We start from the raw sequence: 72,089 nt of genomic DNA on the forward strand, positions 1-72,089 counted from the left end.
CATTTCTTTCAAGGACAGTTATTGGACCACTAATGTAACCTAGCCTTAGTCTAATCACCTGCAGGCTTTTGCCTTTAAATGAGGGGTCTCTCTCCACTTCTGAGATTCACAGTGGAACTACACTTCAGAAGAACTCACTAGACTTCCCTTGGAAAAGTCACACTTTCTAAAGCCCTCAGCCTGAGGTGGAGAAGGATCTGTCCAAGGCAGAAATGAGACCTGCCTCCTACCCATTCCCAGGGCACATTGGGGGTGAATGTCTGCTAAGGACAAGGACCTGCCACTCTGCTCTGAACCTTTTTTAGGGGTAGGCACTTCTCGAGGCCCCACCCCAGGCTGGTTCCCTCCTCAATTCCAACCATGGGGGCGAACCCAGAGACGGCCACGTTATCGCAGGGGGAACAACAGACCAACACAGAGTCAGTAACTTTACCTATATTCAATCTATCTCAGATACCGCTCTCTGTGACAGAACTGAAAGTCCTATCCAAAGGGCTTACATTTATTCCTACACATCCGACAGATTGGTTTAGTGTCCACACTGAGATTAAAAGATTTTTCAGGTCAATGAGGCTTAAGGTCTTCTTTTCAGATAAACATGATATATCAGATGATAGTGAAACGGGTTTGCATCCCCCCTCTACATCTACTCCGGAAGACAAGACCATGCTTGATGAGCTTCTCACATTTGAGAAATGTGTCCTAAGAGACCTTACAAATTTACAGAAACAACATAGGTCCACACGCTATAATTTGTCACAAACAGAGAGACACGCCCTTAAATCCCACAGTAAAAATCCTCATATTATCATAAAACCCGTGGATAAGGGCGGTGGTATAGTAATACTGAATCAGACTATGGTCTCAGACCTCCTTAGTGTACCAGACAGCTATCGTCTCCTCCGAAAAGACCCTACAAAGGATATCCAGAAGTCTATCCTGGAAATCATGGATTATGCATTGCAGCGCGATTGGATCACCACAAAAGAAGCGCAATTCCTTAATAAACCAGATTGCTCTATTCCAAAATTCTATGCAATCCCAAAAATTCATAAAGACTCAGTAAAACCACCAGGTAGACCTATATTGGCAGGCTGTGGGACCGTTTTGGAACCAGTCTGCCAATTCATTGATAAATACTTACAGCCCATCAGCCAGCAAACGGAGACATATCTTAGGGATACCACTTCAGTTATCTCTTTGTTTGAAGGCAAGGCCTTTGATCCATCCTCCAGTTTTCTCGTCACGCTTGATATCACAGCACTCTATACTAACATCCCACACGATGAGGCAATTGAATGTGTGAGAAACAATCTTGCTCACTCCACATTGAGATATAAAGCTCCTATTGAATTTATCAACGAACTGGTTTCATTGGCACTTACTAAGGACCACTTTAAATATCAAAACCAGTTCTATGAACAAACCCAAGGCACGGCCATGAGGGCTGCATTTGCCCCCAGTCTGGCAATTATTTGTATGTCTGATTTTGAGACCAAATTCATTCTTTCTGATCTGAACCCGTACCGTTGACATATAGAGAATTGGAGACGGTATATTGATGATATCATTTTTATTTGGCATAGCACCTCCGAAGAACTTGATCTCTTTTTACTGTGGCTGAATTCATGCCATCACACTATCAAATTTACCCATGCCAAAAGTAACACTCAAATTCCTTTTCTTGATTTGCTCATCCAGCATCGTGCCAATCAGCTAGTCTGTTCTCTTTTTACCAAGCCTACAGACCACAACACTCTATTGCACTTTGACAGTTTTCATCCACTCACCCTGAAAGAAAATTTACCACATTCTCAATTCTTGTGAATAAGAAGAAATTGTACATCCATAACAGACTATGATTTACATGCAGCTAATCTGACAACAAAATTTCGGCAACGTGGTTATCCTAAAAAATTGATTTCTAACTCATACAAACAGGCAAGATTTACCCCACGCGACACCTTACTATTACCCAAGGATACTACACCTAACGATAAACTAGTATGCGCTCTTACCTATAGCCCCCATACTTTTCTTATCAAATAAGTTATTAAAAAACATTGGTCGGTGGCTCAGCTAACTCTACCAGCAGAACTATTACCAATATTTGCAATGAAGAGACAAAAGAATCTGAAGGACCAATTGGTCCATGCGTCCTCTGCATAAAATACTTTGAGATCCACTACAACAAGTTGGGATCTTCGCCCACTGACGGGACATTTTCCATGTGGCTCCTGTTCCATTTGTAAATTTGCAGTCAGGACCAAAACATTCCTGGTGCATGGCAAATCTTGGGAGATACGCCATTATTCAAACTGTAAGACTCCGTGGGCCATCTATTGTATTGAATGTCCTTGTGGACTCAAATATATTGGAAAAACCACACGACCGGTCCACACTAGAATAACAGAACATCGCTCTAGGATTCGCTGCAAGGCAATCAACTCACCTTTAGTGAGCCATTATATGGAATATGGCAACACCACGGAAGATTTACGATGGTGGGTGGTGGATGTTGTCAAAAATGCCTCTAATCCAGCTCAGGCATTATCCAACAAGGAGGCACGTTGGAATTTTGAATTTGATTCGATTGCCAATGGCCTTAATGAGGCATCGCCAACCTGGCAATATACTTGAGATATTAGATTCTTTCCCTTAGGGTAAGAGACCAGAGCTCTTTTTGTACCACTCTTGACATACATTATAAAACATTTTGAATCATATTGTTCACCGATGCATCAATAGTAAGTGGCATCCATTAAAAGTGGCTTATTCTATCTATCATTTCTTATTGGCACATGTGATTTCAATTTTTCTTCAAAATAGTTCCCTGGAGGTTTTTACTTTTTTCTGGTTTCATATCAGTATCCCTTGTCTTGAATTGCTATTGCATATATACAAATATGAATATAAAAACACCACAGAGCTGCCCGATGTGACAGCCAGCGGCTATTACATACCTCTTTAATATCTATCTTACAATTTTTAAAGTATGTATTCTCCGTTAATAATTTAGTGGGTGACATATTTTGACTGGATCTAATAGTTCCGGCATGCGCCCCATAAGGCCATCCAATATGAAATAGAACCTCGTTAGGAGGTGGAGCATTGGAGCTTTCCAGTCCTCTTTCTATATCTATGCATGTCCCAAGTTCAAACCACGCCCCCTTAAGAGTAAATAGAGTACCTACTCGGCGCCTCTGGACTGACGCTTAGCTGTCAGCCCGGCGTGTATCTTGTTACACCTAGAGGGACCTTTAGAAGTAAGTTTTTTTCTGTTGACTTCTCCACATACAATTAATGTGTAGCTGTTACATTTTCTTAAAAATCCGCGTCCGTTTTTTCAGACACGACGCGGGTGTTCACATTACTTGTGGTCACGGCGCAATGGAACCTGTTTGAAAATCTGGTCTCTGGCTCCCGCGGCGCTGGATAAATACAACGCGCTTCTTGCAGACAAACACAGGTTAGTCGTAATGCATCCCACACGAGTTTAGCTCGTTTTTGCAATTTATAGCAGACTTTTTTGAAACCTTGTCTGCACTGTTTGTTTTCTTACAGATATGCCTGCACATTTGAGAGCGGACAGCCCTCATTTTGTTACCTATAATGTTGCATTATAACGACTGCAACACGACTTTCATGCAGGCACTTCATATGCCGCGTTAGGTATGGCTTTACAAGTAATTTATCTTTTTATCTGATTTTTTATTTTAACTCATTTTATTTTGTTTCACACACATGGAGGTGCTGGGATTCATTCTCTTCCTATTGGGATGTTATGTAGCGCTTTCTTATAACACCTGATCGATATATATCGTTTTCTCTATCGGGCTCTGTCTGGTTCTTTGTGCATGTCACTGAAGACAAGACTCTTTTTCAAAGTTTCTTCATAATAATTCCCTTTTAAATGACACCTATGTTCCATCTCTACCCGAGGGGTTTCTTGTAATATTAGGGTTACCTAATATTTTAACTTTTATTTGATGGGGTTACCATATGCCAGTAGTAGGGGACCATGGGCATGATGCCTCTCGTTAAACACTGGAAATCTACCTTTCACCAATCTCCCAATCTAGACAGACCTTTAATATTTCTATATGTCCCTTATGATTGCTACTCCTGGTGGACATGGCATTTTTTTGCTTTCATAGGGGCTGAACTTGACGATCTCAGTACCTGAAGAAGGTGGTCTTCATCTGTTATTATACCACCGAAACGCCATCCAGTCTGACGCTATGACTACAGGCGCCTAGGCACCTGGTTCAAGTCTGCGTGGTTTTACATGCTTATCAGCGGAAGGCGTATGTACTCTTATTCCTCTTTCCTCTTTTAATCTATGTATGATTCTGTCCCTTTCTATTCTACTACTGAAAGAATTAGGTTCTACCTTGTAGGTTGAATTATATATGTTGCTTTGCACTATTTTGTTTTCATTTATAATCATCTATTTGTCACATTGACCCTTTCTATGGGTAATAAAACAAAAAATAATTGCTTTCATATTTCTTATGTCTATTCCTTAGTTGAAGTATCATTAAATTGGTGAGATATTGAAAATACATATGAATAAGTATTTGTTTTATTCAGTTTAGGCTACCAGTTGAATAAGTACTGTTAGCTGTTCAAATAATGTTGTCATTTTATTCTGTTCAGGAACACTTTTGTGTTTTAGTTTAGTCTTAGTGCTCCATTGAGTTCCTGTACATTTGGGAGTACCTCTCTTGTTCACACTCTGCCCTGGAATGTCCTAAAGCTAGAAAGGCAGACCCTGAATAGAAGCATCCTGTCCTCAAGCCCCTCTGAGTGGGCCTCACAGTGTCTGGAAGGCCAGACCAGGTGTGGCTCCCCATTCTACCACACTGAACCGGTTGCACTGGTGTCACTGCACCTTGAATGAGAGGGAAAACACTGGTGCTGGCTTTTGTGCTCCTCCACCAATCCAAACTACTGCTTGCACTTCAAACCAGCTCGATGCTGAATCGCGTCCTAGCTGAGACTGTCACTTGCTAGGCCCAAATCCACTGCCCCATGCTGGGACCCAATCCAAACCGCCGAAAGTCGCACACCGACCCTCACATCATCGCCCATAAGATCGCCATTTCGGTGAATGTTGGCCATTGACTGGAATGTTGGAGTGTCACGCGCTGACCCTCCCAGTGGCTAAAGCCTGACACGGTCTGGCCCAATTGCAAAGAGATCCTCGTTACCGCCCTGACCTAAGAAGCCCCTTCGAATGCAAAGAGTGACCCCATTTGCCGCTGCTTGACACTTGCTTGCTGCTTAGGCCCAGATGATCCGGCATCACCACACTGAGCTTGATCCATCAACCTTTGCATCAACATTCGACACTGTGTTTTACAACGTCAACCCACCAAAGAACCAAAACAAGGTATTGTTGACCACTAACTGCCCCTTATGTCCACTTGGGCCTCAGAGACTGGTTAATTTACTACTGTCTCTTCTTTCACCCAAAGACATATCCTTTTTTGTGGTTGGTAATTCTCTATCACCCCTGTATTCATACTCAGAGTGCTACCTAAATCAGTCAGCTTATTCTCTGTCTTTCCACAGAGGCGATTTTGTACAGTGTTTTCTGTTTAGTTATATTGCAGATGGTGTGTTTTATTAAAGTATATCTATTTTTATAGAAACTTGATTGGACATTCCCTTTATTTTGGACTTTTATGTGTTGCTGTTTGGATCACTACTGAATCACATTCACACTCCACTGAAGAGCAGAGCCTTCCTTTGGTCCATGTTACCACAAAAGGTGAAGGGGGAATATCTCTTCACTGTGCCTGCTTTGTCTTTATGATTGTGGTGGCTCTTAGTTTGAGTGAGCATTTTTACCCCTACTCGCCCCTGTAATGCTGCAGAGCAGAATCCAATTTGTCACAAGTTTTCTGTCATGTCTGCACCCACATCACCTGCCCACCAAGCTCCTTGCATTGCCCTTTCTTCCTCACGTACCTGACGGCGGCAGCAGCGGCTCGCCAGAAAATGGGGTTTCCCAGCTGGCAAACCTGGGTCCTTGCGGCCTTTTCTTCATTGGCACCTGCCGTGGTGTTTTCCCCATGGCTATCGGCATTACACGGGCGCGCGGAGCTCCCCGAGTCATGTGGTCCGGAAGCAGCCTCTGTTTACATCGCGGGTCACATGACGTTCAGCTTGCGGTCTCGTGACCGCGTCATTCAAATAGAGCAGGAGAATGCGGAAGAAACGCTTCACAGCTGATTATTCGGAACTCTGTTTGGCGTCTTGAACTCTCTTGGATTTCCTGATACTCACGACCACAGAACGTTTCACGGACTGCCTTTGTTTTTCCCCTGGATTCCTCCGTACCAACCTGTCTTCTGGAATTCGACCTTTTGCACTGCTACCTGGACTGAAATTGGACTCCCTTGGCTTTGTCATTTTTCTGGCTCTCGACCTTGGTTTGTTTACTGGACTGCTTAAGGATCATCCACACTGTTCTGCGCAGCGACTCAGGTGCTTCCCAGAGTGCTACCAGATCTTTATCAGCCTGCTGCTGCCGCCGGCTAATTAGAAGCTCCTGCTTCACTTTACTACTCAGTCTACCCCTCCATCTCCATTAGGTAAGCCCCTGGTTCTAACCTTCATCACCCTGTGTACCTCTCATTTGTCACTGTGTGTAACATAATCATTCCTTGCTTTACAGTGGTCGAGGGGTTCTTCTGGCGTTCCTGGTTCTAGGCTGACGACACTCTACACCTGTGGCCTCAAAGATTGCACGGGGAGTGGTTTCACTTCTTCTCGTGTGGTACTTGGGGACGGAGGTTCCATATATCTGCACGACCTTCAAGACAGAACATTTTCATCCAGGTTTTAACCTCTTCGATCTCTGGCACCAAGGTTTCCTTGCACAGTAGGTGAGAGATTGGATGGCAGGGCTTTATGATGAAGACAGTATTTCCCTGGTTCAAGAGGACTATCTTCACTTCTCCTCTGTAATCTTTTTCGGTGACTCCAGCTCCCACATCAATAGAATGTTTTGAGTCAATCCAGTTTTGGCGCAACACATCCATATCTACAGGTGTTTGTACCTTTAAGGGTTCCATGTGTTAATAGCCCCAAAAAAATATTGTGATACAAATATCGCCGCAATATTTTTGCGGCGATATTGACCCATGGACCCTGCAGGGGACCCCTGCAACCCCTGCATTATTTTAAAATGTGCGGGGGACACCCCCGTAACCCCGGCTCCCAAAAGATATTGCCTATGGTGAGACAAACGGCCATATGTACAGCGATATTTTTGGTGGGGATATTTTGTAGGGATACCCCTTTAAGCCAGCCTTGACTAGGACCTTGCCCCGAGGTGCAATTATTTCTTTTTAGACAGCATGAAGATCACATCCAGCTGCCATGGACATTGCTCTGGAGGGAATATGTGCTATTTCGGTTAGCCTCACTGTACTCAACATCCACCTTGGCTGTGGGTGAACTCTGTCACAGGGTCCTTATGATCCCAAAATGACACCACTTGGCCTCAAGAACACACCAACTCTCAAAAATAGGCAACGGGTTTTATTTTATCTTTATTTAAGGGGTCCTCAAAGGGCCATACACCTTCATTCCCAGACTTTCACCCCCTTCACTCATCTTACCATGGACTCCGTTGTCTATCAGTCTAACTCTCACACTCCCATGCACAATCACAACCCAGTACCATGTTCTGTCACTATCCAATACCTTACCTTGCATACCCCTTGGATACTTCTCCACACCTTTCTCCACCATCCTTTCTCTGCCTACTCTCTTGATCTGCCTCCTTCTCCTTCCTCAACCTCACCTGAACAACCCACACCTTCCTGCTTCCTGTTCGTTCTTATATCCTCCCCTTCTCTATCCATTGGCTACCTCCCCCACTTGTTCTCGTGGGCAAATGCTGGATTTATTCTCTCAGGACTTGTCAAAGTTGAGTAAAGGCATTTATAGTGGCTTTAGCCACAGCCCGTTATGTGGCTCGGGTCCTCTGCATTTCAGAAATGGCAGCCGGCTACAGACAGCAACAGTCTTATTGTTCCTGTTCGTAAGAATTGATCCCTGTTTAGGGCTGAGGGGGTGTTGTTAATATTACCGAAGTAGGCACGACGTTTAAGGTCTCAATACATTTATTTTGCATTTAGTTTAGTTTATTGTTTGCTTGTTCGGCGCTTATACAGCAAATACATTCTGTTTTAAAGCGCCCACAGGGAACCAGGGAGGGAACATGGGTTTGCAGTACAATTAAAATATGTATAAAAATACAGTGGGGAAAGGTACGGACAAAACTACTATGCCTTGTGGGGTAGCTGCTGGGGTCTCCTTGCTCAATGGTGAGCCACAGATGAAGTGCAAGGTATGGTAAGTGCTATCATCAGGATCCGCCGACCAGGTAAGTAAGGAGCCCATCCCTCAACACCGCAACATCCACTCCTGGAGACAGAGACTGCAGCCGCTTCAGCAGCATTCTGCCGTGATAAGCAGAATAACATCTAAATTGCCGCCAATGTATCCATTTGCACAGAACATCTACACTAGATGGTGCATGTGCCTGAAATCTGCCTTTGCGCTACTCCAGATGCAGTATTTTCATTGCTGGTGCTTTGTAATAGCACGATCCGACGATTCCAAAATGGCCGATGCCACGCCTTCATCCTGTTCCTAAGCAACGTGTAAACACCGTCCCAGCACGCTCGGATTGACTTCACTGTCCTTTTTACACCCCAATCAGGTGCGGCGGTAGGTGGAAGTCGACGCACACCAGAAAGCCCCAATAAAAGGCCAGATACCTGTCTGTGCCTGTGTTATTCATCAGGATTGGCCGACCAGGGAGGTAAGGAGCCCATCACTCAACACCGCGACATCCACTCCTGGAGACAGAGACTGCAGCCGCTTCAGCAGCATTCTGCCTTGGTAAGCAGAATAACATCTAAATTGCCGCCAATGTATCCATTTGCACACAACCTCTACATTAGATGGTGCATGGGCCTGAAATCTGCCTTCGCGCTACTCCAGAAGCAGTATTTTCGTTGCTGTTGCTTTGTAATAGCACAATCCGACCATTCCAAAATGGCCGACACCACGTGTTCATCCTGTTCCTAAGCAACATGTAAACATCGTCCCAACACGCTCTGATTGGCTCACCTTCCTTTTTACACCCCAATCAGGTACGGTGGCAGGCGGAAGCCGGCCCACACCAGAAGGACACGCTAAAAGGCCAGAAAACTGTCTGTGCATGTCCAGGCCGAAACAGGTCCAAAGGGCCACCCACGCTGCATGCAACATCTGAAATCTGCTCCAATATCATATTCAATGGTAAGCAAAAGCACTCTTTTCAAATTCCATCTACGCACGACCCACACCACCCTAGACATTGCTCCTTTGTCAATTGAGTATTTGCCTGTGACAATCGTGTTCTTACATGCCCTCTATCATACTGCTGCTTACTTACTTGTGCTCCCAGCGAGTTTAATCATTTGCCATTTAATTGTACTCACCTACATCCTTCTAGCCTGCTAATATGTCTATGATTTGTACCTTACGCCATTTGTAATCATTAATTTTGTTATTCATGCCTGATACGACGTGGCCGGTACTCTGCCATACATGTTTGTATGTTAGCAGCATTGCTAGTATGCTAGTATTGCACCCTAGTATTTAACAGCCGTAACAAACATTCCTTTGCAAAGTTACACCTAGTGGGTCATGATTGCACTGTGTGAGTCGCACTTTGACTCGTATACATGTAACAATCGCCCATTCACATTTTGTTTTTCAAATGTATTGAGTGACCGTTCCCCTGTCTCTTGTACTGCAACGCCTCGAAATTTTTCTTGCAAAGTTTATGCCAATTGCATTCTGATTTATTTCATGACATTCATGCCTGCTATATTTTGCCACCTGCATTCTGCTCTTCATAATTGTACTGCATGATCTGCTCCTCTGCCACTTATAATTGTAATTATCCTAGTACTGATCCCCAACCTAGTGCTCATCAGTCTATGCCAATCTGAAGTGTCTAGTTTCTATAGTTCAACCATACTCTTCTAGTCACCATGCTGACTATACCCTAGCAAGTCCTTACCAATAGCAGCCTCCTCTCACTATTGACCTAGCATAATACACATAGTGCTTAGGCATGTGTATGCTATTCCCTGCTACAGCCTTCACCATAATCTGCTTAACAATTAAGTACATATCTACCTTAGCCACTACTAGAACTAGCCTCATACTGCTACCCACCATGGATTCTAACCCCACTCCTAGACGCCACGCATTTGCTTATCCATGGTGCTAAGCTTACCATAATCGACCCATATACCCACCTCACTTTTTTTAACCACCTTGCCGACAAACAGTACCTAAAGACATCACAATGTCAGTCAGGTTTCTTATCTTCCGGCATACACACTGCACTTAAAGTTATCACACCACTGAGCTTCACCTCCCTGGACCTCACACACCAACAAAGTTTCCCACAGCCTTATTCTCTGACGACTCCAGTACCATCGCTTACTGCGCCACCTCTTAAAGACTTGCCTACTCGTATCACACCTTCCCTAAGGTCAAGCCAAATGAGTCTAACACCACTATCCAACACCCCATGCCCATTAAATTACAGGAATCTTCGACTAGGTTCTAGATTCCCATTGTTGTACACCTCTCCTATCAACAAACGCACTACCATGGCAGACAACTCCTCTAAGGATTCAGTATCCATTACTCCTACACTCAAACATTGCCCCCACAATCCAAACGCATACTGGACAACGCCCCTTCCATAATCAAAGGTGCCCTTATCAATGCAAGATCATTGCTGACCCATGACCTTGATATTGCTGATTACATAACATCTCATGACATTGACGTGGCTCCATGCTGCATTAGGACCCTCTCTTGCCCTTGCTATCTCTGACAAATACTCTATCATCCGGCATGGCCGAGATTCCAATCTTTCCAAAGGTGGAGGTATCGCCTTTGTATATAAAACAACACTTGGTTTAAGAATCATCGCCAATCAAACTATGCCCTCCGCAGAACTACTATCCATTAAATTACCGACCTCACAACCCAGCACCATCACCAAACACCTCATTTACCACCCCCCGGCCCTACCACCACATTCGAAGATGATATATCGCTCGACCTATCCACTAACACCAAACCTAAATCTCAAGTCAACCTTCTGGGTGATCTTAACCTGGGCTTTCAGGACCCCAAAGACCCAAAAGCTTCTGCCATTGCCGACACTATCACTGAATTAGGATTCTTGGAGCGAATAACTGAACCAACACACATCAAAGGTAGAACCCTTGACTGGTTAGCTGACCTCAACTGCGACATAAACATAATATCCAACACACCTTGTGCATGGTCAAACCATCACCTGATATCCTTCACCATAAAAGAAGGTATCCAACCCAACAAACAGATCCTGGCCCCACCCATGAATACCAGAAAACCTATGAATACTAGAAACAAACACAATATAAGACTGGAGAAACTGCTGCCCTTGCTCCTGCCAATTATCAGCCCCTCCACTACACTCACGGATCCCACTGCCTTAGTTGACCGCTATAACCGTACTCTACTCAAAGCCATTAATATGATAGCACCACTAAAACTGTGCAAATCTAAACCACCGGCTCACCACAATTCATGGTACACCCTTCACCTCAGATCCCTATGGAAATTGAAAAGAAACTCAGAAGCGCTATGGAAAAGTATCCCCTCTAGAGCCAACAAGGATAATTTCTTATTAGCCTCCCTTAATTATAAAAAAGACATTGTCCAAGCCAAAAAAGACAATTATAATGACCGCATCACCAAAGGTAAATCGAGCACCAAGGAACTCTTCAACATCTTGAAAGAGCTAGAATCTCCTGCCCCACCTCCTGATACTTGCACCAAAGATATTTCGTGTTGTACTAATATTCAGAATGCATTACAAGATAAAATTATGATGCCTCAAAGCAAAATACAATCTAAAAAACTCCACATATCCAACACTTCCTCTATTGCCAATCCCCCTTCTCCAGACAGGAATACACACAACCAATTCAATGCCTCCCCTTTCTCGATCAAAGAGGTTGAGAACGTCATCATAAAATTAAAACCCTCGAACTGCCAGGGAGATATCAGCCCTGCTCCCATTATTAAAGAGGCTGCAAAGGAACTCGCCTCCTTCATAACATCCCTTATTGATGCTTCATTTAAACCCAGTACTGAACCTAACAACCTAAAAGATGCCACTACTAATAAAAGCCAACTTTAGACCCCAATAATCGGTCTAATTATAGCCCCATCACCACAGTACCCTTTCTGTTGAAAACTCTGGACTGAGCAGTTTATCTGCAGATTCAACATCACCCGGAATCCAACAATCTTCTTGTCCTCAGACAATCAGGGTTTAGACCCAGACATGAGACAGAAACAGCGTTGATCGACCTTAAGACCCAAGTTCAAACCCTCAAAGACAAAGGCAAATTGGCCCTGCTCCTCCTTCTTGACCTGTCGGCTGCGTTTGACCTTGTGAGCCACAAAGTCCTTTGCAACCATCTAACATCTGCTGCGCATTTCTCGGATGAAGCCAATGCTTGGATCAAGTGATTCCTCAATAATAGATCTATGAGGGTCTTTGCACCATCAGCTTCCGCAGAACCAACACCCATCACATGTGGTGTTCCCCAAGGTTCCTGCGTGTCACCAACATTATACAATGTGTTATGAAGCCACTGTTTGATGACCTTGACTATTTGTGTGTCACCTATACTAATTGCGCTGATGACACCCAAATACTTATCCCTATCGCCGGTGACTATGCCACAGTCAAACACTTAACAACATTTACCTCATTATACAAGCCTGGAGGGCCAACCATGGACTCTGTCTTAATGATGATAAGACAGAGCTGCTCCTTCTTGGGTCACCTGCTAAACTGAACAAATTAGATGATCAATTCACCACTTTCAACATTGATGGTAACATAATCAAAATGTCAAAAGATGTAAAATGTTAGGCATCTACATACATTCTGCTCTCTCACTAACAAGACAAACCAATGCCATTGCATCCTCGTCCGCCTATATCTGTAAACGTATTACTGCCTGCAGACCATTCATAACGCCGGCAAACTGCATCCATATAGCTAGAGCCTTATTCCTATCAAAACTTGACTATTGTAATGCACTCTATCTAGGAACCACTCAACGGAACCTAAATAAGATGCAAGTCATACACAATAACGCCATCCAGTCAGCTCTGAATATCCTAAAATCACACCATATCTCTGAAACCAGGAGTAACCTGAACTGGCTTGCCGTCAAGTAAAGAATGGCACTCAATACCTTGTCTCTTACTCAAAAGTGTCTCGCCAACTGAGCTCCCCAATACCTGTCCAAGAGCTTCAAATGTAATTTACCTGCCCGCCCAACCAAAACTGCTCAGACTCACTGCATTAAGATCCCCTGGTTCAATTTACAAATAGTAGGAGGGATTAGCTTCCCTGTTTTAGCAGCAAAAAGTTGGAACGTGCTCCCCAAAACACTAAGATCAGAACCCTCATACCACACATTCAGAAAAAATATCAAGCTTTGGCTACATGAGCAAGAACGCAGCTAATCCCCATAACACTGCCTACCTTGTACAGTTTTCCTTTGATATTGTAACTATGATATGTATTAACCTGCTCTCTCCGTATTTATAAGGGGGAACCCCAAAATGGCTCACTCTAGGTGGGCACTCTACCTTATTCTGGGGATGATAGACTATTAGTATAACAAGAGGTAGTTAGCAGGTTTTGCAACAGTTAGACCAAAACATTCAATTAGTCTATTCTTCATCAAAGTACAAAATATTCATTTATTCAAAAACCAATTAATTGACATAAAAGACAATTCAGCTTGTCAGTATAGTGATAAAAGCATTCTAAAACACAATCCTAATAGTGACAATGTGTCTTCTTGGGTGAATACTAGTGTTGAGTTAATAAACACAGCAAATTATATACAACATTCAGCATGTTTGCTAGTTTCCTGTTGCCATACTCTAGGAAGGAGTATAGTTTTCTAATTCTAGTTAATCAATATACTAGAGCTTTGGACTCAACAGTTTTCTGTTCTCGTTTGTTGATATTGGAACATTCATCAGGAGGATGGTCAAGATAGTCACATTGATTGTGATAACATTAAAACATACATGTCGCCAGTTTTACACATTTGACAAAAGGCAAAGGTTTGATGTTTTTTTTTGTATGGTGGTACTGTTGGAAAACATTCAAGAAAGAGAAAAGAGAAGCTTTAGATGCTAAATTCCTTTTAAAAATTATTGTCATTATAATAGTGCTCAATCAAGCTATTGAATTACCTGTTTGAGCGTAAGGTTTGTCTCCGGTGGATGCTGAAACAGAAAGTATAAACAAACGTCGCCATTTGGATCTGGCATCGGGTCGATAGCATGTCTTACCTTCTAAATGCGTATATTCCTTTTCCAAGTTTAATTCAGTATCTACAAGCTCTGAAACTGGGCGTTGGTCGGTTTCCTATAGCGGGATGTGTTAGTATCACTTTCCGGTGACTAGAGAAAGAGATGGGTGCTTAAAGTTAGGCTCTTTGTGTTGTTAATGCTATGCTATAGTAATCTCTAGGCGTTCTATGTCACGTGTAACTCTACGGGGTTAATAGTGTCTTAAGAGTCTACCTGGTTTGGTGTATTCACATGTCAGCTAGCAGTGTCTCTTGGATAGAGTTCTCAGGCAGCAACCACGGCGCTCTGTCTGTATTAAACAGTGAAAAACGATGTGGTGTGCCATCTTGGGAGTGACTTTTAAAAGTGGTAGTCCTTCCTTTATTTTTAGTATATGTGCCTCGACCCGCGGTACAGCTTGTTAGACTATTATTTAGTTTTTTATATATAGGTGCCATTCTTATAATCAAAGTTATTCATCGTGGCTCATATATATCGTTGGTAAGGCAGACTAAGTATACCTAGTCCTATTCATTAAGGGGTAGAAGTTGGTTACTACGGGAGCTGAGCTATTTGATACCTCCTTTGTGTTCAGTATTTTAACCTGGGCTCAACGTATCAAGTGAGTTCGGATATTTAGAGACTGAAGGAGATGTGGATATTGGTTACTCCAGGAGCTGAGCTAGTTAGTCCTGCATTTGTGTTCTGTGTTTTAACCTAGGCTCAAGATATCAGATGAGTTCTGGTATTTAGAGGCTAAAGGTGATGTAACGACTATGTCTAACGTGGTGCTGTCCCGCTAAGGCTATATATTACTGACTCACAAAGGGTTCCCGCAAAAAATTAAAGTGAGCCCTGCTCTCTACCTAACTATTGTGTATTTGTGAAATTTTACTGTATATATGCAACATGCCAATATCCTATCAAACTCAAAAGTATATGTATATATGTAATTTTGTAAAATGTAATTATGCAACTTGTAAGCTAAGCGCCCAGATGCCTCAGGGCTTGGTGCACTCTACCAATAAATAAACTAAACTAAACTAAGCTATTCAGCTAGGATCCATGTTGGGTGGAAAAGGGTGAGTCTGCAGTGTGGAGAGTGTGCTGAGGCAAGTGCTGAAGGTAGACCGAAGCTGGGGAGATTGGGTGTGAGTGGTCAGGGGCCCCAAGCATGCATAAGGGTCCAAGATACCAAACACAGCAACTGTGGGATTAGCAAAGGAGGGAAGAGGGAAGGAGGTAACGTTAAGTCTTCAGGTGCTTTCAGAACTTGAGAAGGTCTTGCTCATGACGCAGAGGGAGGGGCAGGGTGTTCCAAAGGAGGGATTCAGCTGAGGAAAGCCAACAGCCTCCTGCTCTCTGTATAGCTAAATGCTTTACACACAGGGAGTTGGTGCCAGAGGAACGTGGAGGTCTAGAAGAGAGTATTTTGTAAGAGAGAGTTGCAGATGGTTTGGTCCCCGGCCCCAGACAAACTTGTTGATGATGCAGAGGGATTTGAATTTGATCTGTGCAGCAACCAGGAGCCAATGGAGACTTTTTAGGGCAGGAGAGATGCGGACCCTGGGCTTAAGGCAAGGGATAAGTCTTGCTGATCTATTCTGGGATAGCTGAAGGGGTCACAGACTGGAAGAAGGCAGAAGGAGCAGGAGACTGTTGCAATAGTCAAGCCTAGAGAGAACCAGGGCTCGGGAAACATTGAGCTTCTGGGGGAAGGCGAGAAAAGGGAGAATTCCTTTGAGAACAAACAGTTGAATGTGGGACTTCTTAGCAATGTCCTTTAGTGTGAGGGAGGAAGGAGAGAGAGGAGTCAAAGATGACTCCAAGGTTTCTGGCTTCAGAAGAAGGAGCAAGGGGAGAGGCTAAGGTGGGAGGCCAGAGAGAAAGGAAGAATGAGCGAGCAGGAGTACCAATCGGATGGATTTCAGTTTTGCTGGCATTGAGACAGATATCACTGGAAGTGCACCATGCCTGGATGGCTGATCGGCAGTCAGGGATGAAGAAAGGTACAGGACGTCTAAACAAGAGTTGAATGTCATCTTGTCAAGCCCTGTGGTACCCTCCCGTGCTTCCTCCTCAACTGTGTCTACAACAGAGCTGTCCTGGGCTTCGGATTCCTTCTTCCGGCGTGGTGTCTTTTGTTCCTTGGGCTTCTTCTCCTTCTTTTGATGACGGTAGGGGTGAGCTTCCTCAGAGGTCACGTTGACCTGAAGACTCACCCAAGCCCAGAGGAACTCCGAGGAGCAAGCCCCTAGATGCAGGGAAAAAGCCTCCTTGGCACAATAAAACCAGGATGACGATTAGTTCCGGGACCTCTGGAGAAGTCCTTAACTTGGAAGAATGATCCAGCTGTGGAATTCTCACTCTAAGTGTAGAATAGAGTCTATGAGGGTCATTACAAGGTAGGAGGTAACCATGCCAATATTAGCGGCATGGCTACCCCCTTACCGGGTACCGGGTCCAGGTTCCTTGAATGAGGAATTACCGGGCTATTCCGACCTTGGAGGGCCCGGTAATTCCTCATTCAAGTAACCCATCCCCATTCCCATTCGAGCCCCCATAGGGCTCAATGTCATGACCACTGGCCCCAAGGTGTCAGACCTAGCCCAACATTCTTGGAAGCAGGGTCATGATCCCCATTCCAGGCACCAGCCGGCCCCCGTAGGGGCCTTTTGGACCATGTCCTGGCGCCAGTGGCTCCAGGCTTATGCTCATAAAGGGACCCAGTCCCGGCACTGGAAGCGCCGGGCTCATATAAAAGGGATTGGTGCTTGGGTGGACTTATCTGCTGCAGACCATGCTGCCTTCCTACCTGCAGGATGAACTCTTCATCCAATCCTGCTGGGACTACTTTAACTGCTGGGTGGGGCCAGCACCACTCCCAAGAACCACATACTGGAACTCTTTTCTTACCTCTGGAGGCTGTGGAAGAAGATGCCTAAGCACTACTGAAGGCTATTTAAACCACACCCGATTGGTTTCACGTGCTTCGCGTTATCCTGCAATAGCAGCAGGACGCTCACCGTGTCGGCTCCAGCTGATCTTCTTCTGCACCTGAAAACAGGACAATCTTCAACTTACCTTCCTGAAATCCAGCTCCAGCCTTCCGTGACATCTGAAAAGGAAAACGAGAACATTAGAGTAGCACGAGAAAATACCAGAGCTGCTCTTACCACCCGTCGGCGCCTTCCAAGGCCTCGTGCCGCGATTCTTCGTTCTCCAGCCATCTGCAACAACAAAGAATACAGGTTAGCGATAACTCCATGATATCTGCTTACCTGTGCCACGGTCTCCGCGAGCTCCGTTCTGCGCCATTTGTCCGCACCTGTAAAATACAAGAAGGACATTATTAGAGCTCAGGACTCCATTTCTACTCACGTGCCTCAAGTGGTCCTCCGGCACGATCCTTCGGCATCAGTCTTCATCGCCGGTTGCACCGCGACCTGAAAGAAAAGGGGAAAAAGACATTTAAAAGTGCATTTAACTTCAGATGAACCTTTTGCTTGCCTGCAAAAAACTCCGGACTTTTCCACTTACCGGATCAACATACCGGACCTGCAAAGAGGCAAGATTCTGAAAGGACAATAAAAGACTCAAATAAGGCACTTACCGTTCGTGCAGCTAACGACGGTCTTGCCTTCTGGACTCTACCTCCGCAATAAAAGGCTGAACTATCGTCCAGTGAAGTAACTGGCTACAGCGCCCCTGCACAGACGCAGGATGGAGAGCGCCGCATTTACTTACCTAAGGTGAGCACGTGCGGCCTAGGGGAGTCGTAGGAGTGTCAGGAAGGGGAAAGGGCCGAAACCCCGTCAGGCAGACGTTAACCCCTGTTTCCTCTCTGCCCACAGACATCTCACTCTCCGGATTAAGATCACAGTAAGGAGGGGGTCCTTCCAGGGTGGTGCCAAAGACCTGCGAGTGACTCTGGAAGGTTCGGAGAACGCCCAGACCAGACCCGCGCCTCCGAGGGATTCAGGTGAGCGTTACAGAACGCGAAGCCTACCACAAATATCCCACCCAGGCGCAATGGAAACCTCGGATACAGACCAATTGGCCCAATTGCTTGGGGAGCTGAGGGCCGAGGTACATGCATCTCGTCAAGAAACAAATGCCTTACGAAGGGAATTGATCGTTTCCAAAGAGCGAGCGGACGACCTGGCCAGGCAATTGCTACAAATTCAAGCTGGGCAAGCACCTTTGCCTACCTCGGGAGGGAATTATCCACATATAACCTCAAGCAATCCGGTGCAGATTAATCTGCCAGGGAACGTGCCCCTGGCTCCACCAGAACGTTTCTCAGGTGACCCTAGACGCTACGCAGTATTCATCAACCAATGCCACTTGCACTTTTTGTGTAGACCCGCTGCATTCCCAACTGACCAAGCTAAAGTAGCGTTCGTACTTTCTTATCTTAGTGGCAATGCGGCTGATTGGTCCATTCCTTTAGTGACACAGGATGATCCGATCCTCCAAAACTTCCAAGACTTTCAGGCCAGTATGGAAAAGTTGTTCGCACGGCATTCACAAGGGCAGGCCTTGGACAATGAACTCCTATCGCTAAGACAAGGTAACCAAGATCTCCTGGCGTACATAGCATCTTTTAACAGACTGGTGGTTGAAACCAGGTGGCCTGAAGACAAGAGGATCACTCTTTTCCACAGGGGGCTACGTGGAGAACTTAAAGATGTCTTAGCACAGGTGGTAAATCCTCCGCAAGAGTGCTCCGATTATATCGACTTAGTAGTTCAATTAGAGTATCAACTACAGAATAGAAAGGCCGATCGCTCCAGATTTGAAACCAGGGCGTTCTCAAAGACTCAAAACCCTGCTAAAGGAAATGATTCTGCCATGCAGATAGGCATCGTGAAAGGACCTTTAACTCAAAAGGAACGAGAAAGGCGAAGACAGTTACAGCTATACTTCTACTGTGGGAAGTCTGGACACTTCCTTCGAGATTGTTCAGTGAAACCGGTCAAGAAAGCCTTGGGAGCTTCCGAAAAGGATGCAAAACAACAAGAATCGGGAAACGACCTCGCCCGGCAAGCGTAGAGGTCCGCTTGCCGAGCGTAAAAACCAGTTCCTTGACCTCGCATTTCGTACTGACTATGGTCCTCATAAGCCCCGACCAACCAGATCGTATGCATGCTATTAAGGCATTCATTGATAGCGGATCAATCGGTAACTACGTGGATCAAGATATGGCAGCTAGGATGAATCTTCCTTTGTGTCCTAAATTGGTAAAAGATGTAATCACTACAGTGGATGGTACAGAAATAGTTTCCGGACCAGTCTCTCACACCACCGTGGAAGTGACGCTGCTCTGCCAGGACGGACATCGGGAAGGAATCGTGTTTGATGTAATCAAGGCCCCGCAGTTTCAAGTAATTCTAGGAGTTCCTTGGTTGGAAAAACACAATCCTCAGATCGACTGGCGAGCCAAGGTAATCCGGTTTCCAGAGTGCGGCCAAACTTGTTATTCTCGGCCCGACATCAGGCTGGCAGCCATCGCTTCCGTGAACCTCCAATTGCCTCCTGAATATCAAGAGTTTAGTGATGTCTTCCAGAAAGATCAGGCCAACACCTTGCCTCCGCACAGGTCATACGACTGCCAGATAGACCTGATACCCGGATCCACTCCACCGTGCAGTAGAATATATGCTCTTACTGAGCCAGAAAATCTTCACCTCAGACAATACTTGGACCAGTACCTGGCTAACGGATTTATTCGTCCCTCAAAATCTCCAGCTTCTTCAGCTTTGTTCTTCGTCCCGAAAAAGGAAGGTGACCTGAGAACGTGTATAGATTATCGCGCCCTGAACCAGATTACAGTCAAAAACAGGTACCCGCTGCCTCTGATTCCCGAACTATTGGACCAAGTAAAGGGCGCCTGCATTTACACAAAACTAGATCTCAGAGGAGCCTACCACTTGGTATGAATCAGGGAGGGGGACGAATGGAAGACGGCCTTTTGCACAAAATACGGATTATTCGAGTATCAAGTAATACCTTTTGGACTATGTAATGCACCGGCCGCCTTCCAGTTCTTTATGAATGACGTTCTCCGAGAGCTTATTGATGTTTGTGTAGTCGTCTACATTGATGACATCTTGGTATACTCCTCCTCAGAAGCTGAACACCGACAACATGTCACCGCAGTTTTGCAGAGGCTTCGCCACCATCGTTTATTTGCTAAGTTGGAAAAGTGTACCTTTCATGTAAAGGAAGTCGAATTTTTGGGGTTCATTTTATCACCCAACGGTGTTCACATGGACACAAGAAAAGTGGATACTATCACCAAATGGCCGTCTCCGACTTCGGTAAAAGGAGTACAGAGCATGTTGGGCTTCGCTAATTTTTACCGAAGGTTTATCCCTGAATTCTCTCGAATAGTCCAACCTATCACGGCTCTCCTAAAAAAGAACAAAAAATTCGAGTGGACTCCAGAGGCCGAACAAGCCTTCCAAGATTTGAAAGCCAAATTTATTTCTGCTCCAGTCCTGAAACATCCTCGTCCAGACCTTCCTTATATCGTCGAGACCGACGCATCTAGCCTTGCAATGGGGGCAGTTTTGTCACAAAGAGATCCTGAAACACACCAATTACACCCTGTGGCGTTTTGGTCCCGCAAATTTTCGGCCCCGGAAATCAATTACACAATCACGGACAAGGAACTCCTTGCAATCAAGTCCGCCTTTAAGGCCTGGCGGCATTATCTCCTAGGAGCCCGGCACACTGTCACTGTAATTACTGATCATCGTAATCTCCAATATTTGAAGTCAGCCAAGGCCCAATCTTCAAGACAACTCCGTTGGGCTTTATTTTTCGCGGAATATGATTTTGTGATAACGTTTCGGCCGGGCGTCAAAAACGGAAAAGCGGATGCCCTTTCACGAATAGGTGTTAACGAACTCGCAGCTAATCCAGAACCAGTACCCATAATCCCCGAACAAAAGATTTCGGGAGTCATCAACACAATGGCCCTCATTACGACCCTGGCGGAAATCGAAAAACGATGGCGGAAATGCAATACCGCCATCGAATAGCGCTCGGTGCGATTATGACCCGTCACCGTAAAGTACGATGCCATTAGCGACACCGTAGTGAACGCCAATACTAACTGCACCAAGTACGCGCACGCGCGCCATGCCAAACCGTAATTACCACCATGGCGTAATGGTACGCGAATTCCGATCCAAGCGGACATGTACCTAACGCCATCAAGCATGGCGGAATGTACCATTCCGCCATGGTGAGAAGTACGGCTTCGCGAATCAACCGTAAACGGCCCTACTGAGTGCCTGTACACCACTCCCTGGCCACATTGCACAACTCCTCGTAGGTGCAATGAAGACACAAATGCAACCAGTGAAATGTACAAGCCACCCATGCATGCCAACGAACAAATGAATCTAGGGGCTCCAAGTGCCTTGTGAGTGGCCAGCCATTCATGCCATGGCACCATTGCCGCACTGATGCAGCACAGGCATGTGAAGGTTCAAGTACAGCAACATGAGCAGAAAAATGAGACAAACAAAAACAGGCCCCCCCATCGACTGACACCAGTGTAAGGCAACATACAAAGCAGTATCCTGAGGGAGACTGCACCAGCCCTGTACTCCTGCCAGTAAACCAACCAACCATCAGCATAAGCATGGACCACACAAGTTGGCAGAGTGACTGAGCAGCCAGGCACATCTCAAGAGGGGCCAATGGGAGCTGCAGGGCACAGATGGCACGAATACAGAAGCCATTCCAATGGACATGACCTCAGTCTCCCTCCAAGAAACGCACGCAAACACAGGCACCTGTGACCAGCCATATTCTGATAATCACATCATTCCACCAATCCACCTGGCTGACCGGCATCTGTTACACAAAAGCAAATCCCCCGCCCATGAGCAGGACATCATTAAAACAGTCACAATGGTAGCCCCTATCCCTGACCACACTGGGCTTCGTAGGCAAACGCGGCCAGTACAGTACCACGCAACTATACTCAGAAGCCGGAACCCAATGCAGATCTTCTCACAAAACATCGCACCACAAATAGGAATATGCCACATTACTTGCAAAGAAGAACGGTACACGGTTAAAATCAGAATAGACATTTAATGCACCACAAAATCACCAAGCCCATACAGCCATTAGGACATGAACCCCAAAATACATTTCATCATTGTGGGCTGCATCCGCAATAAATGACCAGCTTCTTCTTGTGTGACGCCCTGTTCCTTCATGGTACACAGGGGCTACATTCACGTTCGAAAAGGCAACATGGAAGCGCCTAGAACGGCAGGGCCGTCCCATTAGGTAGGCACTAGTCCAGCTGAAAGCTCGAAATGTTGCTCCTAGCCACTAGTACTGCGTAAGGGCATGTGGCCCATTGGCGATCGTCCCATAAGATCGTAATGGTGCTCCACTGATTAACTCGAAGCAGCAGGTGCCGGGAGTAAAAGCCATCTGCAGGAGTGGCATACAGATGGCAGCGGCAAAAGGGGAGGAGATACCTGTCACCCAAATGAAATGAAAAAGAATAGTAGGCCATCAGAACTTGATTCGTATTACTCACTTCAATGATCACACTAAATCTACAGCCATATGCATGCTAGCCCACTCCAAAGGATTATTCCCACCCAAAAATCACTTGCGAATCATAACTATGAAAATCGAGCCGGAAACACTATTACACACGTGTGCTTGTGTGCATGCGTCTGTCTAAACAGAATCCATTCGATGGGATTAGTAACGTGCATAGACACAAGTGTATGAAGGCGCGTCGAGACAGGGAGGGTACAACAAGGGCAGATAGACGATGGTCCCACTATGGCAGCTCTGCATCACATAGCGCAGGGGAGGTGGATAGATTCCAAAAAGCCCTGTACATGGCAAACTCTCCATTAAATCATCTGTCCATGCATCCATACATCATTTCCTCATCCCTGTATGAAAACGCCTGATTATTTACTCACATCACATGTGAAATTTCCATTGAGTCTGTGCGTAATGCAGTCTGCAAAATCCACTGTGCTCCAGGCCGGGATTCCAGTGTTGTGAAGTAAGATGTATTTGGGAACGTCCTGCCTTATCGTCCACTACGCTATTGCGCATCCCATACTATTCATATCAATCATTGCATTCTCGCCATGGCCCCTGTCACAAGGACACAAAACAATAGAACGTTATATTTGCAGTCAGACCTGTGGGCGTCTCCTCGCCGCTAGCTGAAGACCGAAAGCGCCGTCCTTCGAATACCTCATTTGCAACATCACGTCGGAAAGGCATCTGTGACCGCTCGAAATCACAAATTCATCCATGTAGTGCGGCATTGTGTGTAAATGCAAACTGGCTTCACTCACAAATGGGACGCCCCGCCCGTCGGTGAACCGCGGTACAGTGCTGCATGAGGGTCCACCGTTAATCGAGCACTACATTCCACTGACCCTTCACAAGTTTGTTCGCGACTGCAAAGATAGTATGTGAAACAATGGAACCATAGCAGAATGAACATATGAACCAATATTTCACTGCCATCGGGATCATATACATGATTGTAATAGCAAGATGCCATGCGTCGAATTGCAGCGTTGTGTGCGGGACGTGCTCGCCCAAAGGGGATTGCAGCTTGCACAGGTGGAATGAATCACCACAGGTGGAGGCAATAGAGCTTGAAAACACATAAATTGCACACCCAACCCCCTCCCACACCCACACCAAAATGCTACCGGCAGGACTAGCGATGTTGGCCCTGGGGGACCTGATTGCACTGCAAGTACTCCAACTTCAAGAAGACGACGAACAGCAACTACTACAACAACCGGCCGCACAGAGGAGACGCAGGAGGAGGAGGAGGGCAAGGCAGGGCCAGCAAGGCCCGCCAGCACAGCCACTACCGCCACGCAGGCAGCCCGCAATCCCACGCCTCCGAGCACATCCGTTCAACCTCACGGATGAGCAGATCCACACCCTCTACCGTTTGGACCGGGACACCATAACCGCCATTGTGGATATGACACAGGCTGACCTTGTCAGCATGATAGATAGCCCAACCGCCATTCCACCCCTACTGAAGGTGGTGTCTGTGCTCCACTTCCTGGCCACAGGCACCTACCAGCACACAGTCGGACAGTTGCATGGCATTTCACAGCCAGTGTTCTCACGGACACTATTGCAAGTGCTCGATGCCCTCCTGAAGCACGCAGACGACTACATCTCTCTACCACGCTCGGAGCAGGAAATTACGAACACAAAAGTGGGATTCCATGCACTTGGCGGCATACCGGGTTGCATTGGTGCCATCGACTGCACCCATGTGGAATTGGTCATCCCGCATGCCATGGAGGCCCAGTACCGCAACCGAATACAATTTCATTCTCTGAATGTACAAATGGTGTGTGACTCCAACAGGATCATTACCCATTGTTGTGCCCGATTTCCTGGATCAACCCATGATTCTATGGTTTTGAGGAACTCTACAATACCACGCTACATGGAGCGACACGCAGGGAACAGATCCTGGCTACTCGGTGAGTCTCATTTCATGCATGATAATGTGGGGTATGTGATGCGGCAATGACCTGGCAGGAAGGGGGGGGGGGCGTACGTAGCAATGTCATTCCACAAACATCCTTTATTGTCCACATACAGGTGATGCCGGGTATCCACTGAAGAGATGGCTCCTTACACCACTCCGGAACCCACAGAACCAGCCTGAGGAGGACTACAACCATGCCCACTCACGTACCCGTGTAGTCATAGAACAGGCATTCGGCCTACTGAAGACTCGTTTCCGCTGCCTCAGCAGGTCTGGCGGGGCACTCCTGTACCGCCATGTGAAGGTGGCAAAGATGGTCATGGCATGTGTCATGCTACACAACATGTGCGTACGTAGAAATGTGCCCATGCCCCCTGACGCAGAACTGCAAGCACCTGTAGATGGTCATGATGAGGGTGGGGATGTGGCAGCACCTCAAGGAGTTCGCGAGGCACAGGAGGGCCGAGACATTCGTCAGATTCTCATAGATTCATGCTTCTAGCACTCACGCCTGGTGGCTGATACATGGACACGGGACTTGTGGCGCTGTGTGTGTCTGGAACATGCACAATATGGACTGTACGCCTATAATGGCCTCGTACACAAAGATCAATGTCCACACATCTCATTGGATGATAGTGAAATGTTTATCGCATATGTGAAATTATGTTACACACCCCATCTACCCGCCACCCAAGTGAGCCCAACATACCCCCTCCACCCTCCTACCTCCCCCCCCGAACACCAGTGTCCAAAGGTGCTCATTGTCAGTGGGCAGACGCTATTGCAAGCCCCCTCTCCGGGTATCAGGGGCACCCCTGCCTGTGGAGCGCAGGTTCCTCCCAGATCTACGTTGGGGGCTGCCCTGGACGGAACTTGCAACGGATGATGTCTCTGCCTGCTCACGTCCATGCATGTCCCTGAGGGTTTGTGAGAGCTCAGTGAGCACACGGCGCACAGCGGCAAGTTCAGCACATACGTCTTTGGACGTCGCATGCAGTTCCCCCCTCAGGCTCTCGGTGCTTCTCTCCATTTGTACTCTCAGGCTCTCGGTGCTTCTCTCCATTTGTGCCCTTAGTGTCTCTGTACTTCTCTCCATTTCTGCCCTAAGTGTCTCAGTAGATGTTTCTATGGTTGACTTAGTACCCCCACATTCATCAGCATGGTCCTTGAGGAGCGTGGCCAGTTGCTGCTGTTGCACGATCACCTGGTCGAGGGACTGTTGCCTCTGCTGGGCCATGGCCATTTGCAGTGGTGTCACAGAGGGGCTGGTGACCTCATGTTGCCTTGCCACAGGGCTTGTGGGGGATGGCCAGTCGTCGTCTTGTGGGTGCCCCTGCGTGGTATCCTCATGGTGTACGGGATGGAACAAACAGGGGGATTGAGACAGGTCATGGATGGATCTTACTTCGACATCCCCGTTTTCTGTGTCGGAGCATGCTGCCATTAATGCAGTGTCACCTATGGTGCTGCTGCCACCAGAAGCAGTGCCTTCTGTGGCATCCATTGGGGGGACCTGTGGTGGTGCTGTTGTGGGCATGCTGGCTGCTGGGGTGCCTGTTGAAGTTCCCTCCTGTGTGCTGTCACTTGATTTGTGCTGCTGCCGTGTCTTGATGCGTGCAGCTGAGGTGGAGGGTCTTTGGCCGTTGGTCTTGGCCCTCTTTGCAGGTGTGCTGGTAGGGGTGTCCTGGAGCTCGTCGTTTGAATCGGACCCTGTGGTGGAGTAAAGGAGGGCGAGCGTTATTAATGGGTCTGTTGAAATTGGAATGGCAATGTATCACATGCATTGGGGTGGTACCTGAGGGTGATTTGGGTCGGGGCCTTGGAGGTGGTTTCATTTTTGTGTGGATTGAGGATGCAGTTGTTTTGCAGCCTGCAGTTAGGGTGTGCATGCTGCACGTGTAGAGGGTGTTTTTAGGGTTTTTAATTATTTATGTATTTATTGTGCGTTTTAAAGTGCGCTATCAGGCCAATGTATGTGGACGTTCTCATGGACATGTGTTACTGTTGCACTATGTGGACATATGGTACTTCACATGATTGGACATTGTGGTTTTAGCATTGTTTTATTTGGCCCACCTACCGGATTCTTCGGATGTCTGCACTCCTTTCTCCATCCCTCCGACTCCCTCTATACTCTCCATTCCAATGGTGGAGGCACAGATTTCTTCCCAGGGGTCAACTTGATGGGTGATTCCGATCCTCCCCCGGTGGCTGTGGCAATGTTTCGGTTGGCAGAAAGTATGCTCCGGACGCGTATCCGCAGGTCGTCCCATCGCTTTCTGCATTGCTGTGGGTTGCGGGGTGCGGTCCCCACCGCACTTACCCGCTGTGCCACCAGGGCCCATATGGCCTTCTTGTTCGCAAGTGCCGTCCTGGTCATTTGCGTCGAGAAGACGACGGCAGCATTCTCCTGGAGGGTCTCTGTGAGCACGGTGAGTTCCTCACGGGAGAAGTGGACCTGCCGCTTGCGGTCGCACGCTTTTTTCGCTACTTTTCCCATTGTTATTGTTTTCACTAGGGTGGATGACGGGTTGTGATGTGTCTCAGGGTAGTATTTTTAATGGTTGTGTGGGAATTCTGATTTTATAGGTGTACGGCGTGCTGTTTCCCGTTCCGGGACCATGTTTTTCCTTCCGTTTCCGTATATTTACGGTCACCGTACTTTCCGATTGCCGCTCATTACGGTGACCGCTAAGATGGGTGGCGGAATTGCACCTAGGGCGCCGTACGACGGCGGTGGGGGGCGTTTTGGGGACATTTCCGCCATCGCGGACATTGCACTTCCGCCATGGAGTAGTGCTCGTGCCCGATGGGTCGGAATTAGCCGCACTTTGCTCCGTCGTGCAATGGCGGAAACGCTATTTACACTGTGGCGGTCCGGTCAGTCACTTTCCGCCAGGGTCGTAATGAGGGCCAATGTCTCTTGACGACATAAAAAAGAAGATCAAGCAAGTAATAACTCCCGAAGATTCCTTGACTTGGCTGCAGAAAGGAAAGGATTTTACGATAGAACAAGATCTATTATACTTCCAAGGCAGACTTTATTTACCGTGTGATGACTTACAGAAACAGGTCATCACCTGCTATCATGATTCCTTAATAGAGGGACATCCGGGTGTAGCCAAAACCTCCGAAAAAATTAAAAGACATTTCTGGTGGCCGTCCTGGAGAAAGGATATCAAAGACTTTGTGGCCTCATGCGGCATTTGTGCACAAAACAAGAGCCAGAGAGAAAAACCAGCCGGGCTACTGCATCCGATAGACATTCCACCGTGCCCTTGGCACACCCTCTCAATGGATTTTATCACGGATTTACCCCCTTGTTCCGGATATAATACAATTCTAGTAATTGTCGATCTTTTTTCAAAGATGGCTCATTTTGTTCCACTGAAAGGATTACCCACAGCTTCCATTCTAGCCCGAGAATTCCTTGAAAACATCGTTGGCTTGCACGGGTTCCCTTCAGTCCTAATCTCTGATCGAGGGAGCCAATTCATTTCCCATTTCTGGAGGAGTTGTTGTCGTCTTGCACAAATTGACGTGCGACTCTCTACCAGCCACCACCCTCAAACTGTTGGACAGACTGAGAGGACTAACCAAACTCTGGAACAGTATCTTCGTTGCATGTTACAACAATCAGAGGATACTTGGAGGGACATTCTTTGGATTGCTGAATATGCGTACAACAACTCAATACATACCAGAACAGGTAAAACCCCTTTCTTCCTGTTGTATGGGGTTCATCCTCGGACCTCTAATTTAGATCCGCCTCAAGATCTAGGAACACCCGCTGTGGACCATCTTCATGCGACCATAACTCAAACATTTAAGGAAGCCATCGCACACCTTCAACGGGCCAAAGAATCTTATAAGAAAGGTGCTGATCAACATCGGAAAGAGGCCCCTCAGTACCAAGTAGGAGACCAAGTCTGGCTGTCTACTAAACATCTATCTCTAAAAGGACCACGCACCTTTAACCCAAAGTACTTAGGACCCTACGCGATCACGGCTGTGATAAATCCTGTGGCAGTTAAATTAGAATTGCCCACTCGGATGAAAATACACCCTGTATTCCATGTTTCACTCCTGAAACCTATGCAACCCGGAACCCGTCTGACTAAACCTCCAGAGCCAATCCAAGTAGACGGAGAAACCGAATACGAGGTTCAGAACATCTTGGATTCTAAATTTTTCAAGTCAAAACTGTATTACCTGATTGATTGGAAAGGGTATGGCCCCCAGGAGAGATCTTGGGAACCTTCAGAAAATGTCCATGCTCCTCGTCTAATCAGAAAATTTCATCGGACTTTCCCCAACAAACCAAAGCCTCCGGGGAAGACCAATTTGGGAGGGGCCTTGAGGGGGGGGTGCTGTCATGACCACTGGCCCCAAGGTGTCAGACCTAGCCCAACATCCTTGGAAGCAGGGTCATGATCCTCATTCCAGGCACCAGCCGGCCCCCGTAGGGGCCTTTTGGACCTTGTCCTGGCGCCAGTGGCGCCAGGCTTATGCTCATAAAGGGACCCAGTCCCGGCACTGGAAGCGCCGGGCTCATATAAAAGGGATTGGTGCTTGTGTGGACTTACCTGCTGCAGACCATGCTGCCGTCCTACCTGCAGGATGAACTCTTCATCCAATCCTGCTGGGACTACTTTAACTGCTGGGTGGGGCCAGCACCACTCCCATGAACCACATACTGGAACTCTTTTCTTACCTCTGGAGGCTGTGGAAGAAGACGCCTAAGCACTACTGAAGGCTATTTAAACCACACCCGATTGGTTTCACGTGCTTCGCGTTATTCTGCAATAGCAGCAGGACGCTCACCGTGTCGGCTCCAGCTGATCTTCTTCTTCTGCACCTAAAAACAGGACAATCTTCAACTTACCTTCCTGAAATCCAGCTCCAGCCTTCCGTGACATCTGAAAAGGAAAACGAGAACATTAGAGTAGCACGAGAAAATACCAGAGCTGCTCTTACCACCCGTCGGCGCCTTCCAAGGCCTTGTGCCGCGATTCTTCGTTCTCCAGCCATCTGCAACAACAAAGAATACAGGTTAGCGATAACTCCATGATATCTGCTTACCTGTGCCACGGTCTCCGCAAGCTCCGTTCTGCGCCATTTGTCCGCACCTGTAAAATACAAGAAGGACATTATTAGAGCTCAGGACTCCATTTCTACTCACGTGCCTCAAGTGGTCCTGCGGCACGATCCTTCGGCATCAGTCTTCATCGCCGGTTGCACCGCGACCTGAAAGAAAAGGGGAAAAAGACATTTAAAAGTGCATTTAACTTCAGATGAACCTTTTGCTTGCCTGCAAAAAACTCCGGACTTTTCCACTTACCGGATCAACATACCGGACCTACAAAGAGGCAAGATTCTGAAAGGACAATAAAAGACTCAAATAAGGCACTTACCGTTCGTGCAGCTAACGACGGTCTTGCCTTCTGGACTCTACCTCCGCAATAAAAGGCTGAACTATCGTCCAGTGAAGTAACTGGCTACAGCGCCCCTGCACAGACGCAGGATGGAGAGCGCCGCATTTACTTACCTAAGGTGAGCACGTGCGGCCTAGGGGAGTCGTAGGAGTGTCAGGAAGGGGAAAGGGCCGAAACCCCGTCAGGCAGACGTTAACCCCTGTTTCCTCTCTGCCCACAGACATCTCACTCTCCGGATTAAGATCACAGTAAGGAGGGGGCCCTTCCAGGGTGGTGCCAAAGACCTGCGAGTGACTCTGGAAGGTTCGGAGAACGCCCAGACCAGACCCGCGCCTCCGAGGGATTCAGGTGAGCGTTACACTCAATAGGAATGGGGAGGATGCTAACAACGGGCCCGTTGTTAGCACCCTGGTCTGCTCGCGGGACACGCTAAGGGCACCTGGTAAAACCAGGCGTCCTTAGCGGGTTACCGCAAGCAGACTCGTAATGGGGCGGTAAGGGGTTGACGGCTCCGGCACCTTTACCGGCGCCATTAACCCCTTACCGCCAAACTTGTAATGACCCCCTATGTGCAAGGGAACTCCTTATGAGTAAGGCAGTGTTCCTGCTGAAATGAAGGAAGGCAAGCTGTTCTTTCCTCAAGTCGGTCTCAGACTTCCTGGACTAAAGCCTCTGCACTCCTACGTTGGGAGCGTGTTGGGAGGATAGGCTAAGTAAAGCCCAAAGGCACAGATCACAAGAAGGGAAGAGCCTAAATCGGAAAAAAGTGTGATCACAAAGAAATGAAATAGCAGTGCACAGTAATGAATAACACCTAATGATAAACCCCAGCGTATCAGGCCAGAAAAGCAGGAGTGTACCTGATAACAGAAGATTGGCACAAGTGCCGTAGAAACAAATAGAGCGAATACGGACTCGGACCGGTAGAAGAGAAGAGAGTGGGACCCCTAAGAGGTACCAAGTACAAGGTGCAGGATAGTCAGAAGCACACTTGACACGATAAGTGCAAAGGTAATGTTAGTGCGATAAATGTCATAAGAACGAAAGATAAAGATGAGGAAAAGTCGCGAGGGTGCGGGTCGACAGTGAGGGAGCCACGAGGAGCAGTGAGGTAAACAAAGGCGCAGCGAGGGACGGCAAACAGACTGACAACTGTAAGGACAGAAAACTAACCTAAGATGGTAAAGACACGCGAAGGCAAGAAAAGCAGAGTAGGAACACTGGCAGAGAACCAGAGCGGGAGAGAGGAATGCTAAAGGCAAAAATGTTGCTGGCACTCCAGGAACAGAGAGTTAGTAGCGTATTCCCCAATAGTGGGATACAACGCGGAGAGCTGAGGTCGCCGCCTACCAAAATAGATGCAGCGGCCATGTTAGTGGAAGTCTAGATCATTGATCTAGATGGAACTGATGCATCTTCCTACATGTACCTCCACTGTTGCCAACACTTCCACAGGTGGCGCATGACACATCTTCATAACACTGGATGTTGGGGTAGAAGGAGGAGATGAGACGTGCCAGCTGAGCAAGGTAGATATTAAAGAGCCAGGAGGAGAGGATGTGATCAGCTCCTGATTTTCTTTGTGTAGAACTCCATTCTAGTAGAACATGTCTTTGGTGAAGGTCTCATGGTGTAGCTCTGGTTCTCAATATGTTCTGTTCTCACTCCAAGGACAGTGTTGGCGATAGCTAGGTCTTTCCCCATTGTGCAGATAAAACCTGTCAGTGTTTGGCCTATAGCATTAACTTCCTTTGTCCTGTTGGATTCAGATTAGAGGTATGGAGTTGAGAGGTCTGAGTAGTGTTAGTTCAACCACTGTCTTGTGTATTTGGCATGATTTGTATTTGTATGTAACATGATATTGTAATAAGGAGGAAGTAATGAAACCCAAAATCAGTATGCATTCTTGCCACAGCAGAGTGCTTTTCAAGAGACACTTGAATGGGGTAAGATGTTGCCAATGGGACATTATGTACCTCAGAGAGAACCTTGTGTTTGAACGAATAAGAATAATTAAAGCTATGAGTGCTAGGTGAATGAAAAAATTAAATGAAATGAGTTTCATTGATGTACTGCCTACTGTATTGGCTTCAATGTATTAGACCCAGTTTTACAGATTTCAATATTAGGCATAGGTGGAAAGATTTTTGGACATTGTTCTGTAGCAGTGTTATTAAAGTGACTCTTCTTATTTCTTTTTGACATAATGGGCCATTGCATTCCATTGCAGGTGAGACGGAAAGTATATCCTGCAGGAGAACTGGGGTACAGTGTAAGGCAACCTCCAGCCCTGTACCCTGTAGAAGTAGTGCAGTGTGAGGAAAACCGGGCGTGCCCATTTCCAGACGGCTGCCCCATTGGAGTAGTGCAAAATGCTGCTTCCTGCACTGGGAGACGGGGTGTCCTCCATCCTGTGCCATACATTAATCAACCGGCACCACGCAGATCCATACTTGCCAACCCTACTGATTCAAGCGGTAGACTACTGCTTTTTAAGCAGTCCTACTGCCTATCGATATTCCTATCAAAACCTACCGATTTTTCATTTATCATAGCTCCAGTAGGCCTAACTGCTTGAGGCCCAGAGCAGCATCCTGAAGATGGGTGTATTAATGGCCCATTGTTTTGATTGATGGCATTGCGCTGCCTCGTCGCGTGAAACAGACACTGAACTCTGCCCTCCGCACCCTAAGGTCCAGACAGTCTCCGAGAGTCAGCGTGACACCTGCCATTCCGTGCCACTCTCTGTGCTGCCTGCCTCATTGTGCTGTGAGCTCCGAGGCAGTGGTCTGTGTCTCATGAAATTCTTCTGAATATGGTCTGTCACTGTGTGCTCAGCTCTGCTTTAAATACATACAGTTGCTAGCTGGAAACAGTTGTCTCCAAAAGTGCCGGATTACCCTTTAGGCCAAATAGGCACCGGTCTATGGGGCCCACTCCTTTTAGGGGCCTGTGCCTATTGGATTTTGTATTTAATTTGGATTTATATAATATTTTTTATTTAATTTGCAGCACCTGCGCCGCATTAGCATTAAAAAAAAACATTTTGATCTCTTTCTCCCCGTGTCTGCATGTGGACCTCTCCCTGCTAAGTTTGACTTGCAGCATTTTCAATTGTTTTCAGTTTCTACTTTCATGCCGTGTGTGCCAGCCACTTAGTGAGTCTAAGACACACCCTGGCTGGAGCGCACATGCAGGCAGGCAGGCCCAGGAGCACTGTCACCAGCAGAGGGACTAGTAGTAAGTCATCATCAGAGGACAAGCAAAAGTGAGGCGAGAAAGTGAGAATCGACTGGGTGAAAAGGCTGCAGAGGAGACTACGCAGCCAGCTAAGAGGAGATAGTTAGAGAATGAAATGAGTGGGGGGAACAGGTTGGGCATGATAAAGAGTAACTGTGAGAAATAAGAAGGCAAGAACATGTGAGCGGGAAGAAGTGAAGATGAAAGAGAGACAGAAGACAAAGATATACAAAATCAAAGTGAAGGGCAGAATCGGAGAGGCACTGCCTCTACTGCTCAGCCCGCTGCGTGCGTCTCACCACAGGGCTCTCCTGTCCTGACCTGTCCCCCCGCAACGCATCTCTCACCCTCTCCAAAGGGGACCCACTCGGCCTGCTCCACCAAAGCCCTTCTGCTTCCTCATGAATTATCAAAGTGGTGTCCCACTGTCCGGCGGCCCGGTATTCTGCCAATCCCTAGCGCCCCTAGACGCGATCGGTTGAGCAAGCAAGGCAAATTCAAACCCAGCGATCTCACAGACTCCCCTCTGCATCCAATATTAAGGCAGAGTTAATCAGAAAAGCAGCATTTTACATGCACACAACACAGGAAATAAATATGTGCCATCAATAACAGATCTGCATGAAATACGTTTCTCAATTATTTTTGCGAGGGGGGGCAACATTTGGACTGCCTAGGGGCCTCCACAGGGTTTAATCCGGCACTGGTCTCCAATGATCTCTGCAGGCATGGTAAATTACTTAAGTTTGTTTAATCACAACAATAAATGGTATGGGCAGGTCGTGTCAGTACACTTCACAAGTCACGTGTGTAAAAGAAGTCCCACAACTAAACTTTGCACAGTCCTAGCAGCTTACATCTAAGGCCATAAATGTTCACCCATGGGTGAACAATTGCCGTCAGGGACTGGAGCACCAGGGTTCATAAAAATTTGGCACAATTTTGAACATCTCCAGCCGCCTCTCCTACAGGTAGTGGAACTTGAAGGCAGACTCTTTCTAGTATCTGGGACAAATAATGCTGGAATGAGAGTTCCCTTTCACTGAAATAGGGATGGTGAGGGTGCAGGGTGGCTTATGTCTCATTGGCTCATGCAGGGACCGCGAAGAGTGTGAGAATGGGCCCGGGTACGGTACTTCGCTGGCCCATGGGCACTCTGCACGACATCAGGGCCTTTCCACCTTTACTATTGAAAGGGGCCATGTATTAGCCTTGGGGGGAGGGGGCAGAAAACTGCCCGATGTTGCCAGTCAGCATTAACACAGTACTATATTTCTCTTTATAGGTTTGGGGCTTTAAATGTGCAATTTGCACACACACCTTACAAGCTACATTTGCGGGAGGCATTTCAGCCGTCTTTTCCCTTGGAGTATAGAGAAGTGTTTTCACTGTGTTGCCTTTTCACACCCATTCCTCCACAACATGCACTGGCTGACATGAAAGAATTTATAGATTTTCAGTAGCTATTTCATGTTTCAGCTCCCTCCTGCCTGGGCAGCAGGTGATAATCGGAGGGTATTAACTATCAGATGTATTTCTTTGCCATTGCATTGGGTAAAATTGATGTGACATTTCCTGTGATGTCATCATTATGGTTTTTACTATTTTTGAAACTTTAAGATTTCTACAGATTTTTGGTCACAGAATGTTGGCATGTATGCAGCTGATGACTTCAGAGAAGAGCTGCACAGCGTGCAGCTCCAAGTAACAGCAAAACCGCCACCCACTTGTTCTGTTAGCATCACAGAAGGTAACTGTGGTAGGTCCTGAAGCTTGCTAGGCCATCCTTACGAGTGTCCAGATGCAAGGTAGATTTCCTGTCCTTTGGTGTCAACCTAGACAACCCCTTCAATGCCAACAATGATAGAGACGCAGCACAGATCTATCCCATAGTAATCTTGGTCCCTTTGACTAGCATGGAGCCTGGTACGACTCAGGCACAATGTTTTCAGTTCTCAGCGCTCATGTGCAGGGGAGAGTACACACACTGTCACCAGTGTTGCCCCCTTAAAGTCATGCAGTTCTGCTGTCCCTTTCTGGAGGACAGAAAATTGTCTGCTGGTGGCGATGACGAGAGAACTTTATCTTGCTGACAGTTTTTTGGGGGATGTTAGATACCGAGTCTGGGCCTCATTACTCCAATTTCTCTGGTTGAGAGTGTTATGTTATGTGCGTGCTTATTATGCGCCGGAAGCCCGCAGGCATCAGGGCGCGGGAAACCAAGAAGATCTGAACAGGAATCACCTCATTAAGACAGGTAAAACCTAGAGATCGAGACTCTAATGCTCATTGAAACAATAAGGTTTTTAGCGATTTCCTTAAACTCTGGTAATTAGCTTCAAGCCGTAATGCCATCGGCAACTTGTTCCAGAGGTCTACTGCTTTCACCGAGAAAGATTTGCCTTGCCTAAGTGCGGACTTAGCCCCAGGTCTGTTCGAGTGCCCCTGTCGGCTGATCTTAGACATCTTCCAGGAGCATAGAAAGAGAAATGTTTTTTGAAATAGCTAGGGGCCTCTCCGTATAGGCATCTGTGAATTATAGTCATGGCCTTGAACCTGACTCTCTCCTCCACTCTTAGCCAGTGTAGTGCTCTTCTCCCTGTTGACACATGTTCTCTATTATTTATGTTCTTGACTATGCGAACTGCGTCGTTTTGTATGACTTGGCACTTTTGAATTTCCCTTTTTGTGGCTCCTAGCAAGAGAGCGTTGCCATAGTCAAGTCGCGACAGGATGATGGCCCTAGCGATTGTCGCAGCATTGACTTCATTAATGAAGGGTCTTATTGCTCTCAAAAGACGTAGATAGTAGGTGTTGTTTTTCTGCAGGTATCTTACCTGTACCTCTGCGCCCACTGAGGCCTCTACCATCATCCCGAGAGTTTTAACATGCAGCATCACCGGGATGTCAGCGTCCTTGATGGTAAAGGACTTATATTCATTCCCTAGTTTGCATCTGGCCTGTCGCGTGCCGAAAATCAGCAGCTCTGTTTTGGTATTATTTAAACACATCCAATGATGTTGCATCCAGTGGTGGTGGTCTGTGATGTTATAAACCTCTGAGATTTTAGCACTATCAGTGGTGTAATCACCAGTGAGTTCAAAGATGAGCTGCGTATCAACAGCGTAATTTGTAAAGAAAACGCTGATGTGTTCCAGGAGTTCGCAGAAGCTTCTCAGATATAGATTAAACAAGAGAGGTGACAGGCTAGCTCCCTACGGGACTCCGTAATGGATGGGAGCGGCCTTGGAGAAATTGTCACCCCAACGTATTCTAGCACTCCGATCTTTGCGAAAGGATGATAACCAGGCCAAAGCCTTAGGGGAACAACCTACAATGTTGGCCAGTGCCTCCAGGAGGAGCTGGTGACCCACCAAATCAAAGGCTGCGCTTAGATCGAGAAGCATGAGAATCCCTGTTTTGCCTTTATCTCTCAGGCCCAACATATGCGACTGGAGGTCCAGCATAGCAGATTCAGTGCTATGGGAGGCCCTAAAACCTGATTGTTGATTGTGCAACAGCTCCAGGTCTTCCACATGTTTTTGCAGTTGGTTAGTGGCAACTTTATCTAGCACCTTTAAAATAAAGTTCGAGTTAGTGATGGGCCGTAGGTTCCCAGGATCTTTGGGGTCCAACCCTGCTTTTTTAACTAGTGGGGTAATAGTTACCTCCTTGATGTCCTTAGGCACCACCCCTTCACTGAGAGATGCATTTACTATCTTCGTTAAAACCGGTAGGAAGAGTTCTTTGTGCTCCAAAATGATTTTGGTAGGCAGGATATTCTCTGCACACAATGTCGGTTTCATCTTGGCTAGGACCTTACATAAATCGTCCTCTGACATGGGTAGGAACTTAAAACTCCCATTTGCTTCCGCATTAGTAGCTGCAACTTGGGTGACAGGTCTGTCGCTATCGGTTCTGGCTGTAATAATATTGTTTCTGGCCTTTTGGATCTTATTAGCAAAAGCTTCTTGCACCTTATCACAATCTTCTCTGGTAGGTGTATGTGGTGGTGTTAACACCCTGGGTTTTTCCATCCCCTTAAGTATGTCAAAAATGTTACTATTAGTGTTGGATGCTGCTTCAATTTCTTTATTGTAATAGTTTTTTTTTGCCTCCTTAATCCCCTTCCTATAGCAGTGATCAGCCCTTTTCCAATTTTCTTTATTAGTTTGGTTGGGATTTTGCCTCCATATCCTTTCTTTAGTTTGTTTCTCCTGTTTAAGATTATTAAGCTCTCCGCTGTACCATGTACGGTGGTTGTTGTTTTCCCTCACCAATTTCTGTTTTATAGGGGAATATTCCTCCACCAGTGCTTGCATATGGGTATTGTACTTCTTAAGCATGCTCTCACAGTCCTCCTTTTCCAAAAAGGACTCAGCAACCTTCTGTAGGCATGGTTTTAATATTTCAGGGCCTATATTTTTGAAATTTCTGCTCCAAACTTTAATGTGGGGATTTTTGATTCGTGCGGAAGGTGTGTTTAGTTCTTTTTCCAAAGTGACCAAATGATGATCCGACCATATACATGGTTCGGTAACAACGTTATGGCACTTCAAGTTATTGGTAAAAATCCAATCTAACTGATTCCCTTGGGGGGAGGTTGGTTCTTTATTTACTACCGGGAAGCCCAGATTTTTCATGGACTTCTCCAGCTGTATTGCTTCCTTATCTTCAGTGTTCCCTCTCCATCTATTCATATCTCCTACCAGCAGTGTGGAGGTGTTGGTCGAGATAAGCTTAGCAGCTTGAGAAGTGACTTCGTTTTCGAAATCAGAGATTAGAGAAGGTGGTCTATAGAGGGTAATGATATTAAGACTATCGTTTGGTGAAAATGTAAGTTTTAGTTGGATTGCCTCACAGCCCGAGCATACAAAATCAGCCTTGTATAGCTTCAAAGTGTCTCTGGCAATGATGGCAACTCCTCCGCCTATACCGTTTTCTATGTTTTTGTTATATATTATGTAACCCTCTGGCAACGCATTTTCACACACTGGACTGATAGGATCTTTCAGCCAGGTTTCCGTTACACAAAGTAAGTCAAGGTCCTTCTCTTTGATGAGGTCATGAACATTATGGGCATGTTTATTTAGGGATCGGGTGTTGAGCAGCCCCACTTGCAACTTTACTATGTTGCTGGTATTGTCTGGTTTCGGCGCTCCTGTTCTCTCTCTATATGTTTTGGGGGGGTTCTTAGTCTGAAATTGGTTCCTGCTGACTGCCGCCTTACCATTTTGGTCTCTATGGGTCTCTGCCATGGGTTCCTACTGTTCTATCTCTCCCCACCTGTACCTATGAGGCTGATGTTTAGACCCCCGTTCCTATATCCCACCAAAAGGCTATAGTATACGAAAGGCAGAAGAATCACACTGAAACAGACAAGGTGGGACTTACGATTTAGGCACCCCATGCACCTCCTTGCACAGACTGGAACAGACTGAAGCCTGTTCGCGCCGGGTTTGAAGGGAAATTGGGGTTAGGAACTACAATCCTGCTGGGGATTGTAGTTCTTTACTTCAAACAAATACAGAAGTAGCGTTCGTGCAAAGCAGCGTGCTTGTGACCCGAAGGAAGTCACTGCAGGCGTCTCCCCCACTAATTACAAATAAAACACAACAATTCTAGCACTTTCAAAGCTCGTTAGTATAAGTGCACACACTATTTGAAAACTGAAACTACGCAGACTTCCTCCTCACCTGTAGTCGGAAGGCAGGAATTATACCACCTGGAGGAGGGCGGGCCGAATATTGTAATTGGATAAAGGTTCCTGTCATTGAAGGCGGGCCGCAAAAGTAAGGACTGGGACGAGAAGGAAAGAAATGGAAGTAATATTATATCACATAAATACTCAGGGCTGTTGACTTCATCGTACATGTCTCTAAAGAAATGTGTACAAATAATGTTTGGACTTAATATATGTCAAACTCCAATTAATCCTCCCACCCTTCCTCCTCACCTATGTCTTCTGTCTGACTCTCTTGAGGATCTGTCTTTCTTGTTCTTCTTGGTTCCTTCTTCTTAGAGTCCTTCTTTTTGAGCTCCTTCTCATGTAAGTAAGGGTGAGCTCCGGTCCGTGGTCTGTTTTGTATAGTCTGTTGGATGGTCATGATTTTATTTTTGAAATGGTTTGCGAGGTCACTGTATAGTTTCTTCAATGGTATTGGAGCCGGGTGGGATTTTTATTTTATTTTTGGGTGTTTGGTGCTTTGAGGATTCTGTTGTCGTAGTATTTCATTTTTGCTTTTTGTATGTTTCTTTTTGTATGACCGGGTATGTTGTTGAAGTTTGAATTTTTTTTCTGCAGTCTTTATTGATCCTCCATTCTAGTTCTAGTTTTTGTTTTTTCCTTTTCATGGTGTAAACCATTTTGCCATTGCTCTTTTTCAGGATGGATTGAAAGGTTTTTCTTTGGCGATCTTGTCAATTGTTGTGGTGGTCCAATAGTGAAGTATATCTATTTCAGTGTCTAGGTCAGTTTCATCCATAGTTGTTGCTTGTGGCTTGGTGATTTCCAGTAGATGCATTAAGTTGGAGTTTTTTATCGTTCTCCAGTTTCTTTTCATGATGATCAGTAGCTTTTCTTGTTTCTTGGTTATTGAGGAGGGCAGTGTGATTACGAAGGGGATGATGAGGTGGTCGCTCCAGAGGATCGTATCTGAATTGGTGGCACTGTGGTAATTAATTTTCTGTTGGCGAAGATTGTGTCCAGTATATGTCCTGCCGTGTGTGTTGCTCCTTTAACCAACTGATGTAGTTTCATCGTTGTTAGTTGGCTGGTAAGAGATTTTTGTGAGGTTGTGGTTTCTTCATCAAACCAGATGTTGAAGTCTCTGAGGATAATCAGGTGGTTATGCTTGATAGCTAGTTTGGTGATTGCTTCTATGAAGGTGTCTACGAAGGCTGCATCATACGTTGGTGGTCTGTATACCAGTATGAATTTCAGGTTTGTTGTGGGATTTGTTAATAGACGTATGATTAGGGATTCACATTTATTGATGTTTAATGGGTCTTCCGCTTTAATTTCCAAGTGTTTCTTGTGGATGATTGCCAGTCCGCCACCTCTTTTGGTTTTCCTATTTGTTTGGATGCACTTGAAGGTAACAGCAGGCAGTTATTGAGGGTGATCTTGTAGTTGTCATCTAGCCATGTTTCGGTTACGCAAAGGATGTCGATGCCTCCGTCACTTAGGAGGTTGTAGATTTCAGTGGCATGTTTTGACATTGGTCATTGCTTTAATTAGATTGCAGTGGATCTTTTTGTGAGATTTGGTTTATTTGTTGTTCCGGCTTCAATTTGTGGGTGTTCAGTTGGGGTGCTTTTATGTTGACTCAAATTGGTTGAAGTTCTGGGAAGGCAGCTTCGTCATTGAATCGGTCTTTGAGATTGATAATTGGGTTGCGGACTTCTATTGCTTCGTCATCTCTTGTCATTTGATGTGGGTATCGATAGTACCCTTCTGTTCTTGTGATGTAGGGGGTAAGAGGGTTAGCTCATCCCATTCTCTTCTTGGGTCCAGTACTCTTTTGTTCCGTTGTTCGGGGGTGGGGGTTTATCCGTCTGTAAATGTTAGTGTCGTTGAAGTATCTAGGTTCTTTGGTTGGTGCGAGGTATGGTATAAGGTACAAGGATTTTTCGCTTACAATGTTTGTTCGGTCGATAGTATTGGCTGGCGGGGTGTGTTCTGTATTGAAGGAGTCTTCTTCTGGGGACGGTTGAACTTGTGCATCCATATTAATTGTATCGTGTTCCTTTTCTCTTTGTCGGCGTCCAATTCTGCGTCGGGGCATTTTGGGTGCTTGGAGGGGGGGAGTTGGTCTGGGGTTTGGGTTTATAGGGGCAATTGTCCAACGGTTGTTCCTTGTGCCAAACTGGTGCAGATTTTAATCCTCTTAGGCTGCTGCATATTGACATTTTTCGAGGCTGTTTCTTTGTTCAGTCGGTTGAGTAGGGGTGTTCCTCTTACAATGGGAAGGCTGTCCTGGGGAGTATTGTATGTGGGAGGGTGGCAAGACTGGTTATGGGCTATGGTCTTTGTTCAGTTGGTTGGGTAGGGGTGCTCCTCTTACAACGGGAGGGCTGTCCTGGGGGGTATTGTACGTGGGAGGGTGGCCCGGCCGGTTATGGGCTATGGGTGTGGTAAATTAGGGTGGGGATTATGGTAGTAGTTACTGGCTTTTGTGGTTGATGGGTGCTCAGGGGGGGTCGGGTTCTAAGAATTCAATTATGGCAGGTATTGATAATATCCAGACGGGTGGGAAGAGGTGGAGAGCCTAGGTTTTGCAGGAGGTTTACAATGAGTTGTACTCTTTGGAGTAGGATATCAGATGTCCGAAGGGATGTATGTTTCGGCGGGAGCCAAGCGATGAAGAACAGCTTGATTCCTGATCCTTGGACAGCAGTGGGTGTGTCCAGGTTACCCAAAGGCAGGCAGTGATCAAGACTGGAACACCTAGCTATAAGGAGAGGTGTTAGGCTTCACAGAAGGCAGGCAGTGATTAAGTATCAAGTTAGGGACGCCTAGGTGACAGGGGAGCTTTAGTTTGGGAGAGGTAGGTGGTAATTAACACCCAATTTTAAGACGCCTATATTTCGGGAGGAAGGTCAGAGTGTCAGGCAGCAATTGAACACCTAGACTGGGAAACCTAGACAGCAATTGTACACCTAGAGTGGATCACCTAGATAGCAATTGTACACCTAGACTGGAACACCTGGATAGCAGGAGAGGCTCTCAGGTAGCAACCAATCTCATAGTGTCATGCAGAAATTGAGCACCTAGACTGGGACACCTAGACAGCAATTGTGCACCTAGGCTGGAATACCCAAACAATGGAAGAGGCTTCAAACTCACAGTGTAGCAGGTTTGACAGTACAAGCTAGAGGTGGGAACACCTAGAGTTGGCTCTCGTGTACAGAGGCGGAGAGCCTCAGGTTCCAAAATGCAGCTAAGGCACAGGTGAGCACCCCTAGGTATCATGTGGTACATGAGAACACACCCAGATGTGAGTTCTATGGGGTGGGAAGGTGTCAAGAACTGGAGATTGTGGAAGCGCTGGAGGCTATGATCAGCGCGCGCTCCAGTCCTCACCCAAGATGGCCGCCGTACCTTTAAGAGGCTGGCTCCTCCCACAAGCCGGTCCGTTGTATCTGTTTGTCAACGCTCGGTTCGTGTGTTGGAGTTTCTTCCGTGGATCCTTCCGTGCCTACAGCGAACTTACTTACCGCCTTGAATCCTGCTCTAGTCACCCACCTCCTTCCTGCCCGTGCCTCTTTTGTTTGTTTGCTCTGTTTCGCTTCCCGCCTGATATTCTTCATCTTTCTACTCCAGGTGTCTCGGCGCCGTCTGTTCTGTGCCTTTGCCTTTAGTTTGTCCTTCTTTGCTCCTGTTCCTTTTGCTACTCTGCCTCTCCTTTTATATTTTATTTTGAATTGAGGGCGCCGGTTATTCTTACTTCTATCGGCGCTGCCTTGCCTTTCACTTGTTGGGTCCCTGTTGCTCTGACTACACCCTGGGAACCTTTTGCCTTTGCTCATTTAGACTAGATCTGTATACTTTTCTATTTCCTTTCGGTCAGCCTTTCCTAAACCGTTCAGGATATTCTTTTTGTCATAATCCTATTTATATCCATCTTCTTATCACGTGGTGTTGGCTTTTCACCTTATATCCTTTACTCTTATCAGCATTCAATTTGGAGAACTTCTGGAGTTCTATTCCATTTATACTCCCTACAGTCTGGACAATTGTGGAATCTGACATCTATTCTACCAGCATTCCTTTTTGGTGTGGAGCAAACAACGCCTTCCTTGTCGATTGAGAGGAACCGACTGTCCCCCATCTGAGCCCATCCGGAAACAGGGTTTTTTCTGCATTCGTGCTTTTTCCCTGGAAATTAGGACTGGCCCTCTGGGGATCCCCGAGGTCAGAGTTACATCTCTGCCAAGGTGGCCTCCGGAGGGGCCAGACCCTACTTACACGATAAGAAGGTCCGAACTCCAAAGGACAAGACTCCCTCAAGGAGAAGGGATCAGAAGAAGCCTGAGGCCAACCCTAAAGAATCGTTCCCAGAAGAATCAGGTGAGGAGTTGGGGGAGGAAGCCTCGGTTCTTGACAGCAAACAACGCCCAATAACCATCATGGCCTCACTAGAGCAGTATCAGGAGTTGGTAGCTGCTTTACAGAACCTTACATTAGAGGTGCAGGCTTTACGGACAGAGAACGTAGCCCTCCGGCAGCAGGTAGTGTTACATCGGGATGATCGTGGAGACCTGCCTACGATGCCCCTTTCCTTTGGCAAATATGATGGTCACCCGTGGGGTCTGAAGGAATTTCTGGATGCTTGCAGAGTGTATTTCGCCTTCCGACCTCACGCCTATGAGACTGCCAGATCTAAGGTGGGGTTCATCATAGCCATTCTAATCGGAAACGCCCTCGCATGGGCCACACCCTTGGTTACCAGAGATGATCCCGTTTTGAACGACTATGATCGTTTTACAGAAGTTTTTGGTGAAAGATTTGATAGACCAGAAGTATTCTATTCTTCTCTGGAAGCAATATTTGATGTCCAACAGGGAAACACGGATATACAGACCTATCTCTCCCGTTTCCAGAGGCTGGCAGCCAAGGCAGATTGGCCTGATTCCGCTCAGCAAACAATCTACAGACGGGGTCTTCGTGAAGAAATCAAGGACGAGCTAGCCAGAGTGGCTCGCCCGGCATCCTTTCAGGAATTGGTGACTTTATCACTTCAGATCGAGTTCCGTCTCCAAGAAAGAAGATCCGAAAGAAGAAGAACCAGAGGCTTCCCACAACAGTCCTGTCAACCATCCCCTGCTCCTCCACCTCGAACTAACCCTAGTACGGATGAACCTATGCAGATTGGGGTGGCTCGCGGTCCCCTGACGCAAGAAGAAAGAAGAAGAAGGAGAGAGGCAGGATTATGTATGTACTGCGGCTCCTCGAAGCATTTATTGAGAGACTGTCCTGAAGTCCCACCTAGACGACAGGACGACAGTTCCACCCCCGATCCACAGCAAGGGAGGTTTCGGGGGAAGTAACAAGCACCCTTGCTACTACACAAGAGCAGTGAGCACCCCGGAAGATAACAGCCTTATGGTGTTTCGGGTCAACCTGTGGTTGGCCGAGGATTCCCCCACCGAGGTGTTCGCTATGCTAGACTGCAGGGCTGCTGGAAATTTCATTGACTCTAAGTGGGCGGCAGAGCATCTCATCTCCACTATACCCAAGGCCACCCTGATTCCAGTAGAAGGGGTCGATGGTAGGCCCCTGTCGTCCGGACTCATAACGCTGGAGACCATTCCATTAAGGATGAGGCTAGGCCAACATGAAGAGTTTTTGGTGTTTGACCAGATCCGTGTGGCTCATTTTCCGTTAGTTATAGGAATTCCTTCGCTAAGGAGACACAACCCTCACATTGATTGGACTGCCAACAGGGTCTCTTTCAATTCGACCTTCTGTGAGTCCCACTGTATGAACCTGTCTGCTTCTCCTAACACCCTAGAACACAGCCAGTGTGGGGTTCAGGAACCTGTTACTGTGGCCTCAGTTCCCGTACATTATCAAGACTTCTCAGAGGTGTTTATGGACACCATACCCAGACAACTACCACCCCATAGACCTGAGGATTGCTGTATTGACTTAATTCCGGAGGCGGTGGTACCCTTTGGTAGAATGTACCCCTTGTCGCTACCAGAGAGGAAGGCTTTAAGAGAGTACCTCGACGCTAATTTACAGAACGGATTAATCCAAGAGTCCAAGTCCGCCTGTGGGGCTTCGTTATTCTTCATTCCCAAGAAGGACTCGACAGAGCTCCGCCCTTGTATAGATTACAGGGGTCTAAACAAGATTACCATCCGGGATAGATATCCCATGCCCCTAATTCGGGATATCCTGAAGGCAGTACAGGGGGTGGTGTACTTTACTAAGCTTGACCTAAGAGGCGCTTATCACCTCTTGAGAATCAGGCAAGGTGACGAGTGGAAGACGGCGTTTTGCACCCCCTTCGGACTCTTTTAATACTGTGTGATGCCCTTCGGTCTCGTAAACGCACCAGCCATCTTCCAGAGGTACATGGACAAGGTATTCGCCGACATGTTGTTTTTGTCACTAGTAGTGTACCTGGACGACATCCTAATCTTTTCCAAGTCTTTATCTGAGCACCGATCATTGGTCAGATTAGTTCTACAGCGTCTGCAGTCCCATCATTTACTGGTAAAGCCAGAGAAGTGTTCATTTGAATCCACAACAGTGTCCTACTTGGGTTTCATACTGTCCAAGGATGGTATTGAGATGGATGCTAATAAGGTAAGGGCCATTAGGGATTGGAAGGAACCTACCAATGTCAAGGAACTACAAGGGTTTCTAGGACTGGCTAACTTTTACAGGAGGTTTATTCCCAACTTCTCCAAGAAGGTACTCCCTCTGACCTCCTTATTGAAGAAGGGTGTGAGGTTCATATTCGGAGATGAACCCCAAAGAGCTTTCAGTTTCTTAAAGGAATGTTTTTCTACAGCACCCATCCTGGTCCAACTGGATCAGGCCAAGCCTTTCATTCTAGAAACGGATGCTTCTGCAGGGGCGGGAGAAGCAGTCTTACTCCAAAGGATTGAAGACGGCTATGAACATCCGGTTGCTTACTACTCCAAGACACTGACTAGTAGTGAGTGCAACTACTTTGTAATCGAAAAGGAGCTGTTGGCCATAAAATTGGCCTGCCAAGAATGGAGACATCTCCTACAGGGAGCCACACATCAATTCACCATTAGAACAGACCACCGTAACCTTCGGGTTTTGCAACAGTTAGAATGTTCTAACGCCAGACACGCCAGATGGGCTTATTTTTTCTTACAATACGACTTTATGATTACTTACATACCTGGCACAGAAAACAGGAAGGCCGACGCCTTGTCCAGAAGCCTAGGAGAGTCATCTAGTTCCTATAAGGAACATGAACTGGTTTTTCCGCATCTCACAGTCCTAGCTTCTACAGTTTCGTTCCTTCAAGACCTAATCCCACAGTATCAGAGGTGTTCCTAACTTCTGTTATCTGTTAACCAGGATAAGGATGGATTGTTCTATCATGAAGGAGCTCTCTACATTCCTACGAAGGAGTTGCAAAGGCTGATACTTTCTTGGTGTCATGACACCCCCCTATCCGGTCATTCCGGAATTAGGAAGACCTTTGATCTTATCCAGAGAGGATTCTGGTGGCCCACCTTAAGAAGAGATGTAGACCAGTATGTGTCTGCTTGTTCGGTATGCGCTTCCAACAAGAACCGAACAGGAAGGCCGCTGGGGTTGTTGCAACAACACTCCCTACCAGACTGTCCTTGGGAAAATATATCTACAGATTTTATTGTGGATCTCCCTCCGTCATATGGCATGACTACAATCATGGTGACCATCGACTCCTTTAGCAAGCTAGCGCATTTCTCTGCCTTCAAGCAAATCCCTTCAGCCTCTGAGATGGCCGCAACTTTTCTCCAGGACATTGTTCGTCTTCATGGTTTACCTAAGACCATTGTTTCCGACAGGGGACCCCAATTCACCTCGAAGTTTTGCTTCTCCCTTTGCCAAGCTCTCGGGATTCACAAGGCTCTTTCCTCAGGATATCATCCACAGAGCAACGGCCAAACAGAAAGACTTAATGCCAATTTAGAACAATATCTTAGGTGTTTTTGCAGTCCACAACAAGAAGAGTGGTATCGCTTCCTCCCACAAGCGGAGTTCGCTTATAACAATTCCCTTCATACCTCGATCCAGATGAGCCCTTTCTATTGTACATACGGATACCATCCTCAACACCTACCCTGGCTCAGTCCTCCTTCTACCAAGATTCCGGCTCTAGATTTGATTCTACAAGACCTACAGAAGGTGCACAAACTCGCTAAGGAAGCACACCAAGCAAGTCAACTAGCGCAGAAGAGGTGAGCTGACAAGGGTCGTCGCGCCCATCCAAGCTGGAAGGTCGGACAATTGGTCTGGTTATCCACCAGGTATCTACCTGGATGGGTTCATAGGGGGAAGTTCTCCTCTCATTTTCTTGGACCTTTTTCCATTTTGCAACAAATCAATCCGGTTGCATATAAGCTCCAGCTACCAGACTATCTTAGGAAGGTGCATCCGGTCTTTCACGTATCCCTTCTCAAAGAATATAAGGAGGATCCCTTCAAGAGACCGGTGAACCGCTCACGTACCCGAGTGATCTCGACACCCGAAGAATATGAAGTGTCTCATTTGGTGGATTCCCGTTACCGCAAAGGGCGGTTATACTACTTGGTTCATTGGAAGAATTATCCAGTAGAAGAGAGGACATGGGAACCTGTGAGCCATATACATGCCCCACGTCTGGTGCAAATGTTCCATCAACTTCATCCGGGCAAACCTGGGGGTGCCCCGAGGAAGAAGGGGTATACTGTCAGGAACTGGAGATTGTGGAAGCGCTGGAGGCTATGATCAGCGCGCGCTCCAGTCCTCACCCAAGATGGCCGCCATACCTTTAAGAGGCTGGCTCCTCCCACAAGCCGGTGCGTTGTATCTGTTTGTCAACGCTCGGTTCGTGTGTTGGAGTTTCTTCCGTGGATCCTTCCGTGCCTACAGCGAACTTACTTACCGCCTTGAATCCTGCTCTAGTCACCCTCCTCCTTCCTGCCCGTGCCCCTTTTGTTTGTTTGCTCTGTTTCGCTTCCCGCCTGATATTCTTCATATTTCTACTCCAGGTGTCTCGGCGCCGTCTGTTCTGTGCCTTTGCCTTTAGTTTGTCCTTCTTTGCTCCTGTTCCTTTCGCTACTCTGCCTCTCCTTTTATATTTTATTTTGAATTGAGGGTGCCGATTATTCTTACTTCTATCGGCGCTGCCTTGCCTTTCACTTGTTGGGTCCCTGTTGCTCTGACTACACCCTGGGAACCTTTTGCCTTTGCTCATTTAGACTAGATCCGTATACTTTTCTATTTCCTTTCGGTCAGCCTTTCTTAAACCGTTCAGGATATTCTTTTTGTCATAATCCTATTTATATCCATCTTCTTATCACGTGGTGTTGCCTTTTCACCTTATATCCTTTACTCTTATCAGCATTCAATTTGGAGAACTTCTGGAGTTCTATTCCATTTATACTCCCAACAGTCTGGACAATTGTGGAATCTGACATCTATTCTACCAGCATTCCTTTTTGGTGTGGAGCAAACAACGCCTTCCTTGTCGATTGAGAGGAACCGACTGTCCCCCATCTGAGCCCATCCGGAAACAGGGTTTTTTCTGCATTCGTGCTTTTTCCCTGGAAATTAGGACTGGCCCTCTGGGGATCCCCGAGGTCAGAGTTACATCTCTGCCAAGGTGGCCTCCGGAGGGGCCAGACCCTACTTACACGATAAGAAGGTCAGAACTCCAAAGGACAAGACTCCCTCAAGGAGAAGGGATCAGAAGAAGCCCGAGGCCAACCCTAAAGAATCCTTCCCAGAAGAATCAGGTGAGGAGTTGGGGGAGGAAGCCTCGGTTCTTGACAAAAGGCCTATGTTCCACAATGCAGCTTGGGACAGGAGGGGACACCCAGAGTCGGGAGTTCTGTATTGAGGTGGAGGGGCCCCAAGTTTCGCTATGTAGTTTGGTACAGGAGAACACACTGAGACTTGAGAGACCTGTACAGTGGGCTAGAGTCCTGAGCTTTACCGTACAATTTGGTATGGGGAACACACCTAGAATGGGGTCCTGTGTAGTGGGAGAGAGGCCCGAGTTTCAGATGTAGTTTCGAAATGCAGTTTCAGATACAGGGGAGTACACCTAGAAGATTCCTTCACAGCGGGAGAGAGGCTTAAGCTTGACAGTGAAGTTTCGTACAGGAGAACACACTGAGATTGTGAGTCCTGTATAGTGGTACAGAGGCCTATGTTTCAGAATGGAGTTTCAATGTAGTTTGAATGCAATTTCAAATACAGGGGAGCACACCTAGACCGGTCCTGTATAGTGGGAGAGAGGCCCAAGCCTCACAATGTAGTTTGGAATTGGAGAACACACTGAGTTTTGAGAGTCCTTTATAGTGGGAGAGATGCCTAAGATTCACAAAGTAGTTTCAAATGCAGTTTCAATGCAGTTTCAAATACAGGGGAGCACACCTAGAAGGGTCCTGTGTAGTGGGAGAGAGGCCTGCGCTTCACAAGGCAGTTTGGTACAGAAGAACACACTGAGATTGTGAGTCCTGTATAGTGGGAGTAATTGGAAATCAACACTGGGGTAATGGCACCAACCTGATGTCACTCCGGGCCCAAATGTAAGTATTATTTGTGCAAATTAGGGTGTCGCAGACTCTGGAGGAACAGAGGTGAAGACCCCACCTCTCACAACTGACATATGAAACACGACCTCCAACAATTGATTCTGTGCCACACTTAAGAAAATACAATTTAGAAAAATACTTGTTTAATAGTCAGAAACATGGTCTGGAAAATAAATCACATTTGTGCCCATAGGTGACACGTGTTTCAGTAGAAAGATCATTGCCTTTTTCAAACCAGGGCTTTCTGAATCACATAGGTACAATAACCACTTGTACTGTTAACCACACATTTATGGTGTTGTGACGGTAGTAATGAATGATTCAGTCATAAACATGTTGTTTGATATAATATTGTAGACACAGAGAAAGGAATTGGAATGGGGAAGGATTCAAAGGGGTAAAGAACAATTGCAAACAAAATGTTTAGAAGCACATCTTATTTAGCACAGAAATGAATAGTAGGCAAAAAAGGTAAATAAAAGATGCTTAACACGGAAATCAATGAAGAACCTGGCACATTAGCACCTCGGTTTCAGAAGTTTTCACATTATGCAATAATTGGTATTAAACAAAAAATGGTGTGATGCATGTGAAATACTGTGTTTTAAAGTTAGTTTACATTACAAATTGTGGTTCTCGTAAGTGTTGTGAAAAGAATATTGGTGAGGCACGATTATACTACTTTGCTTGTAGTTAGCCTCGGAATACATTGTATAGAAAAAATATATTTCTATAGTGATCCATTACCTGTGTGAGTTTGGCCTTAGTATTCTATCATGATTAGTAATCAACGTAATAACTGGGGTCAATCCCACTGTGAAGAAAATAATAAGAACCTGGTTTTAGTTGAGAAATACTTGTTGTATGTCTGCATAACTAAACACAAATGCATAATAAAATGTTTAGCTTCACAAACATCTACATATGAATAACCGTGTGAATTGAACTCTCCAAATTTAAAGAAAAAAGGTGATATCATTAAAAGAGTGGCAGTCTCTGTGCGTTTTATAACAAAACAATCGCTGTTTGTGCCTGGTGTGTTATGCCTGAGGAAAGTAACACACACGCGCTCGTGCGGCCGTGTGAACATGTAATTTGCAAGATGTGGTTGTGAGATATATACTAAATACCAGCTTTGAATTACCGTCACTGTTAACGCGCAACGTAATGCGCCAAATTATTACACCTGACGTATCTGATCAAAACCATGCATTAAGTAGGATTGAGCGTTCGATTCTCGAGAAACATTATAAGAAAGTACACGCGTACGTGAAAGGCACAATATGAACTACAACATACCTCCAAATGCTGATCTGTGCAGCGCATCAGCTGTGGACCATCCCGGCACTGTGCCAGCGTTTAACTAGTATTATTAGTGTTGTGCTTGGTTGCCATGGCAACATCTGGAGTTCCTCTTCAGTTTCCATCCCCTGAATTAGATGGACGCCATGTTTTGGGGAATCATGAATGTTAGGCAATGGGAACTGCTGAAAAATCCATGTTGGGAAAAGAGGAAACAAAAACCCTACTGACAGCGCAATATTCCTATGAGTAAAACGTTGTGGAACAGAGTCAATTACCCATTAATATAATAGCATCTGCGAATATTCGCAATGAAGAAGTATTGTATCACATATACATATGAAGTAAAAAGCTAGTGCCTCACCAAATTCTCGTTGTGTTATGTTTGTGCTTTTTCATTATGTATAACTTGTAATTCTTGAGTTTTAATTAATTGTGTGTTCCTTGGAGGATACCAGGCTTTGTATATTAGAGTTGTGAATCAAAATCATTTAGGTATCAAATGTGACTATTAAGGATAAATGATATGCACTGAAATACGATCACATTGGAGTTGAGATTGAATCAGATCTCAACAAATCTAAAACATATATCTCATGTTGGCCAATCCAAAGTGTTGTTTTTGGATTGTGATCAAGTGAGCACCTGAAGATTGTATGAGTGTGCGAAAAGGTGATATAGCATGATGAAATAAAAATGAAATAAAAAATTAGATAAAAAACTTAAATTGTTCAAAAGCAGAATGATACTTTACAAGAATTATGCTTTATAAAAAACAATACATCTCACTGTCCATGTTCAAGCCTTGTTTCAAAGTTCAGAAATGGCAAATCAGGCAGGCTTCTGCTTGTCGTAACATAATTTCAAGGTTGCAGCCCCTTTTTCCCAGGCTAATATTTTTAAGACCAATGAATCGAATGTCTCTCTTCTCATCAGTTCACCGTCGCCTTCAGGAGCAGAGGCTCCTCATCGTCCGAGCTGCAGGAGCAGCTCACCCCCGCAGCCTCATCAGCAAAGGTAAGCCTGCGAGGCTTAATTGGGCTGGATAGGCACCGGAGCTGCCTGCAGCCTAAATGCAACTTTGCATCATCCCATAATATCCGGTAACATCTGCCCCTCAACAGTAATATCCCTTGCTGCACCACAGGACGTTTCCAAGAGTACTGGAAATGAAATTTGCTTGATCTGAATCTGAGAATCCACAAGGTTCGCATCTCAAAGATGGCCGCTGCCATCTGATACCGGCGTTACCAAGCAGTGTGTGTTGTGCTGCTTGCCGATTGGCTGGGCCTCCTGTCTCAACCAATAGCGGGGCACCGGCAGGCGTGAGCTGGCCCCAACAAAGGCACACAACCAAGGCACCTGTCCTGTGCCTGTGCCTTGCTGTACCGGCACCAGCGCCAGAATCCCTGCCCCTTTTGCCAAAGATCATGACCCCACACAGTCTGCCAACATCTCAAACACCCAGAGTCCTACTACAGCTCCACTTCAAAATGCCAGCGCCCTGCATACGGACATCCTGGTATGCCACGTTCCTCTACTCCCCGTGTAAGGTCCACCTGGATGTAAGACACTCCTGAGACTAAACTTCCACCTGGACAAAAGCGTCACTATTCGGAACCTTTACCTGATAAATTGCGCAACGTTCCCCCCCTTTTTCCACTCCTTTGTGCTGCACACCACAGCTTATCATTTTCAGCTGTACTTGTCCTACCTGTATGCATCGCCCAGTTCTCATCTACCGAGCGTGCTACACCTGTTAACAAGCCAAGTGCTGTTTCTATTTACATGCCTGTGTACCTATGCCTACTGCACTGTCGTCTATAACGACTTGACTTACTACTATCCTTAAACACCTTATGTCCTAAACCTTACTTAACATCACCTTGTCATACCATCTTCTTCTAGCCTGATCACAACGTGCTGACTGTACTCTATGTACCTGAACGAACCATCCTTCGTGTATTATGTGCATGATTCTTGGAGACTGACCATCTGTCTTGAACTAGCTTAATACGCTCTATGTTCCGGATCTAGCCATCCTATTTGGCTCTATGTACCTGATCTTTCGCCTACTAGCTTACTGCCCGCCCATATTGAACTAGCCATTGTGCACGCTGTGCCGGAACAAAATGTGTCTGCTTTTTGCCTACTGACCATTGGTCCTGAATTTGCCTACTATGCACTATGGTCCTGAATGAGCCATCTTATTTCGTCCTATGTACATGATCAATGTCGACCAGCATACCATCTGTATATTATTCCACTGTTTGACTGTATTGAACCACCTTAAGGTGCACTATGTGTCTGATCAGGTACAACTAGTCTCCCTTCTGTGTGTAAAGGCCTGACCCTTGCTTACCAGCCTACCGCCTGTCTCAAATAAGCTTACTGATTAACTATGTGCCAACCATAGCACTGCTTTCTGCAACTACTTCCCAATACACCATGCTCACCAACACCTACAACACCCACATTCTCAGTACACTTTGCATAACTAGTCTCCATATATACTTCAACTGGCCACCCCCCTTTGAGGCACTAGACAGCAAAATGTCTATATGTACCCTAAACACCAACGGCCTACCTAGCCACTGGACCACTTCAAGTACCCTTGTAAGTAACCCATACACACTAAAATCGAAGAACGCCAGACTCCATTCTAGACTACCCAAACTGTATGAACCTCCTGCGAGATCACTCCCACCGTCAAATAAAAAGACGAATCTCCAAACTCACGCTAAGCCCACTACCAACCTTGGTACTACCGGGTCACACCTGCTGACCACTAATAAGCAGCACCCCATGCATAAACTCAAGATAGTTGATCCCAAACTATCTACACCTATGCATGCCCGAGCTACCACTGAGATGCATCCACTTAAAGGTGCCCTTATAAACGCTAGGTCATTGGTTGCCCATGTAACAGACATATCTGACTTCATATTGGCAGACAATATAGACTTCCTTGCCGTTTCGGAAACATGGCTACACGATGCGGCAGGACCATCTCTCTCATTAGCTATCCCTGACGGATACACCATATTCAGACAAGACCGTGACAAAATACGAGGAGGGATCGCTATCATATCTAAAACAAGTCTCTCTCTGAGACCAGTTTCCTCCCAAAATACGCAATCATGTGAAGCTCTTACGGTCAAACTTTCCCTTATCAACTCACAAACCCTCACTATTCACCTTATCTACAGACCAGCAGGCCCACTTGGGACTTTCAAGGAGGTCATCCACAGGCTAGTATCCAATAACCTCAAAACTATGACACAATTGCTACTACTTGGTGACTTTAATCTCGGCTTTAATGATCCTTCCAATAAACATGCTTTAAACATAGCAAATAGTATATCTGAACTTGGCTTATCCCAAAAAGTTACCGACCATACCCATAACAATGGAAGAATCCTAGATTGGGTAGCTGACTACAACTGTATAGCTAACATCACCTCTATTACACCTCAAATCTGGACAGACCACCACCTTGAGACTTTTACATTATCCACCATTAAATCTCTACCATTAGCAACGTACAGTGCCTCACCTTGCTTGACAAGAAACAAAAAGAATATCACAGCGGACATAGTGACCCAGGCTATCCTGCCCACCCTCAACTCACTAGCCGACAATCTTGACCCAGGCACCCTCGTCAATGAGTATAACAAAACCATGTTAATTGCGCTTGAAAAAATTGCCCCACTCAAACTTAGACCTAGTAAACCTAAATCCCACCTTAACAAGTGGTTCACCCCCAGCTAAGGGACCTACGACTCCTAAAAAGGAGATGTGAAACCACTTGGAAATTATTACCTTCCGAAGATAACAAATCTAAACTAACCAAAATTTCCGCCCAATACTAAACTGAAATTTGCCTAGCCAAACGCAATTCCTTCAATGAACGCATTACTAATGCCATTTAAAATATGAAGGAGTTATTTACTATTCTTAAAGAACTTGAATCTTCTATCATGACACCTGACATCTGTACCAAAAATAAAACCTGGTGCTCTGATATCCATCAGGCACTTTCGAATAAAATCACCACCCTACAGAATAAAATAGCTAATAAAAAAGCCTCTATCAACCAACCACCCCAACTAAACAACTCAGAACCCGCCGCTAACGAAATACCACATAACAGCGCTGCCAGATTTCACTTCTCCAAAAACTCTATACTTGAGGTAGAAAACGTGATCCTCTCACTAAAGCCTTCCAACTGCCAAGGTGACCTATGCCCAGCACAAATTATAAAAGACGCAGCAAGAGATCTTGCCCCTTTTATATCCAAACTAATCAATGCCTCGTTTTAATCCGGCACTATCCCTAATAACTTGAAACAATCGTGGGTGCTCCCATTGCTAAGGAAGCAAACATTAGATCCATTAATCCCCACAAACTACCGCTCCATTACAACGGTCCCCTTCCTGCTCAAGATTCTTGACAAGGTGGCCTATAACCAGATCCAAAAATACCTGGAACTTCACAAGCTCCTTGGAGCAAGACAATCAAGATTCTGCCCCCAACATGGGACGGAAACCTCTCTCATTGATTTGAAAGCTCAGGTTGACGAGTTAAGAGATAAATGCAAAACAGCTCTCCTCTTACTGTTAGACCTCTCTGCCGCATTTGATCTGGTGGATCATAAGGTCCTATATGACCACCTCGACTCGGCAGCTAATTTCTCTACTGAAGCCATCAGATGGATTAAATCTTTCCTGAGCGACAGAACTATGAAGGTCTTCTCCCTGTCAGCAGAAGCGGACCCCAATGCTATTACATGTGGTGTCCCCCAAGGCCCTTGTGTCTCCCTCACACTATACAATATATTCACCAAGCCCCTGTTTGATAATCTGGACCTCTGGGTATCACCTACACCAATTACGCAGATGATACTCAGATTCTCCTCCCAATTTCCGGGGTCTATGACATGGATTTGGCATTGGTGAATAGAGTGTATATCATCATCAAGGCATGGATGGCCACCAACGGTCTATGCCTGAATGATGAAAAGACTGAGCTCATCATCCTGGGCACCTACAATAACCTCAAGAAATTATGCCAAGACTATCCATCATTCAATATCGATGAGAACCATATCAAGGTGGCCAAGGAGGTGAAGACACTGGGCTTCCACCTCGACCATGCTCTCTCTTTTGACAAACAAGTGAAATCAATGGCCTCTGCTACCACCTACACTAGCAAGCTCATCAATGCTGGCAAAACATTCTTGTCTAACGACAACTGCATGATCCTGGCAAGAGCCTTAATACTCTACAGGCTAGATTACTGCAGTGCTCTCTACATCAGTGCTAACAAGGCCACTGTCCAAAGAATACAAATCCATCAGAACAAGGCCTTAAGAGCCGCATTAGGAGTACCAAGAAGATCACATATTTCAGCGACGAGACACCATAATAATTGGTTCTCAACCCAAAACAAAATCCTTCTAACAACTGTATTCCTTACCCACAAAGCTTTAAATAATGCTGCCCCCAGTTACATCTCAGACAGATTCTAGAGAAGATCATCTAATAGACCTACGAGACTTGGCAACGCCAACTGTCTCACTATCCCTAGATACAGGCTTACTAGGGCCGGTGGCAGTAGTTTTCCTGTAAAAGAAGCTAAATTATAGAACTCTCTGCCTCTCCCTCTTAGAGAATATCAACCCTATCTGACTTTTAGACACAAGTACATCAACCTGCTCAAATCGACGGATCTGTAGGATTGTCTTGTGTAATATTATCTATCCAGATTACGCCTGTTGTATATACGCATGTTACATGCTTCAACTGTACATATATTTCTTTTTGCATCTATGTTCTATCCTTGCCTGTATTTCTGTATTTTGATTCTTGTAAACTAAGCTTTGCACCTGCTTTTACTGCTGCGCCCTGATACCTCCGGGTCTGGTGCGCATTAGAAATAAATAAACAAACAAACAAACAAACCTCCAGCTGGTGTACCTGTTGCCAGTGGTTCGCCAAAGGAAGCATTGCATTTTGGCTGCTAATTCCTGATAGATGTTCACGGATCCGAGTCTGAAGTTCCCGGATCGTACTTCCGATGTAGCTTAAATTGCATGCGCAAATTATAGCGTATACCACACATTTTGTTTTACAATTTATATTTCAACTGATTTTGATCTTTTTGCCAAATTTGTTCCGAAACACAGTCGTTTTTTCTTGCGCATACTGGCACATCGAGCAGGTGCCACACTTTCTGAACCCAAAGTTTTCCTTATTGAGCCAGGTAGTGTGTTGGTTACTTGTGTCTGATGGAAGAAAGGAAAGGCTCAAGTGGTTTCTTAAAATTAGAGCATTTTTTAAAATAATTTGAGGATCTTTTTGGAGGAGTCCAGATATATGAGTATCAAGTTGCAGTATGTGCCAGTTATGTTTAAAAATTCTTTTGATTGCAAAATGATCATGGTTGTAGGTTGTAATAAAGCACACTCCTTCTGGTTGAAGGAAATCTCTAGTCAGTTGGTCTGTCAATGTTTGAGCTTGTGATAACAAAGTCGCTTTTGCTCGTGCTTTTTTGATGTACTTAGGAAGATAACCCCTCGCTCTAAAACGCAAGGAAAGTAGATTACATTCTTTGTCGAATTGTACTTGTTCTTCGCAGTTTCTGCGAGCACGGATACATTCTCCAACCGTTTGTTATTTTTAACACGTTGTTGGTGACAGCTGGTGGCAAATAGAGTGGAATTGACATCGTAATAAAAGAGGCCAATAAAGGTGGGAACATTGTAATAATGAATCGCAGTGATTACTTACAGATAGCACACCAACACCTGTCGACACCAAATTATTATGAAACACTTCCTGCTAACCCCAGACAAACCATCATCTCTGAGCTGGATAAGATGATTGCCAACTGGCACAGACAAGGATTAATCATGGATGAGGAGAAAATGTTTTTATTCATCAAGCACCCCTAAATGCCAACAATATATTTTTTACTGAAGATGCATAAACCCTTTAACATCATTCCTGAAGGCAGACCGATCGTGAGTGGAACTGAATGGGCAACCGAAAATTTATCAGCATATATTGACAGTCTACTGAGATCAGAAGTACCCACATTAAAGGACTACCTTAAGGACACCACCCAACCCATCGAAATATTGCAACAAATTGTTTGGCAACCTGATTATGTCCTTACCATGGATGTGCGTGGCCTACATACCTCAATTAAACATGTATCAGCAATTCAGACACTTGATTAGTGTTTAGGGATACCAGTGCCTCACATTACCACCAGGTACACATGCTGAAGGAAATTCTCCAGGTGAGATTAGAGTATAACGTCTTTATGTTCGACGATAAGTACTATCACCAACAACAAGGTGTGGTGATGGGTGTTAAATATGCCCCTCCACTTGCTAACCTATTCATGGGGATACTAGAAGACAAGTCAATCTTTACAGACATCCAATACACCAAGCACGTGGTTTTATGGGCTCGATATATTGATGATGTGCTTCTGAACTGGAAAGGGGAAATTGAAGTTTTTGAGGAATTCAACAACCGTCTGAATCAGAACGCATAAGGAATCGAATTCACATCACACATGAGTAAAACGCAAATAGACTTTCTGGACCTAATGATCTATGTAGAAAACAACCAACTACATACTAAGACCTTCCGAAAACTCACAGAGGTCAATTCCCCTGTATTTGCCACCAGCTGTCACAAACAATGTGTTAAAAATAACATACCGGTTGGAGAATTCATCCGTTCTCGCAGAAACTGCGAAGAACAAGCCCAATTCGACAAAGAATGTAATCTACTTTCCTCGCGTTTCAGAGCGAGAGATTATCTTCCTAAGTACATCAAAAAAGCACAAGCAAAAGCTACTTTGTTATCATGAGCTCAAACATTGACAGACCAACTGACTAGAGATTTCCCTCAACCAGAAGGAGTGTGCTTTATTACAACCTACAACAATGATCATTTTGCAATCAAAATAACTTTGAAACGTAACTGTCACATACTGCAACTTTATCCTCATATATATGGACTCATCCAAAAAGGCCCTCAAACTATTTTCAAAAAGGCTCTAACTTTAAGAAACCAATTGAGCCCTTCCTTTCTTCCATCAGACACAAGTAACCAACACACTACCTGGCTCAATAAGGAAAACTTTGGGTTCAGAAAGTGTGGCACCTGCTCGATGTGCCAGTATGCGCATGAAAAAAATGAATGTGTTTCGGGACAAATTTGGCAAAGAGATCAAAATCAATCGAAATATAAATTGTACGACAAAATGTGTGGTTTATGCTATAATTTGGGCATGCAATTTAATCCACTTCGGAAGTACGATCCGTGGAACTTCGGACTCGGACCTGTGAATATCTATCAGGAATTGGCAGTCAAAATGCAAAGCTGCCTTTAGCGAACCACTGGCAACAGGTACACCAGCTCGATGAGAAGAGAGAAATTCGATTCACTGGTCTTAAAAATGTTAGCCTGGGCAAAAGGGGCAGGAACCTTCAAATTATGTTACGAAAAGCAGAAGCCCGCCAGATTTGCCATTTCCGAACTTTGAAACAAGGCTTGAACATGGACAGTGAGATGTATTGTTTTTTATAAAGCATAATTCTTGTAAAGTATCTTTCTGCTTTTGAACAATTTAAGTTTTTTATTTAGTTTTTTATTTCATTTTTATTTTCATCATGCTATATCACCTTTTCGCACACTGATACAATCTTTAGGTGCTCACTTGCTCACAATCCAAAAAGAACACTGTGGATTGGCCAACATGAGATATATGTTTTAGATTTGTTGAGATCTGATTCAATCTCAACTCCAATGTGATCGTATTTCAGTGCATATCATTTATCCTTAATAGTCACATTTGATACCTAAATGACTGATTCACAACTCTAATATACACAGCCTGGTATCCCCCAAGGAACACACAAATTTAAAATGTATATTTAAAAATCAAAAATGACAAATTATACATAATGAAAAAGCACAACCATAACACAATGAGAACTTGGTGAGGCAATAGCGTTTTACTTCATATGTATATGTGATACAATATCTCTTAATTGCGAATATTCGCAGATGCTATTATATTAGTGGGTAATTGACTCTGTTTCACAAAGTTTTACTCATAGGAATATTACACTGTCACTAGGGTTTTTGTCTCCTCTTTCTCAACATGTATTTTTCAGCAGTTCCCATTGCCTAACATTCATGATTCCCCAAAACATGACGTCCATCTAGTTCAGGGGATGGAAACTGAAGAGGGACTCCAGATGTTTCCATGTCAACCAAGCACAAAACTAATAATACTAGTCAAACGTCGGCGTAGTGCTGGGATGGTCCACTTCTGACGCGCTGCACAGACCTGCATTTGGAGGTATGTTGTAGTTCATATTGTGCCTTTCACGTATGCATGTGCTTATAATTTTCTCGAGAATCGAACGCTCGATCCTCCGTAATGCATGGTATTGAACAGATATGGCAGGTCTTATAATTTGGCGCATTACGTTGCGCGTTAACAGTGACGGTAATTCGAAGCTGGTATTTAGTATATATCTCACAACCACAACTTGCAAATTACATGTTCACACGGCCGCACGAGCGCGTGTGTGTTACTTTCCACAGGCGTAACACGCCAGGCACAAACAGCAATCATTTTGTTCTAAAAAGCCGACACAGACTGCCACTCTTTTAATGACATCACCTTTTTTCTTTAAATTTGGAGAGTTCAATTCAAACGATTATTCATATGTACATGTTTGTGAAGCTAAGACATTTTATCATGCATTTGTGTTTAGTTATGCAGACATACAACAAGTATTTCTCAACTAAAACCAGGTTCTTATTATTTTCTTAACAGTGGGATTGACCCCAGTTATTACGTTGATTACTAATCATGGTAGAATACTAAGGCTAACCTTACAGAGGTAATGGATCACTATAAATATATATTTTTTCAATACAATGTATTCCAAGGCTAACTACAAGCCAAGTAGTATAATCGTGCCTCATCAATATTCTTTTCACACCACTTACGAGAACCACAATTTGTAATGTAACACTAACTTTAAAACACAGTATTTCACACGCATCACACCATTTTTTGTTTAATACCAATTATTTGCATAATGTGAAAACTTCGGAAACAGAGGTGCTAATGTGCCAGGTTTTCCATTGATTTGCGTGTTAGGCATCTTTTATTTACCTTTTATGCCTACTCTTCATTTTAAGTCTCTCTGCTAAATAAGATGTGCTTCTAAACATTTTGTTTGCAATTTTTCTTTAGCCCTCTGAATCCTTCCCCATTCCGCTTCCTTTCTCTCTGTCTACAATATTATATCAAACAACATGTTTATGACTGAATCATTCATTACTACCGTCACATCACCATAAATGTGTGGTTAACAGTACAAGTGGTTATTGTACCTATGTGATTCAGAAAGCCCTGGTTTGGAAAAGGCAATGATATTTCTGCCGAAACACATGTCACCTATGGGCACAAATGTGATTTATTTTCCAGACCATGTTTCTGACTATTAAACAAGTATTTTTCTAAATTGTATTTCCTTAAGTGTGGTGCAGAATCAATTGCTGGAGGCCGTGTTTCAAATGTCTGTATAGTGGGAGAGAGGCCACGTTTCAGAATGCAGTTTGAATGCAGTTTGAATGCAGTCTCAATAAAGGGGAGCACACCTAGAAGGGTCCTGTATAGTGGGAGAGAGGCCTAAGCTTCAAAATGCAGTTTGGTACAGGCAGTTTCATATGACGGTGTCTGTACATGTTGTAGATAGAACATTGTTCCTACCTTATCCGTTGATGCTGTTTAACGGCAGCCTATTGGTCATGAGTTATGTCAGGGTGCAGTGGCCTGTTGTAACTGCTTGTCTGGTGGGGTGACTTTGCAGCCACTGCTAGTTGGTTGTAGTTGTGGGCTCTCTAGGTTACTCTTGGACTTAGGTGCAGGGCTAGCTAGGTGGAAGGGCACACTTATTAAGTGGTGGAGTACCACAGGAGAAGGGGAAGTAGAGGTTGGGGTTTAGTGTATGTTAGTGGCTGGCCCCTGGCCTGCCCTGCTGACACCTGCAGACACTGTCTGGGGCCACTGCTTCAGGAGCCGTCCTTTGTCTTGGGCCCTTAGCCACCTGGGCTGCATGGGCAGGGGCTGCGCTGGGAGGCTGTTTTAAAGGGAACCAATCAAGGGAGGGTGTGGGAGGAGGGAGAGACCGGGCCGGGCTCGGGGAAGGCAATGAGAGTGAGATTGCACGAGTGCAGCGGGGTGCTAAACAAGTTTTAATAAAGGCTGATTGGACTTATAGGGCCTGATTCACTGAAGTGTTTTATAATGGTGCAATCCCATAGGAAAACGTTCCATGAATCAGTCCCATAGAATTAAGGGCCTAATGGATTTCTTCTTACCTTCTGGAAGCAACAGAGCGCTCTGGGTGCGAAACCGTGTGGGCCTAGAGTATGCGAGGGAAGAGAGCCAATCAGGGGAGCGTGCAGGAGGGGCTGAACTGGGCTTGGGGAATGCATGGAGAGTGAGATTGCACGCACGCAGGGGGGCTACACAATTTTTAATAAAGGCTGATTACAGTTATAGAATTAAGGGCCTAATGGATTTCTTATTACCTTCTGGAAGCAACAGAGCCAAAAAGAAAATGAGGGTGGGGAGGGGTGGTAATTGGCAGAGGCAGGTGTGGAGGCTTTTTCAACCCCCATTTTTTATTAAACAGATGGAAAAAGAATAGGTATTTTGAGGTGTACTTGTCTTTATTTCTATTTCAAACTTACATTTTGTAGTATACTTTTTTCTGTTTTTATCATTTGTTTCATGACGAAATATTGGTAACATTCTGTCTTAAATTACAGACACCATGTGAGGAATTCGACCATCCGCACAGGGAGTGTGAGCTCGCCTGGGCTTTTTTTGATGTTTTGTAATTAAAATGAATGATGGGTGATCAACCTCAGAAACTGTGTGGGGCTAATCTGCACACATTGTGGGGACAGCCTACAGATGCAATCCTCCCTGTCACATTTAGCTGGAATGTGACAGTTACATCAAAGCATCTCAGGAAAGGGGAAGACAATACCTTCCTCTGGCCATGGCCAACCTATTTAAAATATCAAAGGTCCCATGGATCTGCCCTCTCTATTGTCTGAAGTTCTGCTGGTGGCAGTGCATACTGATGAGTTAATTGAAAAAGGCCTGCGATAGGCTTGAGTGCAGAAGTGACAGAAGGGGGCAGGCACTCAAACCTCTTTGATATACATGTGTCAACTTGAAGCTAGCTCCCACCTGTCTGTATGAAGAGCAGTGAATGGGATGTCTGGGACAACTATTTACAGTAGGCAACCCCTGCTGGGGGACCTCCTTTCAGAGTGGCGAAGTATGTGATTTGAGGGAAGACATAAATCTGTTCTCATCACAAGCTTAAAGGGAGACCTGCGCTTTGATCAAGAGTCACAGAGAGCTCAATTAACCAGAGATACACTTTGATCCACAACAGACACGAAGATGAGTGCGACTTAGTAGAACATGTTGTCACCCTTTACCTTTCCTGTTTCTGGGAGAGAGAAAAAAGGAGAGTAAACATAAATATTAAAAGAAAGAGGGGGTCTCTCAAAGGTGGTGTAGAGTTCCATTTATTTTGCCCTAACAAATACCACACAGAACATAGGTTGGGTTGCCTATTTTTTTTTTTTTTAATTAACATTTATGCCCCAATTTCTACCACATAAGTTCATTCGGCTACTAATGTGGTAAAATGCTACCACCCTAGTGTAGCCAAAACTAAATTTCAGCTGCCACCAGCCTACTCTCAAACACTGTTTTAAAATAATCCTGGGATTAAAATGGGTGGACACCTGCCCAGGCAGCCATATGGGATACTAAGAGCAGCACATAACAAAAACGGTTGCAGTAACACAGGGGCTTCAGTATGCTATGATATGATATTTTATTTGTATTGCGCTTGTACACAAGTGTTTCAGAGCGTGACAAGGCAAGGGAGGGAACAGGGGATAGCACAACAACGATCTTACTAGGCCCAGTGACATTGAGAACTCGCAAGTGCATGGGACAGGGAAAGGGGAAAAGTGCATGGAAGGGGGACAATGGAAAGTGCGAAGCAGAGGAGAACAGATAAATAATAATAAATAAATATGAATAGAAAATAGAGGCAATTAACAGTGGTAGTGCAGCCAGCAAGTGGCAAGTGCTGTGTTTACGGCAGCAGCAGACTGGGTAAGTCTGAATAAGTGCAGAAAACGAAGAAAATGGGGGGTGGATGGGGGACCTGTATGGGTACAGATACAGTCCCCAGTGCAAGGGGTGGCCCGGAGGCAGTGCAGGCGGATGGCAGGGTGAGCAGGTACCTGGGCCCATGGGACAGAGAGTGGCTAGGTGCACAGTGCCAAGAGAGAGCAGATCAGCAGGGGAGAGGGGAAGCAAAGGCAGAAGCAAAGAGGAAGGTCTTGAGATGCTTCCTGAACCGGAGATGGTTCTCCTCAAGTTTTAGAGTGGCAGGGAGTCTATTCCAGAGGGAGGCCCCAGCCGAAGTCAGAGATCTATCCCCAGCTTGTTTCTTTGAAAAACGACTGCTCGTGAGGGAGTTAGAGGTGGAGGAGCAAAGGGTTTGAGAGGGGAGGTATTTGCGGAGGGATAGCTGAAGGTATTTGGACCCAGGCCCCAGAAAGCCTTGTGGACAATGCAGAGGGTTTTGAATTTAATCTTTGCATCCACTGGGAGCCAATGGAGAGATTTCAGAGCTGGAGAGATATGATCCCAGGGCTTCAGGCCAAGGACAAGTCTCGCAGTCCTGTTCTGGATTAGTTGCAGAAGGAGGAGATTAGAGGCAGGTAGATTTAGAAAGAGGCTGTTACAATAGTCCAACCTAGAGAGAACCAGAGTTTGGGAGACAGCTTCTGGGGGAAGGAGAGGAAAGGCAGAGTACCTCTGAGTAGGAGCAGTAGGAAATTTGACTCTTTAGAGATCTCAGAGATGTGGGCGGAGAAGGAATGTGTGGAGTCAAAGATGACCCTGAGGTTCTTAGCCCTGCAGGTGAGGGTAGGAGGAGGGCCAAGAGAGGCTGGCCACGGAGTGAGGGGAAAGGATGGTGAAGGTGTGCCGATGAGGATGATCTCCGTCTTGCTGGCATTCAGACAAAGATCATTGGCCGCACACTAATCCTGAATGGCAGTTAGACAATCAGAATTGAGAGAGGGAGAGGTGGTGGCTGAGGGCAGCCTGAAAATGAGTTCAGTGTCGTCCCTCTAGTGTAAGTAAATGAGTAGATGACCCTCTAGTCACAAAAAGAAAGGCAAATAAAACATGGAACCAGCTAAAGTTTTGGGGGACCCACAAAGTTAGATAACATTATCCCAAAAATGAATTTATGCCCCAATAGTTTCACACCACAGTGACTAAACAGAGAATCCTCTTTCCTTGGGTCAAAGTTCTACCCATGGAATGTTCTACATCACTGTTATGTCCTGGTCTGGGGGCACCCAGACCAGGACGACCAAGGCTGGGGGCACCCAGCCGAAATGCGGGGGACACCCAGCAGACCATAGGCTGCGGTCACGGAGAGGGACTTCAGGCAGGGATCACCCTGCAGATGTCGGGCGCACCCGAAATGACTACCAGGCTGGGGACACCCAGCAGACAGTTCGGGACTGGGGGCACCCAGTCAGCCCGTGAGCACACGGGCTCCTCCTACGCCTGGGGGCACCCAGGCCTGCAACAGCAGACTTCGTCAGCGTTGCCCAGCAGGGGCACCGGCCTCCTGATGTAGAGTTGCCCAGCAGGGGCTCTACTTCATTGTAGGCAGCCACGCGGGGCAGTGTTGACTAGCAGGGGCACTGTCATGGTCGAGGGCCTGGCAGGGCAGGCCCTCAGTCAGCTACGCAGCACCAGCATGGTGATGAACAATAAACACACAGTACATCAGAGTTCCATACTTCCAGACTAAATGCGCGGGTGACCGCCCATTCCTTTTTTATTGCATATAGTCACGTGGCTACTGCCACGAGCTCCTGGGAGATACCATGCTCCCAGGAGGGATGACCCATTACAATCACCATTGCATCCACCTTTCTACTATTCTGGGTACATAGGTAGTCTCTCCCTCTTCTTTGGCAGCTTTAAAACCTTTACGGTTAGTATAAGAAAAGAGAGGCACCTACCCTCCATGTACTAAAACACAGGGCCCATTTTCTGATAAACAATGGTTGCACAGCAACCTACCCATTGGAGATCTTTCATTAAACAGGCGATTAGATAACCCTGTAAATGAGTGAATGAAGCACTACCTTCCTCGAAACCGGTACCGCTACCCACGAAAGGGCAATTTTCAGGTCCGCCTAACTCAGCATGACCCGGTAATTGCCCATTCGCGGGTGCTGGACCCGTATGCAACTCCGGCGGCAGCCATGCCAGTTTTACCGGCACAGCTACCGCCAGGGTTGTAATGAGGCCACTGTTTCAATAGTACCCAAGGTGGTGCTTTGTGTGAAAATGTAAGTAAAGAGTGATGTATTCAGCAACAATGGTCAAATTACTAACTGCATAGTTAAGTAACTCATCAAACTGGTCCACATTGGCCAAAATGGTGGCCCATGTTGACTGGCCCACATCAGCATTTTACGTTTTTGGTACAGGCATTGTCCTATAGGCCAGTCCGAGCCTGGTGGCTCATCCATAATGGCGAGGGGGCGCCCACCCAGTGGCCCCTCACCCATTATGGAGGAACTAAGGAGCCAGCCCAGTGAAACCGTGAGCACTCCCTCAGCTGCTTTTTCCAGCTGATGGAGTGCTCCTGGGCTGGCTGAGCTGTCAAAGGGAAAGACTGTTTCCCTTTGACAGTTCAGTTTAGTTCCCCAGCCGCACATGCTCACTGAGCCATGCAAGTGCTGCAGCGTTTTGATTCGCCAGCATTGCATAGCTCATTGGAAATGCTGGCTGGGGCACTGCATGTCTGTATGTCCGAGGGGGAGCTCCTGCGCCTACTCGCACATACGAACAGAGCAGCCTGGAGCAGGGCGTTTCAGCACCCACACGCAGGCCAATGCAGAAGGTACGTTTATGTTTATTGTTTTTATTTATACATGTGTTTGGATGCGTGTATGCTTATGTTATGAGTGATTGTATGGTGATGGATGCTCGTTTGAATGATAGAGTGATTGTTGTATGAATGTGCAGCGCCTTGTATACACACATAATCATGTTGATTGTGTTAGGCCCAGTGGGGCCTAGGGGACAGGGATGGTATCTTTTTACTGGACATCTATCATAGATGTCCAGTTAAAAAATGTCATGCCTGCCCCCTGGGCCCCCCCAGCACCAATTGCAAACTGTTTGGCTATTTACCCATTTTTTTGTTAAAAGTATGCTCTACAATGCAACATTTTAACCCATTATTTTAAAAAGAAATCACAGGGGGAAACCCTCCGAACCTCCCTTTTTGGTTCGGGCTCCGTCACTATGCTCGGTCGCTATGGCATTTTTGGGGGAAATAGTTATGCCCCTCCACATAAAAAAAAATCACCAGCTGCCACTGGCCCTCAGAATGTGTTGCGAACGGGATGGGGGGAACCCAGGGACTATGGTGGGAGTACAATGGGCGGGAACCATGGGATAGTGGTGGGAGCAGAGTGGGGAGAGCGCAGGGTGTGATGGGGTGGGGAGAGAACAGCGAGTGGGTAGGAGTGGGATGAGGGAGCCAAGCGACTGTGATGGGAGCAGGTGACGGTGCGCAATACATACTGTCCATTTGGCATTTCTGGGGGGTCCCGACCTTCCCAAATTTTTCTCGGGGGGCCCCGGCCAAAAAAGTTTGAAGACCACTGCTCTAAAGGAATGGGAGAACCACAGTTCCCACAAGAGCAGGACCTCCCATTCAGGCGTTGTGGCGCTATTGAATGCTGTGTTTGGCAAGGCGCAGCAGGTTTTGTGGGTTTATAAATAGCAGGCGCGGCTGTACCCTGGGTCGCACATTTGTGTGTATGAATATGATACTTATACAAGCCTTACTGTGGATGGGTAGCAAGCTTCTATGCAGCTAACGGCTTATGCTGAGTAGAGCACTTCGGGACAAAGCAGAATGCATTCTAAATGAAAAGCTAAAGTGGCACAGGGATTTTCAGGAGATGGCAGGCAGCACAGAGTTTAAACAATAATTGCCCACTGGGGAGTCTACACCCTTCTTTGCTAGCAAGTGGCTGAGGTGCAGGTTTTGGGTAGAAGCCAATGAGGTTATAACACTTCTGAATATGCCTCAGGAAGGGAAAACGAAGCTTGTACTGCAAGCAATTTAAAGCGCACATATTATTACCCCCAGAACGAAAATAAACAAATGCATTACCCATTACAAGAAGGCTGACTGGTAACACAGAGGCAGTTGTCGTACCCTAAATGAATTTGAAAACGGTGAAAGGGTTCCATGTGGCTTTAAAAATGAAACTTCATTTGATTGGCTGTCACGCATTTAAATGAGCTCAAGGAATGCCGGTTTTTTTTATTGAGGGGGAGGGGTTTGCTTTAACTTGCTACTCGGGTAGGGAGCGGTTAGGTTGTTAAAAATTGAAGCAGCCCATGTTCTATTTTCATTTCGTTGAAGTTGCGTTTGTAGTTGGACCGCTCCACTGATGGGGGGTGGGGCTAGACCATTGATGTTTGTGTGTTTGATTCTTTTCATGTTGTAATGAACGTTTTGTATGCGAGCGTGTCTGAAAGCATGTACAGGTTATGCCCAATGTAAAACCTCGTGTACGCCTCTTTGTATTCGTTTGCTGTCAGAAAATCCTATGCCTGCTCAGTAAGTAACAGGGTTGGATTTTCTGATAGTGCAAATGTAGCCTTTCTTGCTTTTAAAAGAGTTAAATCATTAGGCTTCAGTGAAAACAATGAGGAACGTTTGAGCAATTGAGCTATCCCCCAACGCACGGACCGTTGCCACAAGAGTAGGACCTCCCATTCAGGCGTTGTGGCGCTCTTGAATGCTGTGCTTGCCAAAGGTTTATAAATGGCAAATGCGGCTGTACCCTGAGTCGCACATCTGTGTGTATGATTATGATTGCGAGTTACTTATAGGAGCCTTGCGAAAATAGAAAAGCATATGTATTACCGCGCTACAAGAAGGCTGACTGGCAACAGTGAGGCAGTTTCCTTGTACCACAAATTAATTTGAAAAAGGTAAAAATGTATCTTCAAAAAATGAGCGTAACTGATTCCTTTGTTTTTTTTGTGGGGGGCGGGGGCTTTGCTTCAGCTTGCTACTCGGGAAGGGGAGCCGTTTGTTTTTTGTTAATAAAATTGAAGACGCCCATGTTATATTTTCATTTAGTTAAAGTTCACGTTTGGAGTTGGACGCGCCACGCTTGAATGATGGGGGTGGGGCTAGACCATTGGTTGGTTGGTGGGTGCGTGTGTTACTTCGATTTTTTTTTTTTCATGTTGTAATGAACGTTTTGTTTGCGAGGGTGTTTGAAAGCATGTAGATTATGACCACTGGAAAACATTATGTAGGCCTCTTGCATTCGTTTGCTGTCAGAAAATCCTATGTCTGCTCAGTAAGTAATTAACAGGGATGGGTTTTTTGACAGTGTGTATCTAGCCTTTCTTGCTTTTAAAAGTCATAAATACATTGGGTAGCAAACTGCTACTCAGATAACGGCTTATGCTGAGTAGAGCACTTCGGGACAAGGCAGAATGTAGTCCAAGTGGCACAGGGATTTTTAGGAGATGGCAGGCAGCACTAGCTTTCACAATAATTGCCCACTGAGGAGCGCCATGCAACCCCTTTTCCAGCAAGTGGCTGAGGTGGAGGATTTGGGGGTTAGAAGGCAATGCATTTATGACACTTCTGTATATCCCACGGGAAGGGAAAAAGAAGCTTGTACTGCAAGCAATGCAAAGCACACATTATCCCCCACCACCCCAACGAAAATGAAGATTACAATGGATTGCAGGGTTACAAAAAGGCTTACTGGCAACATGGAGGCAGTTGCTGTACCCCAAATTAATTTGGAAGGGTCGAAAGGCACTGATGCCACCCTGGTCTGATGCAGACACTGCATCCAAGCTTTGTGGTCTTTAAGTGGGTACGTTTGTAGAAGACTGGTATGAGGTACTAGTAGGGCACTACCCATTGCAAGAAGGTGGGAGAACCACGAAAATTGTCCTGCTTCTCCCCCACTCCATATGCAGACCGCACAATTTCATACAGCCTCATTCGTGCCTCCAAACATCCCACCTATGACCCAATCTACTTTTTTGGTTATATTAGTGGCAGATGGCATTTTAACACACAACAAAAACAAAACTGCAGGAACATTACAGATGCAGAAAAGTCCTCTAGCGATCTGTCCAGGTGCTCTGGGGTAAAATACATGCAACCCTCCTAATTTGCACATGGATTGCAGCAATAGAAGTGACTTCACAGAAAAGGACATTGCAGGGAGCATCATTCTTTGAATAAGTTGCTATTAGTAAGCCAAGGGGCAAATAACTTTGTTGCAAAATACCTAAATTGCACTATTGTGTATAGAGCAACTCTTGGCATTTTGAAACACTATTCAGTTGTATAAAGCACCTAACAAATGCTCAATAACTGACAAAAATAGTCATTAGGCTTTTAAAAAAAAATAGCATGATATATTAACATAAGCTATGAAGTGATTCAATTGGAAAGCTGCAAATAACATCTTGCGAGTAAATTATTTGCCCAGGATCACACATTTTGGTTAAATGGTGAAACCAGGATGCGGAAAATTTAAGTAACTAAGCACACCTTCACAGATTTAGTTGATGTAGATATTTATTAAGGTTTTGCTTTGCGTTTCATGTGCTTAAATAATGCCTTATTTATTGCAATGCCTTGGAAGTAAACTAATTACATAATAACCTTAGACTTTTGTAGTAAACAAAGTATATAAACATTGTCATAGAAATATGTTGAGAAATTAGAGTATGGCTCCGTTTTATTCTCCCCATTCTGCATGCAAAGCCACAATAGCATGACACAGATTAATGTGAGCCTAACAAATCCGCCTTGGGTTTTAAAGCCATAGTCATTATTTCATAAAGCATGCAACATTAGGGGTAAAGTTGAGTCTCGGTGCTCAACTGAACTATCACTTCCCTCTGTTCCAGAATCCCTGCATCATGGTATAAAACCTTTTTCCTTTACTAGCATGACAGAGCCAGAGGTTCTAGCGATCAGTGTAGGCCTTAAACCTACATCATGCAAAGGAGATAGATTTCCCACCACACTTTTTAAGGAATTCGCTTATACCCTCACCCCATGGGTAACAGAACTCGTCAACAGCTCTTTTCAGGAAGCTCTTCGTATCAGCATAAAGGAGGCATGGATCACCTCTCTACTTAAGAAGTTTAATCTTGATCCTCTGTTACCTGAGAATTATTGTCCCATCAAAAATGTTCCTTTTATACTTAAAATATTGGACAAAATAGCTTATGTACAGCTGGAGAAATTTGTTGAAAATAATAAGATTCTGGCCAGGGAACAGTCTGGTTTTAGAGCCAACCATGGAACGGAGGCGGCGCTGTTAGACCTTAAGGCCAATATAACAAATACTTGAGCAGGGCAATTCTGCTCTGTTGCTCTTGCTGGATCTTTCCTCTGCCTTCGACTTGGTCGACCACGAACTACTAGCTGAGACTCCAAAAAACCGGCCTATGCTCTCCCGAAGCAGTACGCTGGCTAAAATCTTTCCTGGGACCCAGGAATGCGTGTGTCGCGAAGGGATCTTTTAAATCTCTAAAAATTCCTGTGACATGTG

The sequence above is a fragment of the Ambystoma mexicanum genome, chromosome 5p, assembly GCF_040938575.1.
Source record: "Ambystoma mexicanum isolate Mex_15411 chromosome 5p, UKY_AmexF1_1, whole genome shotgun sequence".
Taxonomy (NCBI): domain Eukaryota; kingdom Metazoa; phylum Chordata; class Amphibia; order Caudata; family Ambystomatidae; genus Ambystoma; species Ambystoma mexicanum.